This window comes from Bubalus kerabau, chromosome 17, assembly GCF_029407905.1.
Source record: "Bubalus kerabau isolate K-KA32 ecotype Philippines breed swamp buffalo chromosome 17, PCC_UOA_SB_1v2, whole genome shotgun sequence".
NCBI lineage: Eukaryota > Metazoa > Chordata > Mammalia > Artiodactyla > Bovidae > Bubalus > Bubalus kerabau.
The window spans coordinates 30,800,902-30,872,990 of record NC_073640.1 but is presented as its reverse complement, the minus strand read 5'-3'; positions in this window follow the sequence as shown (position 1 = coordinate 30,872,990).

Below are 72,089 nucleotides of genomic sequence, written 5' to 3'. Positions count from 1 at the left end.
CTTCCAGACTCAGGGGTCAAACCTGCATCTCCTGCATTGCCAGGCAGATTCTTCACCAATGAGCCACTGGGGAAGCCGTCAAGCCAGTAGTTGGATATAAAACTGTAAAAATGTCTGAGCTAGACACATACATTTTTGAGTCATCAGCATAGTAATGGTAATTTAACTGAAAGAATGAATGAAATTATCTAGGCGAGGAGTATAGAATTAGAAGAGCTAAAATTGGGCCCTAAGGAACTCATCATTCAAAAGTCAGGCAAAGAGGAGGTTCCGAGAAAGGAGACTGAGGTAAGCTGGCATACTTGCAGATAGATACAACTCTAGAATAGGTTATAGGTGGGAGTGGATAGCAGACGCTGGAGGCAGAGGCAGCAGCAAAAACACAGGGCAAAACTGCAAGCAAGTTAAATTCAGAACATATTGGCAAGTTGGTTAGGTTGGTGGAAGAACAGGATGTATAAATTGATTTAGTGAGAAGGAAGCCTGGATTGTTTGGTTAGGATCAAATCAAGGAAAGCCTTGGCTCAAATAGTTGGCTTTTTACCTAACTGGTATCTTTTTAGGAAAATCACTTTAGAACAGAGTGTGGAACTGCCCTGCAATCAATCCCTGAGTGGGCTAGAGGGAGTGACAAGGCACAGGGAGTTAATGCAGATTTTATTTTCATTACTGTGCTTTATTTCAATAGAAAATGACTTGGTCCTTCTGCAGATACTCTTTTTAGGGATGTATATCCCATACTTTCTTCCTGCATATGTGGATGCTTCCTATTTACTCACAATGAAATGGAGAATATAAGTGAATAGTGTAAATATGGCTTTTTGTGTCCTAATTGAACCAACATTTTCTTGAAAGGTAGTCTTGAATAAAAAACCCAGTTAAAGGATCTTTAAAAAAAAAAAAAAAAACAAGTGCTGCAATCAATTGGTGGTTTAATTTCTAGCAGTAACACACAATTTCCAGTTTCCTAAGGTGTGGTTTTCCTATGTCACTGAGTCAGCCTCACCCACCTTGGAAATCAGTCAGGAGCTGGAATTGACTCAGTACTCAGCACAGTGACCAAAGACATTAGCTACAGTCACAACCTAATTGTAATGTAATTCCAGTAATACACGCAGTTAGCACTGAGCACAATTTAGGGTTCCCTGCCTAGAGTTTCAGGAAAGCCATGCTGTTATTGTAATGAACCCACTGCTTTGCTGCTCCAGTTTTAGTCCTTAGCTTTATTACTCAGGATGAGTTCCTCAATTGTTTCTAAAATTCCTCCTAGAGAAAGACATAATAATGACTCTGTCTGCCACTATCATATGACTTAGGAACTGACTTCATAAATGTTAGCTATTGACAGCCATTTCATAACTCATTACTCTATTTTTTGCACAGATTATATAATCTGCCCAACAACTCTATGAGTAGGTTTATGGTTAACCTTCAAGTTTAAATCATTTGATTAAAGCACACAGGGCTTCCCTGGTGGCTCAGACAGTGAAGAATTCACCTGCCAATGCAGGAGACCCAGGTTTGATCTCTGGGTTGGGAAGATCCCCTGGAGAAGGGAATGGCAACCCACTCCAGTATTCTTTCTTTGAGAATCCCTTGGATAGAGAAGCCTGGTGGGCTATACAGTCCATGGGGTTGCATAGCGTCAGACACAACTAAGTGACTAACACACATACACACACCATTCATACACATTAGCGAGTGTAAGTATCAGGATTTGGAGCTAAATCAACCTGATTCCGGAGCCTACCATTATTATTAATATATTGTATTGTTACATTCACTAGGTTACAAATTAGTTTGCCTTCTCAGAGCAAAAGTTTCTTTAGGAGTTCTATATTTGTCAGGGGCTTTGCAGACTCACCAAATAATCAATGTTTATATAGGGAAGGGCAAAAAAGGAAAAAAGAAAAAAAAAGCATTAAAAAGAGAAAAGAAAAAGCCATTGAAGCAAAAATGGGAATGACTGAGCTTATGGTGAGAAATCTTTATCAAGAGTTTTTTGGGTTTTTTTTTTCAACGTAAAAAATAAATCAAAATAGATTATGAGGTAGGGACATTTTCATTCATTTCACCACGAGTTTGTATGGTTACTAGAAAAATAATTTTAATACTTTAAATTCCTGAGATCTTAAAATACCAATTTAGACTAATCCTGGCATATGCATCTACTGAGAAAGGCTGTGTGGTCTGAAACACTTAGCACAGATTGGAATCTTGGTTCTGGTACTCCTAGCTGTGTGATCCTATAAAAATTACTCAGACTGAGCCCCACATTCAACTTATATAACACAGGTATAATATCATGTACTCTATAAAGTTTTGGTGAGGATTCTACCTTATATCGTGTGTGAGAGAATTCTCAAAGAAGATAGATGACCTGAGATTTCACCCTAAATTAGATCTAAATAACCCCCTGTCCATCTTTGTTCCTGTGGGGCCACATGGAATAGCCTTCCACAGCACAACCAAGACTGGAGATGACCACTTCCTCACCACTGGGCACCTGGAAATCAAGCCCCGTGACAACACAGAGAGGCAGGCATTACGAAACTATTTCATAGATGTAGAAACTAAGACCCAGGTTCCCACTGAAAACTCAGAATATAAAACAAAAATAAGGGTGCATTTTTATCAGGCACTATTTCACAAAGTCTTATTTACATCATCTCATAGAATTTAACTTATAAGGTTACTGTGAAGATTTTATTTTATTTTTTTTCTCAGTTTACAAAAGTGAAGGCTGAGTGTTTGAGAGGTTAATAAACTTACTCAGGGGCAAAGCTAACAAAGCGAAAAAACAGGGATTAAATCCAAGCCTTTTTACTCTGTATTCCCTACTCTTATCCATGACAGAATGTCCTCTCTCAGACCCAAATGTGGCCTGGTGACAAGACACTTGGTGACAGGGACATATTTGAAATTCTATTTCATGTTTTTCCCAAATTTTGTCTACATCTCTGGCCATATTTTTAAGGCTTTAATTAGTAAGTATATTAGTTACCAATGGCTGTATAATAAATTGCCCCAAAACATAGAAGCCAAAACCAAAATAATCATCTATATCTCGTAGTTTCTGGGAGCTGGAATTCGGAAGTGGCGTCTCACGTGAGGCTGCAGCCAGGATGCTGGCTAGAGCTTCTGTGCTCTGACCGGGCTTCCGAGATAGCTCATTTGCATGGATGATAAATCAGTGCTGCTTGTGGGTGGGTGGCCTCAGTTTCTCCCCACATGGGTTGCTCCACAGGTGCTTGAGGATATGGTGACTGTCCTTCCACACAGTGAGTGTCTTTCTTTTCCCCCTCCCCACAAAACACACACAACTCTATGATGACTCGTAGATTAAAAAAAAATAAAAACAAAACAAAACCAACACAAGGTAAAGTAATTGTGTCCACTAATTGGAGAAGGCAATGGCACCCCACTCCAGTACTCTTACCTGGAAAATTCCACGGATACAGGAGCCTGGAAGGCTGCAGTCCATGGGGTCACTGAGGGTCGGACACGACTGAGTGACTTCACTTTGGCTTTTCACTTTCATGCATTGGAGAAGGAAATGGCAACCCACTCCAGTGTTCTTGCCTGGAGAATCCCAGGGATGGCGGAGCCTGGTGGGCTGCCTTCTATGGGGTCGCACAGAGTCGGACACGAGTGATGTGACTTAGCAGCAGCAATACCTATCTCATAGAATGGCTGGTCGATTAAGAAAGATTAAATAAACAGAAGTCCTCCAAAATGGTAACAGTGCCTCAGGATTCTAGACTTAATAACATTTGTTGTTTAGTGTCTCAATTGTATCCAACTCTTTTGCAACCCCATGGACTATCACCTGCCAGACTCCTCTGTCTATGGAATTTCCCAGGCAAGAATACTGGAATGAGTTGCCATTTCCTTCTCCAGGGGATCTTCCCAATCCAGGGATCAAACCCACGTCTCCTGCATTGGCAGGCAGATTCTTTAACCACTGAGCCACCGGGGAAGCCCCTACACTTAACATTACACTTGTATTTATAAGATCTCAGCTGACTTTCCTAAGAGAGGGTTCACAGCTGATTCCTGTGAACAGGCTGTATCTGTATGCTTATCTCAGAGATAAGACTAAGACAGCTGAAAATAAGACAAACAGCTTAGATCTAGCACCAGTTAATGACTGAGCAAATTCTGATGCAAGTTTCAGTCTCCAAGGCCAATGCATCACTTTACAATCTGGTAGAATTTTAGGTCTATTATTTGAAGACATTACTCTCCACATAAAGGCCTATGTGGCAATATAAACCTAAGATTTAAGACTTCTCTGAAGCCCTGCCCCCTCAACTGCTCAGCTCCTTCCCTAGGATGGATCCCAAAGTGAAAGTGCAAGTGAAGTCTCTCAGTCCTGTCTGACTCTTTGCAACCCCATGGACGTAGACTACCAGGCTCCTCTGTCCATGGGATTTTCCAGGCAATAGTACTGGAGTGGATTGCCATTTCCTTCTCCAGGGGATCTTCCCAACCCAGGGATTGAACCCAGGTCTCCCACATTGTAGACAGACGCTTTACTGTCTGAGCCACTAGGGAAGTCCCAAAGGGCTCCATCAAATCCCCAAAGGGGCCTGGGTCCCACTTGAAACCACCTCACTGCATCATACTCAAGAAACTGCTCTGGCAGGAGCCCTGTCATCTTACAGCACAATCCATAGGAACTCAGCAGCTCAGACTGAAAAACACAATCACTTCCATCCATCACGAGTGAAAGGCAGGAGAATGATTGGATGCGTGTCCTGAGCACCTTGGTCTCCACCAGCTTGCTATATTTGATATTATTACTAATGGAAGAAGGGGATGGTGAATGCCCTACTGTGTATAATATCAACGGCCTGAGTCTTGATAGATAAATGTGACTTTTATGAAGTTTATGGACGAGCCATCAGGGAAAGTCTCCATTGCAATTGCAGAAAGATTTTCAATGCCACCCCAGGTAGCTGGACACTGAGATAACTAAAGCAAACACCTGTGCTCAAGGGAAGAGCTGCAGTTGATCTTTAATGTTCTGGTCAGAGGAGACCTTTAGTTCAAAGATGAAGAATGAGGTTCTATAGCATTTATGGTTTCCCTTTGCCAGGTACTTTCTATCTGTTATTGCAGGCGAGGCCTTCATTGATCTTTTCTCCCAGCTGTTATTTATTCTCTCCCTTTTAGCTTCAGTGAAGGAAGAAGATGAAGGGCCCAGGTACTTTGTCATTTTCGAACACATCCGAACAGTGTAGCACTTTCTAAATAAGAAAACCAATAGTTATTTTCTTCAGTGCTCCCACAACACTGTGCTACCCTTGGGAATGGAAGAGCTGCCCCCTGGGTACAGGGATTGAGTGAGCTTGGAACTGGGAATGTGTCTGAGGGTTGCTTTTTCTCCCTTTCATTTCCTCTGGGGTCTGCATTCTTGAGCAACACCAAGCTACTCATAGTTTCTACAAAATAGAGCATGGCCCTTCACTTCCATGATAATTCTTTCACTTTCTGTGTATGTTTCTTTCTCCGATCAATTTTTCCCTTAGTAGGGAGGGGTGTCTTTTTATCAGAACACTTAGAGCAGAAGTGCCTTTGACAATAGAAAGGCCCGTGTTCTGTCCCCAGGTATATCAGTTTTCTGTTGTGTGACCTAGGGACATATTCACAACCTCTTTGTGGCTCAGTATCTCCCCCCTTAAAATAGCAGTAACAGTGTTCACTCCCTAAGATTGCTATGAGAGATAGGAGAATGAAGAGATGAGAGAGTGAGTATGTGTGTGTTAGTCACTCAGTCATGTCTGACTCTCTGTAACCCCATGGACTGTAGCTCATCAGGCTCTTCTGTCCATGGGATATTTCAGGCAAGAATACTGGAGTGGGTAGCCATTCCCTTCTCCAGGGGATCTTCCTCATCCAGGGATCGATCCCAGGTCCCCTCCATTGCAGGCAGATTCTTTACATCTGAGCCACCAGGGAAGCCCAAGTAACCACTCAGTAAGCCAGTCAAATGTAATAATAACCAAATGTTATGTATGTATAATGAATAAGGATAACAATAACAATGTAAAGCTTCCATTATCTTGCCCAGGGTACATTCCCTGACTCCACAGTTACCTTCATCATAGAATACGATGGTAAACTCTCACATCTCTCTTTTCCTTTAGATTTTACATATCTAGAGGCAAGACTTATGCTCAGGTTAAAAATTTTGCATTTCTTAGCACCTAACAAAGTCCCTGCAACAGAGTGAATGAATATTTAACTGACATTGTTTTCCTGCCTTCCGTTCTTTGGTTTCTTCAAATGTATCCATCATTCCAATAAGTATTTAATAAGTCGCCTCTGCTGTAAGCATAGAAATGCTAGATATGCAGGTATGGATTTGGCACGGACTTAAGAATTTATTGTTGTCTGGGTGGATAAACAGGTTTATAAATGGATAGCTTCAGTGCGAGTTAGTGATTCTGTGACAGAGCAATGCCCAGGGGACTTTGGGGATGTAAAGAGAACTCCAGTGAGACTGAGCGTGAGGAGGCAGAAAGCAGCATGAAGGCCACCCAGTGGAGTGGTACCCAAAAGGTTTCTTGGAAGTGGAGCATGTGTTTAGGCAAGAAGAGACTAGGGAGAGGACTGAGTCTTACAGGCAGAGAGAACAGCCTTGTGTAAAGGGAGTAGAAATACAAAGTGACACAGTGCGTTTAGGGCTTATGACACACTTCAATATCCCCCATCATAAATATCAAGGCAGTGGTAGCAGATGAGCCTTAAGAGGTGGGCAGAGGCCATGTCACAGAGGAACTAGAGTGTCATGAAGGTAAACTGCCCAAAGTGTGGGAAGCACAATGAGATACAATTTTAAAACAACTCAGCCCACAGTCTTGACCACCTATTTAATCTAAAAGGATGACCTATATACTAAAATCCTCCCCCTAAGCTGGCATAGACAGTATTCAACCCGGAGAGCAATTGAAGTGTTGGTATTCAAAGTGCAGTTCCCATCACGAGATACCTTACAGGTCAGAGCCACAAAGCAGAGGAAATAACAAAGTGCAAGGATAGCAAATTGCCTCAGTAGGCAGAGAAAATGGAGCATGAAGCTGGAATTGTTGCTAACCTGTCACAAAGTACATGACTAGGAAGGAAATTTACCTATGGTGAGGGTACAGGAGAATTCGGCACACCGTAATGATAATGAATTTAGCATAGTCAAATCCAGCACCCCCATGAACCCATAATTAAGGAAGTGTGAACTCCACAGTCCTCTTTGTTTATATGTGGTGTTCATTTATAATTAGAGACATGCACTGAATTCTTGGAACTAATTATTAGGATGGATATACCTACAATAAGATTTTCTTCCACATGGCACCTTCCTAAAATATCTATGATGAGCCTGTTAATAAGGATTAAATGGACATTTGAAGATTCATTGTTACTTGGCTTGAAACTGCACACTTAGTTTTGAAATTCTGTTCTGTAGCATTAATAAATATTTATTCATTTTCAAGACTTTCTCCAAGTGGTACTCTGATGTCAAAAGATCTTAGGAAGCACACAGGCAAAGTGGCAGTCATACAGTATACCTTATTTGCTAGCTATTTTTCTCAGTTTGAAATTCAACCAACATAGGATAACTGACTATGAGATAGATATTGTGCTATACACATTTTTACTTTATTTCAATTTATTATTACAGTAAAGTTATGACTTAGATCTCTGACATGCAGAGAAGTAACTAATCCATGTCAAAAAGCTATTAATATAGCCTCTTCAATAAATGGTGCTGGGAAAACTGGACAGCTACATGTAAAAGAATGAAATTAGAACACTTCCTAATACCATACACAAAGATAAACTGAAAATGGATTAAAAGCCTAAATGTAAGATCAGAAACTATAAAACTCTTAGAGGAAAACACAGGCAGAACACTCGATGACATAAATCAAAGAAAGATCCTCTATGACCCACCTCCTAGAGTAATGGAAATAAAAACCAAAGTAAACAAGTGGGACCTGATTAAACTTAAAAGCTTTTGCACAGCAAAGGAAACTATAAGCAAGGTGAAAAGACAACCCTCAGAATGGGAGAAAATAATAGCAAATGAAACAACTGACAAAAGATTAATTTCCAAAATATACAAGCAGCTCATGCAACTCAATGCCAGAAAAACAAACAACCCAGTCAAAAAGTGGGAAAGAGACCTAAACAGACATTTCTCCAAAGAAGACATACAGATGGCTAACAAACACGTGAAAAGATGCTCAACATCACTCATTATTAGAGAAATGCAAATCAAAACTACAATGAGATATCACCTCACACAGGTCAGAGTGGCCCTCATCAAAAAGTCTACAAACAATAAATGCTGGAGAGAGTGTGGAGAAAAGGGAACTCTCTTGCACTGTTGGTGAAAATGCAAATTGATACAGCCACTATGGAAGATGATATGGAGATTCCTTAAAAAACTAAGAATAAAGCCACCATAGGACCCAGCAATCCCACTCCTAGACATATACCCTGAAGAAACCAAAGTTGAAAGAGAACATATATCCCATTGTTCACTGCAGCACTATTTACAATAGCTAGAACATGGAAGTAACCTAGATGTCCATTAACAGATGAATGGATAAAGAAGTTGTGGTACATGTACACAATGGAATATTACTCAATGATAAAAAGGAATGCATTTGAGTCAGTCTAATGAGGTGGATGAACCTAGAGCCTATAATAGAGAGTGAAGTAAGTCAGAAAAAGAAAGATAAATATCGTATACTAACACATATATACAGAATCTAGAAAAATGGTACTTAAGAATTTATTTGCAGCACAGCAATGGAGAAGCAGACATAGAGAGTAGACTTATGTTCATGGGGAGAGGGGAGAAGTGGGTGAGAGGTATGTTGAGAGTAACATAGAAACTTCCATTACCATATGTAAAATAGATAGTCAATGGTAATTTGCTCTATGTTTCAGGAAACTCAAACAGGGGCTCTGTGTCAATCTAGAGGGGTGGGATGGGGAGGGAGACGGGAGGGAGTTTCAAAAGGGAGGGGATATAAGTATACCTATGGCTGATTCATGTTGAGGTTTGACAGAAAACAACAAAATTTTGTAAAGCAATTATCCTTCAATTAAAAATAAACATTTTTTAAATAAAAAAGCTATTAATAGTAAGAGTTGGTGATGTCATTGGAATTTAAGTTTGTCTGATTCTAAAAGCTGTACTTTCCAATATATAGCATTTGGTGTTGGTGTTACCATGGCAGATCCAGGAGGCAGAATTGGAACAGGATAAAACTTGGAAGAAGTCTTCATCTGAGATGAGCTATGCCAAGAACACATTTCCCATTAGAGTGACTTTGAGATAGTGTTCAGATACCCTGCAAGTCTTAATAGAAACTAGACTCTACAGTTGAGAATCACAAGTCCACCTAACCCATCATCATCTCTCACCCAAACCATGAAAACTGCATTCTAACAAATTCCCTACATTCATTCTCACTTTCTGCCTCATTTTTCTCCATAGTTAATGAACATGTGCCAAATTGCTTCAGTCATGTCTGACTCTTTGCAACACTACGGAGTGTAGCCTGCCAGGCTCCATTGTCCATGAGATTCTTCAGGCAAGAATACTGGAGTAGGTTGCCATGCCTCACTCCAGGGGATCTTCCCAACCCAGGGATTAAACCTGTATCTCATATGTCTCCTGCATTGGCAGGCAGGTTCTTTATCAATAGGGCCATGAGGGAAGCCCAGAAACAGTAAGTGTCTTAAAATAGAAAACCAATAATGCTAAGCATTCCTTATCATCTTTGTTTCCAAACAAGTCTTTAATTCATAGTTCTCAGTACAAAACCAACGTTCTTGGTTAGCAGGATCATGATGCCCTGCTGTAACCTCGCCAATACCTTCCTGTCCACACTTGTGGGGCAACCCCAGTGGTTTTCTTTCCAATTTTTGGATGTACTTTGTTTCCTCCTGCCAGAAGGACCTTGTACATGCAGTTCCCTCCATCTGGAAGGTGAAGTCCTACTCAATATTCAGATCTAAGTTAACTCATTTCACTCTCCAGGAAACTTCCTCACCGCTTGGTCTAAGTCACTTCTTTTGATATTTACTTTGAGTCTGGTCTCATTTCCTCCCTGCACCAACTTCAGTTTGAACTACAGTTTTAACTGCATATCTGTGATGATATGGCTCTCCACTCCTGCTACAAGTCCATATAGCAATGACCTCTTTATCTTCAGCATGACATTTAACCTTTCTGAAAATGTCAGATAGCTTTGAATGAATGACTGAGTTTCAAAAATCAGAAATCAGTGCCTCAGAAAAGAACTCTAGCAAAATATCAAGCTCTCTGATACCAGATCTTAGTTGAATCATCTTTGGTACCAACTAACTATGTGCACTTGGACATCATTATTTAAATATTTAATTATGCAAATATTATTTAAATTAAAACTTTTCCTAGGTGCTGAGCCAAGCAGTAAAGATATAACAATGAGCAAGAGACATGTAGTCCTTGACTCGTGGTGTTAACCCAGTGAGGGTTTCAAGTTTTTTTCCTTCTTTACTTTGAATTTAAATTTTTATTGAGAACACTGTCGAACAACACACAGTTGTAAAAAATAATACAAAGAATCTGTGTACACAACCCAGTTTCACCTGATAGTAACATTTCAAAAAAATGTACTGTAATATCATGAAAGAGATGGGAATACCAGACCACCTGACCTGCCTCTTGAGAAACTGTATGCAGGTCAGGAAGCAACAGTTAGAACTGGACATGGGACAACAGACTGGTTCCAAATAGGAAAAGGAGTACGTCAAGGCTGTATATTGTCACCCTGCTTATTTAACTTATATGCAGAGTACATCGTGAGAAACGCTGGACTGGAAGAAGCACAAGCTGGAATCAAGATTGCTGGGAGAAATATCAATCACCTCAGATATGCAGATGACACCACCCTTATGGCAGAAAGTGAAGAACTAAAGAGCCTCTTGATGAAAGTGAAAGAGGAGAGTGAAAAAGTTGGCTTAAAGCTCAACATTCAGAAAACTAAGATCATGGCATCTGGTCCCATCACTTCATGGCAAATAGATGGGGAAACAATGGCAGACTTTCTTTTTGGGGGCTCCAAAATCACTCCAGATGGTGATTGCAGCCATGAAATTAAAAGACGCTTATTCCTTGGAAGGAAAGTTATGACCAACCTAGACAGCATATTCAAAAGCAGAGCATTACTTTGCCAACAAAGGTCCATCTAGTCAAGGCTATGGTTTTTCCAGTGGTCATGTATGGATGTGAGAGTTGGACTATAAAGAAAGCTGAGCACCGAAGAATTGATGCTTTTGAACTGTGGCGTTGGAGAAGACTCTTGAGAGTCCCTTGGACTGCAAGGAGATCCAATCAGTCCATCCTAAAGGAGATCAGTCCTGGGTGTTCATTGGTAGGACTGATGTTGAAGCTGAAACTCCAATACTTTGGCCACCTGATGTGAAGAATTGACTCATTTGAAAAGACCCAGATGCTGGGAAAGATTGAGGGCATGAGAAGAAGGGGAGAACAGAGGATGAGATGGTTGGATGGCATCACTGACTCAATGGACATGAGTTTGGGTGGACTCCAGGAGTTGGTGATGGACAGGGAGGCCTGGCGTGCTGCGGTTCACGGGGTCACAAAGAGTTGGACACGGCTGAGCGGCTGAACTGAACTGAATTGAACAGAATATCATATCCAGATGATTGCCTTTGATACCGGGTTGCAGTTTTTAAACTAATAATTCCATGTGCAGAAAGGAAGAGTTTAGAAACTGAAAGAACCCCTAAATTGTGGGAACAGAGAGAATAGTGGAAAAACAAACTAATGAGTCTAGAGAGACACATGCTACTTCATGGAGGGTCTTGTAAACCATATAAAGGGTTTGGGACTATATCTAATATGTGAGGGAGTGTCATTATAGATTTTAAACAAAGAAAATTAAATGCAGAAGAATGAACATGATGGGAGTTTAAGAGCAGCACAGTAGAACTTTCTACTTCTAATGTCATAGAATAAAGATCTCTCCATGTGTAGAGGAAGACCTTCCCACCATAAAATATGAAGCTCTGATCAATAAGTTTCAACCTACTCTTACTCAAGGGCTTACCTGGTGGCTCAACTGGTAAGGAATCTGCCTGCAATGTGGAAGACCTGGGTTTGATCCCTGGTTTGGGAAGATCCCCTGGAGAAGGGAATGGCTACCCATTCCAGTATTCTGGCCTGGAGAATTCCATGACTGTATAGTCCATGCGGTCACAAAGAGTCGGACACAATTGAGTGACTTTCACTTTCTTACTTAAACCCTCAGGATCACATTGAGTACATTTTTAGTCATTTCCTATCATTCACTAGTTTTTTAGCTGAATCCCCTTATCCTTACAAAGGATATTTTGTTGCCTGCCCTAGCACAGAATATAAAATGCCATTTTAGAACATTCTCTTGAAAAAAAAAAAAATGGCAAGGAGTTAGGGTGAAGTGCTTATCCCTATGTTTCCCCCACCTTGGTTTGTGGTAATAAAATTTGAGAAATACTAATCTAGGCTCTGTGGTAAAGAACCTGCCTGCCAATGCAGGAGATATTAGAGGCACGGTTTCAATCCCCGGCTTGGGAAGATTCCCTGGTAAAGGAAATGGCAACCCACTCCAGTATTCTTGCCTGGAGAACCCCCATGGACAGAGGAGCCTGGAGGGCTATAGTCCATAGGCTCACACAGAGTTTCACATGACTGAAGTGACTTAGCACACACAATCTAGAAATTAAGCTCTTTGGAAGAAGGAAATACTGCTTTTTTGTAACTTCAATATTTTACCTGATATTTCCAAGAATACTGGAATGGGTTGCCATTTCCTTCTCCAGGGGATCTTCCCTACCCAGGAATTGAACCTGGGTCTCCTGCGCTGTGGGCAGATTCTTGAGCTATGAGGGAAGCCCCAGTATCTTCACTGGGAATACCAAACAGAAAAAAAAAAAAAAAATGAAGTACTGATACATGCTCCAAGGTGGATGAACATCAAAAATATAATATATGAAAGAAACCAGATACTAAAAAACATATATTATACCTTTCCATTTGTATTAAATGTTCAGGAAAAGCAAATCAACAGAGTTGGAAAGTAAATTAGTAGTTGCTTGGAGACTAGTGATGAGAATGAACTGAGATGAACTGAGACCATAAACTGAGATGATTAAATTCTAAAACTGGATTATGGTGAATGTTGAATAACTCAGTAAAAATATTACTATACATTTATAATTAGTGAATTTTGTTGTAAGTAAAGTATATTTCTATAAATTTATTAAAGTAGACAATTTATCTAAAATAAAAATAAAATAATATAGAATTCAACATCAAGAGGTACCTTAAAGCATCATTTGTTTTGCATTGCTTACATAAGAAAGAGCAAAACTGTTTCTGTTCTCTTTAAGATATATATCCAACTCTATTTTTCCTCCTATGGGAGATGATTTGTTTATTCCCATTATTCTATAGGGCATGGCTACCTTGTTTGAATGGCTTTTCTTGGGCAATTTCTGGAACACAGATTTTCCACTGTTTGTCCATTGACTTTTTGATTCTTAAGTCCTTGACAATGGGGAGTCAATATGTATTAAAGATTTTAAAATACCAGATAAGACAAACAGAAACTCTTTGCTTGCTGAGTTTGAGTGAAATCTGATAGAGGGGGGTGTGTGTGGTTAACATTTGTTACCACTGAATATTTTCCATTGAACTTTCTCTCACAAGTCGTTAAGGTAGATGCTGCATGTCTCTGAGAAATGCTTCCATTTCTCGGTCCCACGTGAGAAAGTGAGCACACAGCGTCATGATACTACTCAGTGTCCCCTAAAGAACATTTCTAGAACTCTGATCTGCAGCCCTTTCCAAACATATTAAGGATTAAAATTAAGAGAACAGCAACTTCCTGTAAAGCAGTGGTTCCCAAAGGAGGTTCTCCCTGCCCCCAGAGAAGTACTAGCAGAGCATGTAGGAACACAATTAAAAATGCAGATACTTTGGCCACACTTGATACCTAAGGAATCAGAAACTCTGGAGATGGGACCCAGAAACATGTGTATTAAAAAGCCTTCTCAATGATTCTGATTCATGGTTAAGTTTGAGAACTACTGCTACAAATATAAGAACGTAAGTGTGGGCATGAGCAGACTTGGATATGACTCATGGTACTGAAGCTATATTTGTATGTAATACAGTTACATTCTCTGATCCTCGGCTTCTTTGTAAACTAAAAGGAGATGATAGAGCCTGTGTTAATCTTCCAGTGTTATCATATTATCACAGATGGAGCAGTTTTAACAACACAGACTTAAAATCTCATGGTACCCTAGGTTGGAAACCCAGGCACAGTGAAGCTGAACTGGTTTCTCCATTTAGAATTTTACAGGGCCAAAATTAAGGTGTCTGCCATCTAGGTGCCTATCTGGAAGTGCTTAGAGAAGAATATATTATCAAGCTCATTCAGGTCATTGATAAAATTCAGTTCCTTGTGATTGCTGGACTGAGGTCCCTGGTCCCTTCTATCTTCAAAATCAGTTTTGAATGTCTCTAGCTTCCCCTTCTGCCTTCCTTTTCTGTAAAAGTTCTCTGCTTTTAAGAGATCATGTGAATTTTATTGGGGTCACACAGGTAATAGAGAATAATCTCCCTATATTTAGATCAACTGATTAGTAATCTTAATTGCATATGCAAAGTATCTTTGCCAGGTAAGATAACCTATTCTGTCTCATCATATTCCTAATGTAGAGTCTTCTTGGGGGTTGTAACTCTGCCTACTACAAAACCTATCATGCAAGTCCCAAAACAACATCATAAAGGTACTTTAGATCCTCTGAAAGGGCTGCAGTATGGAAAGCTGAATAAGCATCAACTTTAGTGATTCCTTGAGAAACACATTGAGATACTGAGAGTTGTCTTTTCCTAAAGTGTTGCAAATAAAGCCTCTTCAGGTCACTACTATGAGTCACCTACCTCCTGGAAATCAGGAACCATTTCTAAGTGTAAGCCAATGAATGGATATGCATGGAACCAAGTTCACATGACAAAATATCTTAGGATAAGGCGGCTATGGGTAAGTCTAAAAAGCCTAGAATAACTCTCTCAGGTTTTAGAGTTAGATTTTCACTGGTCACTAATGAGAAGTCATTTGGGCTTAAGAGCTATGCTTTACACTATTCAATCTCACAAAAAACTAAGTTAAACTAAAAGAACCATTTATTGACAGTGGAAATAACTATTTATTCTGTAGACTTCTTTTAAACATTTTACAAATATGTTTAACCACTGCAATATAGACACATGATTTAAAATACTAAAAGTCAAAGTTAACATAAAGAACATATTATAGCATGTAAAATGTTCTTTTTCCAATCAATCATCTAGATTTATCTATTCCCCAAAGGGAAACAATTTTAAGGTTTTATAAAAATAATTTCTTCTGGTTATTATTTGGAAGTTTCTTTTTAAACCCTCAAGTCATATAGTTTCATCAGGTGAAGGCTAATTTCTTTTCTGGGGATCATAATAGAGCCATGTGCCCCAAGTCCTTTTATATTTCCTGTCAAACTGTCTGCCTTTGGTCTCTGTCATTATCCTCCAGCTACTTATAAGCATATTTATAAAACATGGTACCAATGAATGAAACAGCCCTTTTATTTTTTTCTCCCAAATACAAACCCACAGAATTGTAAATTGCCTCTATGTTCTGTCATAGGATGGATTCTTTTTGAAAGTTGCAGAGATTACAATCTTTTCATAGGTTGTATGTTTTATGAAATGCATGCAAAAATGTACAAATATGTATCCAGAAAAGATGCATTCAAACTTTAAGGAAATATTAAAAAGGAACATATTTGGGCTTTTTTTTTTTATTATTTTCCTAACATTTTGCTTCAATATGTTCTTATTTATGATCTGAGCATTTGCATTCTTCTTTTGACTGACACCATGAAATTGTTACAGTTTTACCAAATATTTATTGAGTACTCCCATATGCCACAGTCTTTTCTAGTCCAAAGCAAAATCCTTTACTTTGTGGGGTTTACCTTTTGTACCTGGAGATGTCACCATAAGGGAGGAAGCAGACGGACAAACTTTTTGGAACATCCCGACTCCTGACATTTTATCCAATTCCAAACTTGCCATCTATCACCAGAATCCCACAGGCAAAGCAATTAATCTCTCTGGCTTTTTAATCCTCTCACTGAAAGGATTTTGGGACTATCATCTTCTTTCAGGTAAACATCCCACAAATAGGAAATAAAATAATATTTAGAGTAGATCTCACTCTAAAACTCCTGTTTTAGAATGAGAAATTTTTTAAAAAAGGAATTCAAGAAAAATAAGAATATGTCAAAAGCTAAAGATATATATATTATATATAATATATACATATGATATAACATATGTGCATATTATATATGTACACATATATTATGTACATATTTTATATATGAATGTATAAATATAATATATATGATATTTATATATTATGTGTACATATAAATATGTACGTATTTTATATATATGGACTGAGGAAGTCTAGAATGATTTTAATACCAATTGGCAACAATTGACCTTAAGGATACTAAAAGTTGCATGGAAGAAAGCCTATAAGGTACAAACTGCTTACAGACCACCTCCCACACGGATATGACATGGTTATGACACGGATATGAAGGGGTGTAACTACAAGTCTAGTTTTGGCACAGATATTGGTGGTACTCAAGGCAGATTGCACTTGGAAAAAAGATTTCTCAACTCTATTCAAAACAAGAACCTTCTGAGGAATTGTCTAGTTTGGAAATGAAAGCCTACATATTTGCCAACTCCTTGCCAAGTGCTGCTGGATCTGTGCCAATTGTTATAGCTAATGAGTCATGCAGTTGCACTCACACTGCTGTGCCTGTTTCAGCTGATGGGTTTCGTGATGTAGAAGAAACTACAGACTAGGAAACCCCTGTTTTCATGGTGCCCTGGATAAGAGCACCTGAGTTCAGAACAGTCCAGACAGTCTATTTCATAGACTGCTTCTTATTGAACAAATGTCTTATTTTATACAAGCCCAGAGAGTGAAAGTGACATTCCCAAGGTCCAGCAGGAAGACTGAAACCTGAGACTTGATGTGAGTCGACTCAGCTTTCTCAGATCTTCTGTAAGACGCCACCAAAAGAAGACCAGAGAAAGATCTATCTGCCAATGATTAACTTCTACTATCGATGAGTCTTATTTCTCATATGCACTCAAGCATTTATAATTGCAGTGTCCACCACTAGTACCTGTTCACTATTTCCACACTGATGTTTTTCACCAAAATACCTAGATGTGCCAAGATAGCAAATTTGGGTTACTGACCCAGTGAAACGAAAAACACGCACTACCAGTTTTTCAGAAATGGTGAAGCATGAATCCTTCATTTACTCTCCATCCTCTTTTCAGCATTTGCTGAATATTAGAGAAGCATCCCATCAGAGCATGAGATCCATATTGATGATTGCATAGCTGCAGTGCCTGCTCTGCTGTTTCTTGATTATAATTGAGTCACTTACACAAATCTGAGTAAAGGCAGGAAATCAACCATTTGTGATGAATAATTCCTGCAAATTGAATGCAAGACTACATTTTATAAATGCAGATTAGGTAATAGTTCAGATTTCCAAGAAGAACTCTACAGGTAGGTGTATTACAGGCTCTCATGCAATAACAAATTTACTACATACAGTTTGGGTGACTACACATCCCAATTTGTCTCAAACAATTTTAGTTCACATCTGTTTGTCCCCCTATTTAGTATTTGTCCTAGACAAAAATATGTCAGTTACAAATTATATGGTCATTTTGTACATTATTGAATGCAATAATATATATTGCATTCAAAAGGCAGTACAGCCTTTTAGAATATGCTCAGGTCTTAGAGTCAGGCAGTCCTGAGTTTAATCTCAGTTCCCACTTACTGGTTATGAAATCTTGATAAAGTTTTAAATTTCTCTGGGGTTCTGCTTCTTCATAAGTAAATGTAAAAAGAGATAGCTCTGACTTCCACATTAAGATTGTTGTGAAGATTAACTAAATCCTGTATGCACAATTCCTGAAATATTATCTGGCATATACAGTTTTAGGTAAAAGGAAGGTGTAAACAGAGCGGTACATAAAGAAACAGGTCAGTCCAATATCCTCTCTTCTGAGATTTGCCCTTGAGAAGAAACTCCACTTACATTTGAAATAAACAGAGCTATAGTCACCACCCACCGACCCCGACCAGCCAAATGAAATTTGCAAAAAAAAAAAAAGAAAGAAAGAAAGAAAGAAAAGAATACATATACAAAATTAAATACTGGGTAATGGTTATAATGGTTAGGATATTTTGGCCAACCAGCACAAAATTCCCTCGAAAACTTTACCTGCTTGCTATTTCTTCATCATCCAAGTGGTGCTATTTGCTTCCTCTCCTTCTCTCTCCCCCTTCTGTGTGCCTTGAAGGAGGCCAAGTATGACTGCTTCTCCACACTCCTGCATCAGCCATATTAGAAATGTTCCCCCACCCTCTGGGACAGCTTGGGTCAACCCCTCAGAGAGCAGGATGTGTTCTCATGGCTTCAGTTTCCCCCATAATGAACAAGACTCAGCCTTGCCGATGGGAAACTTTCAGAGACTTACTGGTTCAGAACCTGAGTCCATCAGCCCTTGCTGCTGCTGCTAAGTTGCTTCAGTTGTGTCCGACTCTGTGTGACCTCAGAGACGGCAGCCCACCAGGCTCCCCTGTCCCTGGGATTCTCCAGGCAAGAACACTGGAGTGGGTTGCCATTTCCTTCTCCAATGCGTGAAAGTGAAAAGTGAAAGTGAAGTTGCTCAGTCATGTCCTACCCTTCAGCAACTTCTTTCTCCTTTTCTCCTAAGAAGTCAATAGCTTTATCACTGTTTTTCAGCTGAGTTCAACCTTTGAATGACTGTCTGCAATACTCATAATTGTATTTAAACTTATTTCCAACCTGAAGATCCCCATATGTCATTAAGTATCCAATACCCATGCTGCTTTTCTTTTACTTTAAAAATAAACTGCCACCTGGGCAATTGAAGATAGTTCAATGTTAGGTATTTTATAATCACTCGCAACTACTTTAGATAAATATATAATCTAGAATGAGCTTAGGATAATGTTTATATGTACATGTCAAAGAGTCTTCTAAACAACTCCAGCCATGACTTATACAAAAAATTGCATTTAAACAATCATATTAGTTACTCTATTTTGAAGGTTAATATATGTGGAATAAAAATATTTAGATAATATTTTATATTCATTTTTAGGTAAAATCAACAATTCTCCTGAAGATATGAAAAACACTTTTGAAAGAAAGACTGAAGTATTAATATAACCATACTTATATATGGATAGATATCTGTATATCTGTGTATATGTACATATATATGTATATAGAGAGAGATAGAGAGAGAAAGAGTCCACAGAATCAATCATTAACCCTTTCCAGACCACAAATTATCTATAACAGCCAAGCCAATTTCCCCCTACTTTCCCAACCTATACAGGAAGATACCTAGACCCACACTATGCAACTCTGAGAAGGAAATTGAGAGAAAGCAGAACAAAGTCTTTTAGCCTGGGAGCAGAAGGTCTAGCTGCATATAAACTTGTAGAGTGGTTAGGGGTTATTGAGGATAACTTTGTCACACAATCATTCAAATAAAACAATTGACACTGTCCTTGACACTGCTATTTATTTTCCCACAACTCCACAACCAAACCGTCATTAAATCTTGTCAGCTCTTCTTATAGAATAGATGCCAAGGCCTTGATCAAACTTACCATCATTCCATGTTTCCTAATTTGATTTCCTGCTTCTGTTGTTAACCGCCTATAGACAACTTTCAACAGGACAGCAGAGTGATTTTTTCAAAACAGGATGCTAAAAATATTTTCATAGCTCCCTCTCTCACTCAGAGCCAAGGTCAAGACTCTTACTGCATGTTAAGCCTCCAAATAAGGTTGTCAGATTTAACAAATAAAAATACAGAATACAGAGTTAAGAATATAGAACGTTGGTACAGAACTTGACTTACCTCATATTGCTCCTTTACACCCATGGCACTCAAAGATTGTGTCCATTGCCTGAGATGGATGAGGCTGTCAGTCAACAGATTGGAGCTGAGTGATGGCATGTTCTGGAGTCTCCTGATCAGAAAGCCTTTCGTGACTGAGACTTATCGTAGCACTTATCACCACCTGACAAACAAACAAACAAAAAATCAGATTTTTCCTTCCATTAAAATGGGTCTCTTCCATAAGTCAAGGAACTTGATTTCTTACTGCCATGCCACTAATACTTAGAATATTGTTGGCCACAAAGGAGGTGCCCAATAATGAATATCAAATGTTTTCAAGAGACTCAAGTATAAACAATCGAAGTATTGACAATTTTAGTGCAATGTCCAGGGCTGTATCAATAGGAAATGACAGAGCTACAATCAGAAGCTGTTAAACTCAGACTTTTTAGCACTAGCTTATTTGCATTGCTATGTTTTTAGTGGGAAATATAGGTTCCTTCCCTCTCATGTCTAAATCTTTGTTCTTTGTCTATTATTCATAAAAAGAAAACTATTTCTCTGAATAAACAACTCACGAACTGAATTTCCTATCTTTACTCTTTGTACACCATGCATTTATTTTGTAGTCCTCAATTTTCTGATAATTCAAATGGATTAGAAAACAAGGAAGTGATGATGATGGATATCATGTTTAGAGTATACTGACAACTCTCTGAAGTCCAATCATAATGATTTTCACTGTCTAATTCAATAACTGTCCTTATACTCCCCCACCACCAGCCTGCCAGAAAGTCATAAGGATGGGAAGAAAAGGAACAAGGAGGAAAGAATTAGTGCAATTCCATAATCACAATTCCAGAAAATATGTTGTTAAACCAATCTCTAAAGTAAATATTATTTCAAAACATTCTAATATGAAAGTAAAGTTAACTTTTTCATTCACCAAATGAGAGATTTAATTCACTTTAATATCTCTGTGCTCTAGCTGTAAAATAGAATGCTTTAATCAGTTAACTAGTCCTCTACACACTCACTTTATAAAGGAGTTCAATTTTAAGAAAGTCTTATCTACCAGAATATCTTATTGGGAAAGACAGCACTGAGTTCCCCTTAAAGACATAGCTGCTGCTGCTAAGTCACTTCAGTTGTGTCCGACTTTGTGCGACCCCATAGACGGCAGCCCACCAGGCTCCCCCGTCCCTGGGATTCTACAGGCAAGAACACTGGAATGGGTTGCCATTTCCTTCTCCAATGCATGAAAGTGAAAAATGAAAGTGAAGTCGCTCAGTCGTGTCCGACTCTTGGCGACCCCATGGACTGCAGCTTACCAGGCTCCTCTGCCCATGGGATTTTCCAGGCAAGAGTACTGGAGTGGGTTCCCATTGCCTTCTCCAAAAGATGTAGCTAACACATATTAATTTCTATCAATCAGTTTTTGAATAATAATGATAAAAGAAAGAGAAAATACTGCATTTTTTTTTTAAATTTTACTGGAAGAATTGTTGAGAACTGGAGGGTCTTCTCAATCATTGAATGACCATATAAGATAAAGATCTTAGTCTTCCTACTCTACATTCATGGCTATATTCCTTGGAGACTATGATTCAAGCAAGGTACTAAACAAGGAATGCTCCGAAAGAACTAAAAACAAATGTATCAAAAATGCAACTTGATTACATTTTGTATAAGAATATTTTTTTGTTTCACTGATGGATTGACAAGTGGCTATGCTGAATGGAATAAACAATGGGAGAAACAAGTGAACGAAGCCAAGTGAGAATGGTCCCTTATAGCTGCTGCTGGTGGCCCTCTAGGATTCCTGTAATGTGTGACTTTCCTCTTGCACAGGATTGTTTTAAAGTAGTAAGAAAAGTAAAGTACACAAAGCTTTTTTCAGAGTGCTTTATGTAAATTTCACACAATAATTAATTCTGTAGGGGGACTTCCTTGGTGGTCCAGTAGCTAAGACTCTGCTCCCAAAGCAGAGGGCTTGGGTTTGATCCCTGTTCAGGGAAATAGATCCCACATGCCATCCCACTAAAACTCCTGCATGCCAGATCCTGCGTGCCGCATGAAGATTTCACAAGTGAAAACTAAAAAGACCCTGCAAGCCACAATTAGAAGACAGAAGATCCTGCATGCTGAAACTTAAGATCTGGTTCAGCCAAATAAATAAATTTAAAAAATAAAATAATAACTAATACTGTAGTTATTTTTATGTCCTACTATAACATGCTGTTTGTTGGTCAGCTGCTCAGTAGTGTCCAACTTCTTTGTGACCCTATGGACTGTAGCCTGCCAGGCTCCTCTGTCCATGGGATTTTCCAGCAAGAATACTAGAGTGGACTGCCATTTCCTTCTCCAGCTATAACATTACGTTTCTGTACTACAGCGTGTTCAGATCCCTGTTTCAACTCTTGTGAGAACTCGGAGTCTGTAACTTCTCCCTGGGATCTCATTCCCACTCATTCTCACCTTCAGGCCTAAACCATTCATGGTTTGTGTAAAAGTCACTTTTTATTATGGGAGGCAATATGCATGGGACCCCAGGGTTTCTTAACAGGGCTTGTATCACCTCTAATATACTAGCACAGATTATGAGAAATGTTTTGTCCTTTCAAAAGCTCTCACCTACTAAATTTGAGAAACTAAGGGATTAGTTTTGAGCTCAAGCAGCAGGAAATGCCACCATATTGCCAGACTTTCACTTTGGCTTTCCTAAAAGTATGTAAGATTTTTAATCTCAAAGTATAGGCCTCAGACAAAGCAGGAAATCCAGGACGTCAGAAATCACATAGTGATGAGGGACTCACTATCGAAAGGGAAGGGGAAAAATTGCTATGATTCTGAAAGTGAAGTTAGACAGAAAAATATCTGTGAGAAATCCCAGCCTGGCCAGCAAGTTCTGACAAAACATTCCTTTTACAACTTTACTTAAAACCAGAGGGTTATGTAAAATGTCTTCAAGATGAACAGGCTGTTGGACACTATTAGAATAGTACTATCTTTGTTCACAATTTCATTAAAAAGTGACTGTAATATAAAAAACTGATTTTGCAGGGACTTCCTTGGTGGTCCAACGGTTAAGACTCTGAGCTTCCAAAGCAGGGGATGCGGGTTTGATCCCTTGTTGGGGAACTAAGACCCTACATGCTGCATGATGCAGCCAAAAAACAAAATGATTTTGCAAAACTTGCATTGGGGTATTTAAGATCAGGGGACCATATCACTCATCTTTATATCTGCAGGGCTTAACCTAGTTGTGTTAGATCTCCTCCAGTTGACACACCAAATCCATTTCCTTCACCCCCTTCAATCTTCTGCCTTGGGTAGTTCATCTTCATAAACCACATTAACAGGTCTTCTGGCTCTCTGTTTCCTATTAAATTTGGCTAATTGAGGACCCCTATCAGGAGTCAAAGACATAGGACACTAAGTCAAATCAATTCTAGTCAACATGTGTATCATATCCAAGAGAAAAGTGAAAAAAAATATGTGGAAGTGTTAGTCACTCAGTCTTGTCCAACTCTTTGTGACTCCATGAATTGTAGACTGCCGGCACCTCTGTCCATGGAATTCTCCAGGCAAGAATACTGGAGTGGGTAGCCATGAACCAGGGACTGAACCCAGGTCTTCTGCATTGCAGGCAGATTCTTTATCATCTGAGCCACCAGGGAAGCTCCATATCAAATAAATCACAAGTTTAATCAACAAGTTGTATGAAAACATCAACCCACTTGGCAGGGGTCCTTTCTCTACCTCTGGGCCCACAACTTGTACGGGGAATTTTTTAAAAGCTTTTATTTATTTGTTTGGTTGCACCAGGTCTTAGTCGAGGCATGCAGGATCTTCCATCTTCACTGTGGCATGTGGGTCTAGTTTCCTGAGCAGGGATTGAACCTGGGCCCCCTGTATTAGAAGTGCAGAGTCTTAGCCACTGGACAAATAAGGAAGTCCACTTATGGGATTTCTATTAATCAATTTTATTAGAACCAAATTTATTTATGGTTCTTATCTCAGGACCATCCTACCTAAAATCATCCAAGCTTTCCTCTTAAATAAGACATCCCGATAGGCTAATAACTACTCAGTCCATGCTCACACATTAACAGTGGTTTCATGCATTTGATTTTTTTTTTTTAAGGGATGCCTGGACTAAGCTATGGCCATCTGAGACCTTAACACAGTCAAATAAGTTATCACTGGACTCTAACTGAATATTATTTACCAATATCATCAACCACAAGGTGTTATTCAGTCAATGGTTACAGGACACAAGGAAATTACACATACACTCATGTACATGCATGTAGACACATGGATGTATATGTAGACACATACTATATACCAGTATCGTCCAAATATTAAGATGCCTAAAAATTACCTTGGGAGTTTATGAAGACATAGTTCTAATTCTTAGGTTTAGGCCTGGACCTAAGAATTTTTCTTTCTACTAAGCTACAAGGTGATGCCAATATTTCAATTGTGTGAGTCATATTTTGACTTGCAAGATATTATATATATTTTCTGATTTTCAAGATATTATCTGATTTTGCCATATCCCTTCTGGCCCAGGGATGGAAGTACCATAGCTGCTATAAATTTAAAGATTTTTCAGTATCCCTTGATGTCTCTTGCAACCATAGTTAGACTTTTAAATATTCTCTTCAGCTATAAGCCTAAGCTTCCTCAATTAGTAAAGATCTAATGCTACACTTGTCCTTTAACACATAGTAGGAACTCAATAAATGTTCATGACATTAATCTTTGAATAATTCTATTAGATTGTAAAGATAGAGATATTTTTCATGTATTTCACTATATAATGTATGTATCAAAAAACCCATAATATGTCATTTGAAGGCATGAAAGGATGACTTGATTTTTAATTAAGAAATTTCTTTAGTTAAAAATCAGTGGAGGCTTCAAAACTAAGTAACATGCCTCATTTTCTAATGATTTCAACATAATGTCACAGAAAATTGATACCAAGGTAAAGGAGGCAGTTACATAATTGAAACTGCATAATTTAGAGAGAATCTGACATTTTCCCTAGGCTTGTGAACCAAAGGGTAGCAAGTCATACTAGTTGGCATCAGGCCAGCAGTTTGGGAAATAATATGACATTCTAGCATGCCATCTTTATAGAGCTATACAATATTCAAAAGTAGCTGAACTGTAACATTTGCTATCTAAGGGAATTTCTTTTCCTTCAGAGTATATTTAATTAAAATTAGCATTTATGAAATTTGGAAATGCTAAACAACTTAACAGGCATACATATTTATTAGTGAATCTTAGGTGTCCAAATTCTGTTCATCTACTAGCAAACATTCACCAGTGACTCATGTAGAGAAAGTCAGAGCAGAGAGTTGGATTTATCCAGCAAGCACAGTGAAATTTTATTACATACTTATTGTCTGCCAGAATCTGAGACAAATTTTGTACCTGAGTTGAATTTCACATGGTTCCTCATGAGGAATGGGTCTATTAACCCAAGTGTGAGTCTCAACTTTATCATTTAAGAACTAAATGACACTGGGAAACCGTAATTAATTTGTTGGTAATACTTTAAAAACTAGTGTATGTGAAAACGCCTTTACCGTGAAGTGTGCTTAGTTTTTATACATATGTAGTACGCATGAGCTGTTTTATAAATATGCCAAGAAGGATTATAATTAATACAGTACTAGGAAGATACTTTTATACAAAGATACAAATCCTAATTGTTATTGACTCCTCCTTCTTACTTTCTTATATAGAAAAGAGACTAGGAAAAATATTTAAGGAGTGTATGGGATTTTAATGCCATTTTTAGAAACTTTCAATTTTTTAAAATAGACTTTATTTTCCAAACTACTTTTAGTTTCACACCAAAATTGAGCTCAAAATATAGAGTTTCTACATATCCCTTCCACACACATATCCAGCCTCCCTGACTATCAGCATCCCATGTCCAAATGGTACATTTGTTACAATTGATGAACCTACACAGATATGTCATTATCACTCAAAGTCTATAGTTTACATTATGGTTCACTCTTAGTGTTGCAGTCTATGGGTTTTGAGAAATGTATAAGAACATGTATTCACATTTACAGCATTATACAGAAGAGTTTCACTGCCCTAAAAACCCACTGTACTGTGCCTATTCATCAGTTCCTCTCCCCTGCTGCTGATGCTGCTTCTAAGTCGCTTCAGTCGTGTCTGACTCTGTGCAACCCCATAGACGGCAGCCCACCAGGCTCCCCCATCCCTGGGATTCTCCAGGCAAGAACACTGGAGTGGGTTGCCATTTCCTTCTCCAATGCATGAAAGTGAAAAGTGAAAGTCAAGTCGCTCAGTCATGTCCGACTCTTAGCGACGCCATGGACTGCAGCCCACCAGGATCCTCTGTCCATGGGATTTTCCAGGCAAGAGTACTGAAGTGGGGTGCCATTTCCTTCTCCATCCTCTCCCCTAACTTCTGATAATCATTCTTTTTATGACTCAATCATTTTGCCTTTTCCAGAGTGTCATATAGTTGGAATAATACACTATAATGCATTTTCAGATTGGCTTCTCTCACGTGGTAACATGCATTTAAGTCTCCATCATGTCTTTTTGTGGCTTGATAGCTTATTTCTTTTTAGCGCTATATAACATTCCTTTGTCTGGAGGTCCTATGGTTTATTTATCCATTCACCTACTGAAAGACATCTTGGTGACATCCATGTTTTGGCAATTATGAATAGAGGGGCTATAAAACTGCTTTCTTCCTTGTGCAGTTTTTGTATACATATAAGTTTTTAAATCCTTTGGATAAATACCAGTTTTCTGCCACTATGACTACTCCACTCATACGTTCATTGCATAGGGAGAGTCTTGCCAGCATTAACTGAGTTATCCTATTCTCTTTACTGTCTTTGTGTGTGTGTGTGTGTGCACGTGTAGCGGTCTTCTCCGGTAGGCACTGATGTGTGACGTAAGCTCTCTGCACTTTGTATTGAGTCCTTTAGGTTGTGCATATGCCTCACCCCATGACCCTCTAATCTCAATCTTCCAAGCTTGCCCCACAGCAGCACTTAATATGTCTGAGACATATGGTGACTGAGTTACTCTAAATGGACAAAGAGACAGATCAGAGAGTAGCTGAACCTTCCACTAGAAACAGGAGCTACAAAAAAGATCGTAAAATCAGCCTGTGAAATTCTGAACACTTGACATTTTTGTTTATTCATGACAAGAATTTATGGAAAGGGATGAATGTGCTGGAGGAACAGCATAGAACCAACACAGTCCTGATTATATTGCAACTGGCATTGAACTGGAAGATAAGAAGGTCTGTTTTGGGGGTAGGGCAATATGGCAGCAAATGGCTCAGATTTGACACAGGTTGGATATCTGTGAAAATGGGAAGATGATGCATTTGAGAGCTATTAAGAAAGCTGAATTGAGAGTTTGGTGATTGACTGGGATATAAAGTTTGATGGAGATTCATTTTTGAGAAGTTCAGAGAGTTTGGGCATTATGGTCTCTCAGGATACTAGTATAATTCTTTATTCAACATGTTAAGAACACCTAACAGAAAAATATAGATTGTTCTCACACCTGGTATTTAAAAGATATCACTTTCTATAATTATTAAACCATACATATGCATGTATGTGTATTTCTTAATATTATTCTTGATAATGGTATAGTATTGTGTTGGTTTTTGAAAGTATTTTTTAGCTTCAAATATACTAAATTACAGCTTCAGCTGCTTTAATTTTTTTCTCCATTTCTGGAAGTTAATAATGCTCCTGCAAAAGCAATTAAACTGAAAAATAAAGCTTCATTTTGAAGAATAAGCAGCTTGCAACCTGGTTTAACGCTGAGATGACACTAATAACACAGCCCTTATGATCTAAGGGAGAAAATGAAAAGTCTTTATTATTTCCCCCAACACTGGAATAGCCAGAGCCTAAAGACACACTATCACCATTGATTGCATTAGATAACGTGCATTTTTGTAAATGAAATGCTTACTTCTGAGCATTATACCCTCCACTTTAGTGATTTGGCTAAATAGTTAATTTGATCTCTAAACATAAAGAGCTCTAATGTCATTTCAAGACTCAGAAGCCAAGTGCAAAGGTGAGAGGGAGAAAGAATTAAGCAGAGCCAATGAAGCAGTGTCAACTTGGAGGTACATGATGGGGAATGAATGCTCATTTGATTTAACCCAGAGAAAATAATCTCTGCATTTCAAGACAGGGCTGTTTTCAGAAAGCCTTCTTATAATCCCAGCTGTGCTTTCCACAAGGCCAAAGATAAAGCAGACAGGCTGGTTCAGGAAAATAAAAGTGAAACTTGACCTTCAACTGAAGAATTTGAATCTTGCTTCTCTATTTGCCTCAAGGTATCAGACCCTGGGACTTCCCTGGTGGTCCAGTGGTTAAGAATTTGCCCTGCAACTCAGGGGACGTGGGTTCAATATCTGGTCAGGGAACTAAGATCTCACATGCTGGGGAGCAACTAAGACTGCGAGCCACATCTAGAGTCTGTGTGTTGCGGCCAAAGATGCCACATGAGGCAACGAGGATCCCACATGCTGCAACTAAGACACAACACAGCCAAAGAAACAAACAAGTAGGTAAATTTAAAAATACAGATACTGCCAAACTCTTAAAAAAAAATCAGATCCACTCTTGTAGCGGGTATACTTTTGATGCTTTTAGCACACAGAAAAGCCTTTCACCCCCCTTATGCCCCCTAATAAGCATAACTTAATTTAATCTGACCCTAAAAACTAGAAACTGTTATCCTATAGAGAAAGTTCCATATTTAAAGTAAAACCCATATTAAACAAAGAATTTATACTTAATAAATTAGGAGGAGAAGGGGACAACAGAGGGTGAGATGGTTGGATAGAATCACTGACTCAATGGACATGAGTTTGATCAAGCTCCAGGAATTGATGGAAAGGGAAGCCTGGCATACTGCAGTCCGTGGAGTTGAAAAGAGTCGGACACAATTAGTGACTGAACTTTATACTTAATAAAATGCTCAGCATAACTCCAAAAGCCTTCATCAACAACACTGATGGAAGCAGAGGCAACTACTTGGCTCAGCTCTTCTGATGGTGGTCAACAGATGCTTGAGATGAGAGCTACACTTCTTGGAAGAAAGCAGCATTCCTTAATTAGCATACAAACCCTTATCCCATGTGGCACTACATTGATTTTGAGAGAAAAGTATATACAGACATATATTTGTAAACCACTTATTCAACAAATCATCACACACTAGTAAAGTAATGTTCAAAATTCTCCAAGCCAGGCTTCAGCAATATGTGAACCATGAACTTCCAGATGTTCAAGCTGGTTTTAGAAAAGGCAGAGGAACCAGAGACCAAATTGACAACATCTGTTGGATCATCAAAAAAGCAAGAGAGTTCCAGAAAAACATCTATTTCTACTTTATTGTCTATGCCAAAGTCTTTGACTGTGTGGATCACAATAAACTGTGGAAAATTCTGAAAGAGATGGGAATACCAAACAACCTGACCTGCCTCTTGAGAAATTTGTATGCAGGTCAGGAAGCAACAGTTAGAACTGGACATGGAACAACAGACTGGTTCCAAATAGGAAAAGGAATACGCCAAGGCTGTATATTGTCACCCTGCTTATTTAACTTCTATGCAGAGTACATCATGAGAAACGCTGGACTGGAAGAAGCACAAGCTGGAATCAAGATTGCCGGAAGAAATATCAATAACCTCAGATATGCAGATGACACCACCCTTATGGCAGAAAGTGAAGAGGAACTAAAAAGCCTCTTGATGAAGGTGAAAGAGGAGAGTGAAAAAGTTGGGTTAAAATTTAACATTCAGAAAACGAAGATCATGGCATCTGGTCCCATGGCATCACTTCATGGGAAATAGATAGGGAAACAGTATCAGACTTTATTTTGGGGGGCTCCAAAATCACTGCAGATGGTGACTGCAGCCATGAAATTAAAAGATGCTTACTCCTTGGAAGAAAAGTTATGACCAACCTAGACAGCATATTGAAAAGCAGAGACATTACTTTGCCAAAAAGGTCCGTCTAGTCAAGGCTATGGTTTTTCCAGTAGTCATGTATGCATGTGAGAGTTGGACTCTGAAGAAAGCTGAGCACTGAAGAATTAATGCTTTTGAACTGTGGTGTTGGAGAAGACTCTTGAGAGTCCCTTGGACTGCAAGGAGATCCAACCAGTCCATTCTAAAGGAGATCAGCCCTGGGTGTTCTTTAGAAGGAATGATGCTAAAGCTGAAACTCCAGTACTTTCGCCACCTCATGCAAGAAGTTGACTCATTGGAAAAGACTCTGATGCTGGGAGGGATTGGGGGCAGGAGGAAAGGGGGACGACAGAGGATGAGATGGCTGGATGGCATCACCGACTCGATGGAGTTGAGTTTGAGTGAACTCCGGGAGTTGGTGATGGACAGGGAGGCCTGGTGTGTTGCGATTCATGGGGTTGCAAAGAGTCGGACACAACTAAGCGACTGAACTGAACTGAACTGAAGTCCAAATTATCATTTTATTCCTTTAATGGATTGTCCTTTTGGTATGAAGTCTAAGAACTCTTGCCAGATCCTATATCCCATTATAATATCATATATGAAACGAATTGTCAGTCCAGGTTTGATGTGTGATACAGGATGCTTGGGGCTGGTGCACTGAGACGACCCAGAGGAATGGTACGGGGAGGGAGGAGGAAGGGGGGTTCAGGATGGGGAACTCGTGTATACCCGTGGAGGATTCATGTTGATGTATGGCAAAACCAATACAATACTGTAAAGTAATTAACCTCCAATTAAAATAAATAAATTTATATAAAAAGAATTTTTCTTAAAGTTTTATAGTTTACATTAAGTTCATAACCATTGGAGTTAATTTTCGTATCATATGTGAGACTTAAGTCAAAGTTCTCATCTCTCCTCCCATGGGTGTCCAATTGTTCCAAATCTATTTAGTGAAAGGCTAGCTTTATTTTATTGAATTGCTCTTGCATCTTTGTAGAATATCAGCTGGGTATATTTATGTGAGTCTATTTCTGATTTCTCTTTCCTGTTCCATTGACCTATGTGTACATCTCAGTGAAAATAACACACATTTTTTTATGGCTCAGATGGCAAAGAATTTGCCTGCAATGTGGGAGACCAGGTTTCGATTCCTGGGTTGGGAAGATTCCCTAGAGGAGGGCATGGAAAACCACTCCAGTGTCTTGCCTGAAGAATCCCCATGGACAGGGGAGCCTGGCGGGCTACAGTCCATGGGTTTGCAAAGAGTTGGATATGACTAAGTGACTAAGCACACACATAATAAGTCTTGAAATCAGGTAGATTGGTTCTTCACACTTTATTTTCCTATTTTAAAATTACTGTCATTCTAGCTCCTTTTTCCCCCATATAAATTTTAGAATAATCATGTTAATATATACCAAAATATTGCTAATATTTTTAAATTAATTACTTTATTTATTTTAATTGGAGGATAATTTATTTACAATATTGTGGTGGTTATTGCCGTACATCAACATGAATCACCCATGGATGCACATGTGTCTCCCCGTCCTGAACACCCTCTCCACTCCCTCCCCACCCCATCCCTCTATTTTGATAGAAATTATGTTAAAAATATACATCCACTTGGAGGAACTTACATTGTTACTGTGTTGTCTTCAAATCTATAAACACAGCCTTTCTCTTCATTTATCTAGATCTTTATTTTGGTGTTGTTTCTTTCCCCCCTCCCCAGCTTGGAAACTCTCTAAGGACGGGAAATTGTGACCAGGGCGGGGCTCCCTTCATCTGCTCCTTGCTCTCAAAGATGAATGTTTTTCTTCCTTGTTTCAGGTGGGACAGTAAATCTGATCCCTGTTATTCCATCTTGGATAGAAGAGGAAGTCTCCAAGCGATTTTAAGTAGCCCATGTATATTTATTTTTAAATTATAAGGAAATGAAAAAAATTAAAAAAAACAAGTAAACATTTTTAAGCAGGTAGGATAAATACTTCACGATGATTGATCCCAGATGGTCATGGTTTCACACATTCTTCATTAGAGTAGATTCCAATTTAGTCACATAAATGTCCTTCGATTTTTACTGTCTTTGTTTACAATGACTCTTACATTTTGGGGGGACAAGTTTTTTTTATTTTTTCTCTCTCTTTTTATCAACCTAGATGCCCCCATGTTGAATCCAGATAACATATATTCTAATTGTTGTGGTCATAGTTATTTATCATTATGATGCAGCATTTACTGGGCACTTTCCTATGTCCTGGAAATATGTTACATAGTAAACTATGTGAGATTACAATGCGAATGTCCATGTTGACCATTTCACATTAGTAAACTATAATGCCCATTACATAAAAGATGAAAGTGAGGACAAATAAGCATCTTATATTGGAATAAAAACCCAGACAGCTTGATTCTGGAGCTCATGCATTCACCACTGAAAAAACTGTCTCAAAGTTTCCTTAAGGATATAGGGGAGATTTTGACTATCCTGTCTGCCTGTCTGGCACTTTGCTCATGCCTACTAGTAAATATCACTGCTTGAGATATTATTCAGACCTTTCACTTTATCGACCACATTACCAGAAAGACATTATCACAGACTTTTTCCTCAGGTGTTTATATTAGGCCATTCATTACCAGTGAAAACCAGTGACTATGGTTTTAAAGCACTGTATTTTACCAGAGCGAGTGAAAGTAGCTCAGTCGTGTCTGACTTTTTGTGACCCCATGGACTATAGCTTGCCAGGCTCCTCTGTCCATGGGATTCTCCAGGCAAGAATACTGGAGTGAGTTGCCATTTCCTTTTCCTAACCCCAAATGCCCTACTTGGACGTTTTTAATTAAATGAACACTATCTTAAACTTTTCAACCAAAGTTGAATCAAATGCTTACGAAGAACTCTACAGGCTGGAGGATTATGTGTGGGTGTCCCCATTTCACACTCTTTGCTTTTCCTACTTGATAAGCCCAGATAACAACAGACCATGACTTAGACTCTTAGTCTTTTCCAAATCAATGATCACACTGAGAAATTCGTTAATGTGGCCAAAGCAAACCAAAAAAGTGCCATGTGTCAAGTTCCATGTATATATGTATTTAGAACTATATGCATAGCAGCAAATAAGACATACAGAATCTAATACAGGTAGATTCTAAACAGTTAACACAAGAATATATAGCGTTTGAAAGAATCCTTTCACCCCCGGTGGTAAATAAACCATATTTACCAAGACAGTTCCCATGATGTGGGAGCCCCTGGTGGACCTTGCTCAAAGTACAGAAGTAGGAGTTGAACAGATTTAGTTCTTAAAGAGGAGTGGGGAGCTAGGGAGGAAATGAAATTTGTGCATTGTTAAAAAGGTTAGTACTTTTTTTTTTTTGCACCTGGGTTTGAACTACTCTTCCCATAGAGCAAAACTCTTATCTGTGTGTGATATGTGAGTGCTTTTTGTTTTTGTTGTTGTTGAGTCATTAAGTCACATCCAACTCTTTTGCAACCCCATGAACTGTAGACCCCATACTGTAGCCCACCAGGCTCCTCTGTCCATAGGATTTCCCAGGTGAGAACACTGGAGTGGGTTGCTATTTCATCTTCCAGGGAATCTTCCCCACCCAGGGATCGAACCTGGGTCTCCTGCACTGCAGGCAGATTCTTAACGTTGAGTCACCAGAGAGGCTCCATATGAGTGCTACCTTTGCTATTTTTTTTCAAGCTGCCTGTGACAGGAATTCCATTTCAAAGTCCAAAGGATCCGATTATTGCAAAAAAAAAAAAAAATTATTCTGCATTCTCCGAGAAATGGATTGACTGAATGAGGACATTTAAAACATAGCAGGTAAGAAAACAATCCACTGGTGGTTTAACCCGAAACCCCAATTATATATAATATGCATTAACAAGGAAAGATGGAATAATTGAAAGGAAACTGTAGCAACATTTCTTTACCGAAATTACTGACCTTTTAAACATACTTGAAGAATGATTATTCGTATTGTTTTAGCAAATCAAGTATAGAACACTCTTTTTAATTGAGGCTTGCGTTTAATCCCATCATTTCAGTGATTATTGCCTATTTAAAATATGTGCATGAGTAGTATCAAATCACCTTATTTTTTCTCATTTCCTTATTTAGCATACAAATATATTTGGCTCAACATCTTTGGAAAATAAATATGTCTACACATGCCTTGTAAAACTTTAAAACTATGGTTTATTAGAATATAGCACTTGTGTAGCATAGGGGGCAAATGATAAATCTTAAGGTTCTTTTTGTTCAACAGTTTTTCTATTGACAGGTCATTGGCATTTCTGATTAAGTATTTCATGGCACTATTTCTATGTATACTTCTACAGTTCCTAGACACAGAAAAGATCCTCTTTTATTTCTTTGGTCTTTGAAGAGGCAATTTTTTTTTTTTCTGAAAAACAAAATCTAATAATTGGACCATCTATATTTAATGCACTACATTTAGTGTTAGGTTGATGTCAAAACTATAAAGACAAAATTTGCATTTTCAGGAAGTTTATTCAAGCAAACATTTTAAAGGCTACACTAGGCATTTTTCTCTCCTATATAGACAGATGATTGAAACATAATTTAGGTTTCTGGGTATATAGTGTTGTGAGGAAATAATAGAAAATACTACACAGTAAAGAGAAGTTAACATGTGACTATGTATAGGCAATTTATAACCAACCAGTAGAGTAGGGGACAAATTGATATTTTTATTTAGAAGATGATATTTCAAATACTCTAGATGGCATATTATTTGTTAAAGAGGAAACAGGAAAAATAGTGTAAATTGACTTATATTACAGATTATGTCTCTCTATATTTGCCATTTATACTGAATAATGTAAATCGACACATGTCTTCTTTCATCTGTGAAAGGACTTATTACCTTGTCCTTTCTAGACTCACTATAAGTTTTATTTATAGATAGTGAGGAAAATTTATAGGCGAGGTTTGCAAGTACAATATACAATTATTTTGAGAGCTATATCTATTACCAAGTTGGTGATGAAGAGGATACTAATAAAGTTCCTGATTCTTTCCAATGACTTTTAAATAAATATTGAGATGTGCCTAATTAATCATGACAATGTTACTTACTTGGGCAGTTAGTTTTCAGGGTACCGGTAGGATGCATATTCTGTGAAGAAAAAATATGCTAATTTCATTTAAAATGAAGAATGTCTGGAATGGAAAATATTGTTCATGATTTCATATGAATCAGCCTAAGTATGACTTTGGAATAATGGCAATTCAGAGGTGAAAAAAATGGTTTCACTAACTCCAAGCTTCTATAAGGGCTCCACAGAATAGAATTTTTTAAAAAAGAAAAATTATATGCAATAGTATACTTTAAAGCTTGCCTTTAGTTTGTTGTTAGATTCATTAGTAAAAATTTCTGGGAATTACCTGTATTTAGCAATTTGACATGGAACTCCAGAAATATGGGATATTTTGCAATGTGTTGGGTCAATGTGAGGTACAGAAGTACAGAAAAGAAAAATAATGTCAGGTCCCTAGAACCCATTTCAATGTTATAAGTCTACCTAGTAGGCCCAATTTGAAACATGGCATTATTTTCTTCTGATCTACTACAATACTCTAAGTACTTACCTAGCACTTACTTATTAGTAATTGAATAGTTTTATTTCCATAATCTGTTTTGTAGGCTAAAAATTCTAACCATCCTTGTTTATTTGAATATTTGCATTTAAAAGAAATGTGAAAAAATTAGACAAGAGCATTTTTGTGTTATGTTGTAGACCAATACAGAAAACATTATTCTTACAGTCCACATAATCTCTTGTTAAGGCTTCAACAATCCATAAGATAATTCCATTCTGATTCATTTCATGGTCATGTGTGCCCTTCTCTCCCCTGTTTCAGTGGTTGATATCTAATATAAATAAGTACTTCCCAGTCTGTAAGCTAAGTTCAGCAAAACAAATTATGTGAAGGAAATTTATTACATATTTACTCTAATTCTATCTGGAATTCTGAAAAACAGTAAGTTGGTTATAAAAAGTAATATATCAGTGTCTTCATGTGTCAATATCAGTCAGTTCAGTTCAGTCGCTCAGTCGTGTCTGACTCCTTGCGACCCCATGAATCGCAGCACGCCAGGCCTCCCTGTCCATCACCAACTCCCGGAGTTCACTCAGACTCACGTCCATCGAGTCAGTGATGCCATCCAGCCATCTCATCCTCTGTCGTCCCCTTCTTCTCTTGCTCCCAATCCCTCCCAGCATCAGAGTCTTTTCCAATGAGTCAACTCTTCGCATGAGGTGGCCAAAGTACTGGAGTTTCAGCTTTAGCATCATTCCTTCCAAAGAAATCCCAGGGCTGATCTCCTTCAGAATGGACTGGTTGGATCAATATAAAAGATGCTGTTGATATATGGCAAAGCCAATACAATATTGTAAAGTTAAAATAAAAGAAAAAAAAGGAAAAAAAAGAAAAAATTATTATAAAAAAAGATGCTAATTGACTTATAATCATCAGCAGAAATTAGAAAAAAATATGCTGCCATGATATAAATGCAAATGTATTATCAATTAGTTCAGATATAGTACTTGACATTTAAATGTAATTTATCCTAATTCAAAAATGTAATGTTCAGTTATCTTTTTTAAGATACTTTTTTAAGATACTGAATGAAGACAGTTTAGAATAAAAAAGGGGGGGGAGGAGGGTTCAGGATGGGGAACACGTGTATACCTGTGGTGGATTCATTTTGATATTTGGCAAAACTAATACAATTATGTAAAGTTTAAAAATAAAATTAAATTAAATTAAAAAAAAAAAGAACTCTAAAGTAAAAACATAGCCAGCCCTCTATATCTATTTGTTCTACATCTGAGGATTCAATCACCACAGGTTACAAATATTTTAAAATACAAAAATAGTTTAAAAAAGCCAAATTTGAATTTGCCAGGCTCAGGCAACTATTTACATTGTATTTAAATGATATACATAGCGTTTCCATTGTATTAGTTATTTAAGTAATCTATAGATGATTTAAAGTACAAGAAATGATTAAAATAGATTATATACAAATATCATGTATATTTTACAAGGGATTTGAACATGGATTTTGGTATTCACAGGTGGTTCTGGAACCAATCCCTCTCAATACCAAGGGATGACTGTGTAAACAGTAATTAACTCCAGAGAGACTCTTTAGTTCTTCCATAAACATGTTTTCATCTGTGAATCTTTATTTTTTGGGGCTCTGAAATCACTGCAGATGGTGACTGCAGCCATAAAATTAAGACACTTGCTCCTTGGAAGAAAAGCTATGACCAACCTAGACAGCATATTAAAAAGCAGAGACATTCCTTTGCCAATAAATGCCCTTCTAGTCAAGGCTATGGTTTTTCCAGTAGTCATGTATGGATGTGAGAGTTGGATTGTCAAGAAAGCTGAGCACAGAAGAATTGATGCTTTTGAACTATGGTGTTGAAGACTCTTCAGAATCCCTTGGACTGCAAGGAGATCCAACCAGTCCTTCCGAAAGGAGATCAGTCCTGAGTGTTCATTGGAAGGACTGATGTTGAAGCTGAAACTCCAATACTTTGGCCACCTGAGGCAAAGAACTGACTCATTGGAAAAGACCCTGATGCTGGGAAAGATTGAAAGGTGGGAGGAGAAGGGGATAACAGAGTTTGAGATGGCTGGATGGCATCACCGACTTGATGGACGTGAGTTTGAGCAAGCTCCGGGGATTGGTGATGGACAAGGAAGCCTGGCATGCTGCAGTCCATGGGGTCACAGAGTTGGACATGACCGAGTGACTGGACTGAACTGAACTGAACTCCAGAGAAGGGTTGAAGAGTCAAAATGATGTGAAGGAAAGAGGTGAGACAGTAAAAACATGAAATTCAAATTTTACAGCCTTTACAATATATTAAATATATGCCTATTTACATGTGTGCTTTTCATATAAAATGTGTTAGAATTATTTTAATATATTTATTTTATAGTAATAGCTAAAATGTTACTAAATGCAAATACATTTTCCCTTCAAGATATCAAAATTGAGGCAATTTTAAATGCATAATTGTACTCCATCTATTTTATGAACAAAAGAACCTGGTGGATTACAGTCCATAGGGTTGTAAACAGTCAGACACAACTTAGTGACTAAACCACCACCCTTCCATCAATCAAATATAAAGATTATTCATATTTGGTGATATACATAGCTGTTTCCAACTAATAGCTCTTTTGGCTTATTCTTCCTGTATTCTACTCAATTTTCAAGTTCCATTTGAATTCTTTCAGAAAAAAAAGGATTCTTATTCTCCATAGTATCTCCCAACTATAACTTGAGGTCTTCAACTACCTGATGACTAGGAATTTTAAGGCAGCAAAAAGATTTCTTATTATCAAACTGATTTGGTGCACATCAGCAAATAGTCTTTCTTTTTTTGTGAGCAAATGTTTTTTCTTCAAAGGTAGGAACAGTGCCCTAACCTCCTTTTCATCTTCCACAAAGCTGGGTATTCTTGGTGCTTGTTGAATAAATACATATTTAATAATTATGGCACTAGAATTTTTTATTCAGTTGTGTCTGTTTTTACTAGAGACTAGCTTATAAAATGAGCTATTTGTTTTAGGATCTTGCAAAATGATCTTATTCTGGCAGCTTTTATAAACTTTTAACAGTCATTATTTCTTTAGATAGAAAGGAGTTAGCTTTCCTCCCTGAAGAGGAAAATTGAAGGAAACCCAGAGAAATCACCTTCTTTGGCTAAAGTTAGCAATAAATGTGCATTATAGTGTGGAGAAAGCAAATGTATTCTGTGACATCTATTAACTTTGTAACAATTTTCTTCATTCTTCTGCAGTTAGTTTTATGTATAAAATAAGAATTTTTGGACATAAATTATTAAAATAAACTTATATTTAGAATAGTTTAAGATTTATAGGAAAGTTGAAAAGATAGATAAAACAAAGCAAAAGTGTTACCAATTGTGAGTATATTTTAAAATGATGAAAGGATCAATCCATTATGAAAATATAAATATAAATGCATATGCATCTAACAACAGAGCTTATAAATAGATTAATAAAAATTCATAAAATTGAAGGAAGAAATATACAATTAAACAGTAATAGAGACTTCAATACCTGTGTGTGGCCTTCCTAAAGAAGCAGTATGGATCTTGACTTATAAATTGGTATGGATGTTAAGACTGATGCTCCCACATATATACCATGAAGGTATACATTGTTACTCACATAATGAGGCTTGCTAAGGAGAGCAAGAAATATTTACCAAGACCAGCCCAAAATGGTTTGAGAGTATAGAGAAAGAAGATTGGCTTGGGTTTTAGGGTGGTTAATGGATAGAGCAGGGGTGGAGGTTCACCTATGAGATGTATACTATTTGTCAATATCAATTGAAGGAGAACTTAAGCTTTCTTCTCAGGTAAGACAAGAAGGAAGATATAGGGATAAGGTTTAAAAACTGTCAGTAGTGGAACATTAAAAAATAGAGTCAGACTCATTACAGCCCCACTTAATAATGGATATACAACTGAGCAGAAGATAAACAAGGAAACAAAAGATCTGAATCAGCTATATGTGAAAGACACATAAAATTCCACAAAAGAAGTGATAATACATTCTTTACAAGTTCACATAAAACATTCTCTAGAAGAGATCACATGCTAGATTGTACAGAATTCAGTAAACTTTAAATGATTTAAATCTAAGTATATAATATGACCAATGGAATGAAATTAGAAATAACAAACAAAAAATGGTAAAACTGTAACAAATATATGGAAATTAAAGGCTACACTCTTAAATAACCATTTGGTCAAAGAAAAAATGACAAGGGAAATTATAAACACAATGATGTGAATAAAAAAATAACATATCAAAATTTACGAGATACAGCTAAAATGGTGCTTGGAGGAAAATGTATATAGCTCCAGATGCATATTTTATAAAAGAAGAAATATATTGAATAAAAAATCAAACATTCCACCTGAAGAGAATAGGAAAAGGAGAGAAAATAAAACAAAGAAATAGAAAAAAGAAAATAACAAAGCCTAGAATGGAAATTAATAGAGAATAGAAAAGCCATAAAGAAAATGAACAAAAAAGATACCTGGTTCTTTGCAAAGACCAGCCAAACTGATAAACCTTTATTTAGACAAACAAAAGAAAAGTGAGGGAAAATTCCAACTACTAAAATAAGAAAGTGGATATCATTTGGTTTTATAAAAATAAAAAGGATTATGAGAGATCACCGCAAACATCTGTGCCAACAAATTTAGGTAACCTCAATGATATGGACAAAATTCTAGAAACTACCAAAATTGGCTTTGGAATAAATGAAACATCTGAATAGGCCTATAACAAGGAAAGATATTCAATTACCAATTTAAAAACTTTCTCAAAAGAAAAGCCCAAACCTAGATGTCAGTTACCATGGTGAGTTCAGCCAAACATTCAAGAATAAATTATTACAATTTTTCACAATTTAAAAACAAATAAAAATAAAAAGGAAGATTATTTTGGCAATGCAATCAATGAGGCCAGTAGCACTCTGATATTAAAACCTGACAAAAATATCACAATAAAATAGAACTCCACTCCAAAATCTCTTACAAATATAGATGTGAAATTCCATAAAATTTAGTCATTCAAATTCACCAATATTCAAAAAGAATATATGATATATATATGATCACCAAGTGGTATTTCTCTTAGGAATGGAAGGTTCGTTTAACTCAAGAAGTATGTCTTATCAATAGAATAAAGAACATTTTACGGTATCCAAAACATTTTCAAGATAAAACATTCAACACTCAATAAACTAGGAATAGAATGGAACCTGAAAAATGATAAAATAGCACTGAGGAAAAAAGCCACAGTTTAGCTAATACTAATTGTGAAAGACTGAATGTGTCCCATTTAGATTAAGATTAACTAATATAGATAATAAGATATTACCTATATTTCTTGCTTGTTAGAGGTTCCAAGAAGAGCAATTAGACAAGAATAAATACAGCCAGGCAGGAAAAAAGAAAGTAAGACTATCTCTTCTTGTGGATAGCTTGATCTTGTACACAGACAATTCTAAGGAATATGCACACATACAAATCTATGAAATAAACATGTTTAACAAAGTTATAGGATAAAATATCAATATATAAAAATCTATTATATTTCTATACAGTACAATGAAAATTTCAAAAATTAGGAATACAATTCCATTTACAGTGGCATTAAAAAAAATAAAATATTTAGGAATAAATTTAACCAAAAAAGTATAAACTTGTGCTCCAAAAACTACAATACACTGTTTAAAAAATTAAAGGAGATCTAAACAAATGAAAAGATGCCCCATGATCACTGATGTGAAGATTGAATATTGCTAAGAATTGCAATGTGCGTGCGTGTGCTTAGTCACTCAGTCACTCCTCATATTAATTTACAGTTCATACTAATCCATATCTAAAGTGCAGCTGCATTAAAAAAAAAATGAAAATCTGATTCTCAAATTCATGTGGAAATACAAGGGACCCAGAATAGTCAAAATAATCTTAGGGAAGAAAAACAAAATTGAATTGCACACATTTCTGTATTTCAAAACTTACTACAAAGCTAATATAACTTATTATAGTACTTATAGTGTGTACTGGCATGAGAAGAGACATACAGGTATACACAATATAATTCAGTTCAGTCACTCAGTCGTGTCTGACTCTTAGTGACCCCATTGACTGCAGCATGCCAGGGTTCCGTGTCCATCACCAATTCCCAGAGCTTCAGAATATAATTGAGAGCCCCTAAATTGTCTCATATTTAGGGTCAGCTGATTTTTGACAAGGATGCCAAGACAATTCAAAGGGAGTAGCTTCTCTTTTCAACACACGGTGCTGGGATAACTTGACATCTACATGTAAAAGAGTGAAATTGGACCCTTTCTCACACCAGACACAAAGAATAACTTAAAATGAATCAGAGACTTAAATGTAACAGTGAAAATTATGAAATTTTAGAAGAAAATATAAACATAATTTTTCATATCCTTGGAATTAGTAAATAATTTCTTAGATAAAGAAAGCCCAAGTAACAAAAGGAAAAATAGATAAACTGGTTTCATCAAAATTTTAAATTGTGAAGCAAAGGACACAGTGAAGAGAGCAGACAAGACGCAGAGTAGAAGAAATTATCTGAAAATCATAACTGATGAGGGAATGATATGAAGATTATATATTTTTTAAAAACCTGGTACAAATGTAAAATAAAAAGAGGCAGAACTCAAATAAAAATGGGCAGAGAATCTGAATAGACATTCCTCCAAGGAAAAAAGTGTACATAGGACAATTGAATAGTTCTTCAGGAAATTAAAATCAACATCACAATGAAATCCATCCATGGGAAGACCCTCGTGGGCTACAGTCCATGGGGTCGCAAAGAAGTGAAGTAACTCAGTCGTGTCAGACTCTTTCACAATGAAATAGCACTTCCTATTTACTAGGATGACTATAATCCCCAAAACGACGTGTTGATGAGGATGTGGAGAGACTGAAACACTGAAACATTTTTGTTGAGATTCTAAAATAGTTCAGTTATTTGGAAAACAATCAATCAGTTTCTCAAAATGTTAAACATAGAGTTCCTACATGACCCAGCAACTCGACTTCTAAGTATGCGTGTGTGCTAAGTCACTTCAGCCATGTCCAACTCTTTGTGACCCTGTACTGTACCCCACCAGGCTTCTCTGTCTGTGAGATTCTTCAAGCAAGAATATTGAAGCGGGTTGCCATTTCCTTCTCCAGGGTATCTTCCTGACCCAGAGTTAGAAGCTGTGTCTCTTGCATCTCCTGCATTGGCAGGCATGTTCTTTATCAGTAGTGCCACCTGGGAATCCTGTAATGTACCCTGCAAAATAACGACAGACATCCAACAAAAACTTGTGTATAAATATTCTGAGCAGCATTATTCCTAACAGTCAAAAAGTGGAAAAACGTAAAATTCCATCAATCAGTTCAGTTCAGTCGCTCAATTGTGTCAGACTCTTGCGACCCCATGGACTGCAGCATGCCAGGCCTCCCTGTCCATCGCCAACTCCCAGAGTTTACTCAAACTCTTCTCATTGAGTCGGTGATGCTATTCAAACATCTCATCCTCTGTCATTCCCTTCTCCTTCTGCCTTCAATCTTTCCCAGTATCAGGGTCTTTTCCAATGAGTCAGTTCTTCACATCACGTGGCCAAAGCATTGGAGTATCAGCTTCAGCATCAGTCCTTCCAATGAATATTCAGGACTGATTTCCTTTGGGATGAACTAGTGGGATCTCCTTGCAGGCCAAGGGACTCTCAAGAGTCCTCTCCAACGTCAAGTTCAAAAGCATCAATTCTTTAGGGCTCAGCTTTCTTTATAGTTCAACTCTCACATCCATACGTGACTACTGGAAAAACCATAGCCTTGACTAGACAGACCTTTGTTGGCAAAGCAATGTCTCCACTTTTTAATATGCTGTCTAGGTTGGTCATAGCTTTTCTTCGAAGGAGCAAGCGTCTTAATTTCATGGCCACAGTCACCATCTGCAGTGATTTTGGAGCCCCCCAAAATAAAGTCCATCACTGTTTCCACAGCTTCCCCATATATTTGCCATGAAGTGATGGGACCAGATGCCATGATCTTAGTTTTCTTTTTTTTTTAATTTTATTATTTATTATTATTTTTTTTTTCCTGAATGTTGAGCTTTAAGCCAACTTTTTCACTCTCCTCTTTCACTTTCATCAAGAGGCTTTTTAGTTTTTCTTCACTTTCTGCCATAAAGGTGGTGTCATCTGCATATCTGAGGTTATTGATATTTCTCCCAGGAATCTTGATTCCACCTTGTGCTTTATCCAGCCCAGCGTTTCTCATGATGTACTCTGCATATAAGTTAAATAAGCAGGGAGAAAATGAGCAGCCTTGATGTACTCCTTTCCCTATTTGGAACCAGTCTGTTCCATGTCCAGTTCTGTTTCTTCCTGACCTGCATACAGGTTTGTCAAGAGGCAGGTCAGGTGGTCTAGTATTCCCATCTCTTTCAGAATTTCCCAGAGTTTGCTGTTGCCCACACAGTCAAAGGCTTTGGCATAGTCAATAAAGCAGAAGTAGATGTTTTTCTGGAACTTTCTTGATTTTTTGATGATCCAACGGATGTTGGCAATTTGATCTCTGGTTCCTCTGCCTCTTTAAAATCCAGCTTGAACATCTGAAAGTTCATGGTTCATATACTGTTGAAGCCTGGCTTGGAGAATTTTGAGCATTACTTTATTATCATGTGAGATGAGTACAATTGTGCAGTAGTTTGAGCATTCTTTGGAATTGCCTTTCTTTGGGATTGGAATGAAAACTGACCTTTTCCAGTCGTGTGGCCACTACTGAGTTTTCCAAATTTGCTGGCATACTGAGTGCAGCACTTTCACAGCATCATCTTTTAGGATTTGAAATAGCTTAACTGGAATTCCATCATCTCCACTAGCTTTGTTCACAGTGATGCTTCATAAGGCCCACTTGAATTTGCATTTCAGGATGTCTGGCTCTAGGTGAGTGATAACACCATCGTGATTATCTGGGTCGTGACAATCTTTTTTATACAGTTCTTCTGTGTATTCTTGCCACCTCTTCTTAATATCTTCTGCTTCTGTTAGGTCCATACCATTTCTGTCCTTTATCAAGACCATCTTTGCATGAACTGTTCCCTTGGCATCTCTAATTTTCTTAAAGAGATCTCTAGACTTTCCCATTCTATTGTTTTCCTCTATTTCTTTGCATGGATCACTGAGGAAGGCTTTCTTATCTCTCCTTGCTATTCTTCGGAACTCTGCATTCAAATGGGTATATCTTTCCTTTGCTACTTTGCTTCTCTTCTATTCATAGCTATTTGTAAAACCTCCTCCAACATCATTTTGTCTTTTTGCATTTCTTTTCCTTTGGGATGGTCTTGATCCCTGCCTCCTGTACAATGTCACAAACCTCCGTCCATAGTTCTTTAGGCACTCTATCAGTGTCTATTTCTATTTCTCACTTTCACTGTATAATCGTAAGGGATTTGATTTAGGTCATACCTGAATGGCCTAGTGGTTTTCCCTACTTTCTTCAATATAAGTCTGAATTTGACAATAAAGAGCTCGTGGTCTGTGCCACAGTCAGCTCCAGTCTTGTTTTTGCTGACTGTATAGAACGTCTCCATCTTTGGCTGCAAAGAATACAATTAATCTGATTTCAGTATTGACCTCTGGTGATGTCCACGTGTAGAATCTTTTCTTGTGTTGTTGGAAGAGGGTGTTTGCTATGACCAGTGTGTTCTCTTGGCAAAATTATATTAGTCTTTTCCCTGTTTCATTCTGCACTCCAAGGCCAAATTTGCCTGTTACCCCAGGTGTTTCTTGACTTCCTTCTTTTGCATTCCAGTCCCCTATAATGAAAAGGACATCTTTTTTGGGTGTTAGTTTTAGAAGGTCTTGTAGGTCTTCATAGAATCATTCAATTTCAGCTTCTTCAGCATTACTTGTTGGGGCGTAGACTTGGATTACTGTGATACTGAATGGTTTGCCTTGAAAATAGAGATCAGTCTGTCGTTTTTGAGATTGCATCCAAGTACTGCATTTCAGACTCTTTTGTTGACTATGATGGCTACTCTATTTCTTCTAAGGGATTTTGCCCACAGTAGTAGATACAATGGTCATCTGAGTTAAATTCATCCATTCCTGTCCATTTTAGTTCACTGATTCCTAAAATTTCCATGTTCACTCTTGCTATCTCATGCTTAACCACTTCCAATTTGCCTTGATTCATGGACCTAACATTCCAGGTTCCTATGCAATATTGCTCTTTATAGCATCAGACTTTACTTCCATCACCAGTCACATCCACAGCTGGGTGTTGTTTTTGCTTTGGCTCTGTCTCTTCATTCTTTCTGGAGTTATTTCTTACTGATCTCCAGTAGCATATTGGGCACCTACTGACCTGGGGAGTTCATCTTTCAGTATCCTATCATTTTGCCTTTTCATACAGTTCATGGGGTTCTCAAGGCAGGAATACTGACGTGGTTTGCCATTCCCTTCTCCGGTAGACCATGTTTTGTCAGAACTCTCCACCATGATCCATTTATCTTGGGTTTTCCATCAATGGTGAATGGATAAACAAAATATACTTTAATCTTTCTATTATCTATTCAACAGAATATTAGTCTGCTTATAAAAACAAATGAAATGTTGATACATTACACAACATGGATGGACTTTGAAAACATTAGGCCTCATGAAAAGAATCCTGTCATAAGAGAATTGGAAGTATATGATTCCACTTACATGAACTGTGCCAAATAGGCAATTCTATAGAGATAGATAGTAGTTAGTATTTGCCTAGGGCTGGGTGGGTTAGAGAAAAACAGGAAGTGAACTGCTAAAGGGTACACAGAAATAAGAGGAAAATTATTAAACTTAAAAAAAGATAGGAGCAAATCTGTATGACTTTATGTTAGGTAATTACTGCTTAGATATGATACTATCTTAGATATGATACCCTAGAAATGACAGAGTTTCTTTTTGGTGTATTGAAATGTTCTAAAATTGATTCTGATGGTTGTAACCCAATTATGAATATACTATAGAGCATCAACTTGTACAATATAATTTAGCAAATTGTATGGCATGCAAAATATATCTCAAGAAGGGCATTAAAATTAACACTTTAAAAGATGACTTTATAGCATAAGCTATCAGATACATAAAATTGTACCTAGCAAATATTGGGACATGGGGACAAATGAGTCAAATGGGTAAAATATTCTGCCTATATAAGAAATAATGCCTGAGTATATTTAGACAACAATGGATTTTAAGTAAAAAATGCCAAATAAATCAGCCACATATTTCAGTGTTATCTTTTTTAAAAACAAAAAAATTCTACTTCTATGACTTGGTAAGATTTATACAATTCATTCCCTCTAAGTTTTGTCATTCTCTCATTGTATACTAAGCTGACCTTTACTTATTTAGTGATGATATAAACACAGAGCTTCAGAAACTTCGCTTAAGCTAGTAAATCTGATTTCATTTTTCTAGTGGTAACAATGCCCTTTTATTTACAAGTTAATCTGAACTGCTCCTATAAGAGTAACCTCTTGTGATTACGTGTGTCCACTGGGCTAGTTTTGTTAGCATACCACATCTACCCACAGAAAATGAAGAAGAATGAATAAAAGGGGACAGAAGATTTCAATTTATCACCCATGCCGCATTGCATGCCTTCACATCTCTTTTAAAGTTAAGTACTGTATTTTTTTCCCTTTGGTTTAAGGACTCAAAGCAATTTCAAAGAGTATATTGCCATAATTTAGCAGCAGAAATGCCTTCTACCTTTGCAAATTAAACCCTTTTGGAATATATTCTTTGTTTTGGTTATGAATCTACTCATATTATTAAAGGTATGATGCTAATCTCACAATTTTTTTATTATTTGATTCAGCTATTTTCCACATTTCTCATTTTATACAGAACGTAGTTTTCTTAAAGTTTACATAATTTGTCAATAACTGTTGAAATTCTAAATTCATACTCTGAGAGTTTCCAAATTTATTAATCAGTTCAGTTCAGTTCAGTCAGTCATGTCCGACTCTTTGCAACCCCATGGACTGCAGCACGCCAGGCCTCCCTGTCCATCACCAACTCCTGGAGCTTATTCAAACTCAAGTCCTTTGAGTCAGTGATACCATCCAACCATCTCAACCTCTGTCATCCCCTTCTCCTCCCACCTTCAACCTTTCCTAGCATCAAGGTCTTTACTAATGAGTCAGTTCTTCACACAAGGTGGCCAGAGTATTGGAGTTTCAGCTTCAGCATCAGTCTTTCCAATGAACACCTAAGACTGATCTCCTTTCGGAAGGACTGGTTGGATCTCCTTGCAGTCCAAGGGACTCTCAAGAGTCTTCTCCAACACTACAGTTCAAAAGCATCTATTCTTCGGCACTCAGCTTTCTTCACAGTCCAACTCTCACATCCATACATGGCTACTGGAAAGACTATAGCCTTGACTAGATGGACCTTTGTTGTCAGGAATACACATATCTGATATACTATCTCAAAACATTTGGACCTGTAACCTCCCTCTACCATTATGAACCTGAATTAATACAAAAGTTAAATTACCAAAAATCTACAAGAAGCTCTTTGTTTCAGTATATAGAATGGAGATATTGTAACGCAAGGAGGTAGCTTTTTGTGAAAATCGGAATTGAGTCAGAATCTGCCTGCAATGCAGGAGGACCTAGGTTTGATCCCTGGGTCAGGAAGATCCCCTGGAGAAGGGAATGGCAACCCACTCCAGTATTCTTGCCTGCAGTATTTCCATAAACAGAGGAGCCTGGTGGGCTACAGTCCATGAGCCCACAAAGAGGCAGACACGACTGAGCAACTAACACACACTCACAATTTATTGGGCTTCCCTGGTGGCTCAGATGGTAAAGAATCTGCCTGCAATGCAGGAGACTCAAATTTGATTCCTGGATTGGGGTTAATTTGGGGTCCATGTTTGGTATCTCTTAAGAGCAGAAATATTCTGAGCCTTTCAAGAATACACAACATTCTTTTTCTCTTCTGGATAAGTCTCTACAGTATTTGCAACTGCTAATAAGCTTTCACTATGTCAAATAAGTTACCAGTATTTAAATGTCTATTTTCAGTGGAGTAATTTTCAGCTAAACTGTGTGGAAAACTCTATCATCATTACATGCAAGGGGGGTTAAACATCCCCCTAGTAGGCTATAGGGTTCTTTTCAACCCTTGAAAGTGTTATGTCTGGTTTTAGGCACCCAGAGCATTCCAAAAATGGTTTCTGCCAACCAAATGACCATGTCCTCCAGCATCCCTTCTAGTTTGGCATTTTCTCATTAGGAAAAAAAAAAGTTCCTCAAATTGTTAAACAAGATAATTAGAACTAGCTAGAACTGGGCTGCTAATAGGCATGGGAATTTTTCAAGGGTATCCATGTCAAAAACTTTTTTTTAATAACAGGTCCAGCGTTTGTGAAAACTTGTACAAAGGGAAATGTTGCCACTTTGGATCCCTGAGGAGTTCAGTCCTTCGCCAACATGAATGAACTGCATTGTGCACAAGCCATCGCTCCATTTCTAAGCAAAACATTGAAGTGGTTCGTGTCAGTCTGTTTCTTCTATCTTCACAGTTAGCAACTTAAAAAAGAGTAAGAAATGAATTGCAAGCCTTTTAATGTTACACATTCAGGACTCCAGCATGGGAATTTTCTATCTAAAAGAAAAAAAAAAAAAAGTATGATAGTTGAAACATTATGTAAATCAGAACTTCTCAAGGGGAAAAAGAAAACATTCTACAATCATAGTAGGTCATATCAGATAATTTTTTGTTGTTAGAAGAAATACTCTGATTTTAATTGATAATTAACTCATTACTATTATTTTTTTAAACTATTAAATAGATGAATCAAAAGGGAATGAAAAACCTTTAAGAAACTTGTTGCTTTTACCACTGTACTCACTGATAATAAAAGAATGATTCTGCATTTGCCAATATATTGGTCAACCTGTATGCTGATGGGTACATTTAATAGCAAAATCAATAACAAAACAAGTGTCCTATAGAAACAGATTGTTGGGCAACAAAAACTCTAGGAAAACTTAAGTAGTTTTTCTTCATCAGTGATTAGAGAGTTGAAGTGTAACTAATTCTTTTAACCATCTCAGAGAGAAGGAAAAAATGTGTGAAATGAAATATATTCAAATTAAATCCTCAACACTGGCATTCTTTAATGACTTCACCTTATGCTATTTCCCATTATTCCTCAGCTTTAAATCCAGCCCAGAAGATTAAGACTCAGAGAGTGAGCTGTAAAAGTCCAACATTTAATCTCAGATCTGTTTCTCACCTACTCAACATGTCCTGCGAACCTTGACAAATCGTTTAGCAATACAGGAAGTCTCATCTTGCCAAGTCTAATGACCCTTTGCATTTTCTTGTCATGCAAATATTCAAAACCTGCTGTCACTGAAGCTTATGAGAAAATTTATCCAGGTTGGCCAAAAAATCCAGTTCTTTTATAGACAAAGAGAGATTCCCTAAATGAAAACTACTACTTTAGGGGTGCTGAACAAAATTTAATGGGAAATAAATAAAATTAAAATGGATTTACAATTCTGATGAACAGAGGAGTTATGGGTAGCCTACACATGCTGCAACCACAAAAAAACTGTACCAATGGATAAAATTAATAAAGTATAAATTATGCTATTTGTAGGCCTCATACAACATAAAGAATGGAAATACTTGATTTTAGATTCACTTCTACCTGTTTCTATCAGTATGGAGGCATTTTCCAAATTTTATTACATGAGAGTAGTGACCAAAAAGAGAACAATAGTTTTCATTTTTCAGAAGTAACAGAGATCAGAGTTTGCATTTGCTAAAAAATGTGGGGTAGGAGAAAAAAGAGCCATAGATATGTACAGAGTGCTTTCCTTGAGTCTTTGACTGAATATTAACTTTATATTTGCAAGTTGAGACTCTGTGCAGGCTGGCAGGGAAAAGCATAATTTATGGAAGTCAAACAGTACTGGGAATGCTTAGAGTTGTCATCAATCATATAAAGAGAGATCATTGAAAACCCAGTGAAAATATTAGTCATTCAGTTTTGTCCAACCCTTTGTGACCCAACAGACTGTAGCCCACCAGGCTCCGCTGTCCATGGGATTCTACAGGAAAGAATACTGGAGTGGGTAGACATTCCCTTCTCCAGGAGATCTTCCTGACCCAAGGATTGAACCTGGATCTAATGCACTGTTCAATTAAAATCCAAGAAAAGCTTTCCTTTATCAATAGAGCAGATGTAATCTTACATTAAGAGTTACTCCAGGACATTCCTAACAAAACCTAAAACTAGCTTCAGTGAAATAAAGCTACTGCTACTGCTAAGTCACTTCAGTCATGTCCGACTCTGTGTGACCCCATAGATGGCAGCCAACCAGGCTCCCCCGTCCCTGGGATTCTCCAGGCAAGGACACTGGAGTGGGTTGCCGTCTCCTTCTCCAATGCATCAAAGTGAAATCTAACAGCAAATTAAGTGATTGACAGAACAGATCTGAAAGCTCTTAAAAATGAAATCCAGATTCTCATACACATGGTTGAATTAAAACATTTGTAACACACACCCAGAGAAAACAGTCAGTAGAAACAGAGATGATATCTGGCAGAAATGAGCAGAGTAGTGATTTAGAGCAGCCATGTAAATATGTTTAATGAGTGAGAAAAAAATGAATATAACCTGAAAAGATATACATAATCAAAATCCAAAGTGAAAGTGAAGAAAGATCTGCAAAGGAAAATCTTTAAATTTGGCAAATAACTTGAAATTTTAGGAAGCAAATCAAATTCTGAACCATCTTAAAAAAAAAAAAAAGGACAAATCTAAACACATTAGAGCTTAAATTGCTGAAAATCAAAGAAAAAGAAAATCTTATAAGCCCCAGTTGGAGAAAGATAAAAACATACGCAGGATCACTGATAAGAATGGGTGTTGAGTTTCATCAGAACAATGCAGTAAAGAAGCCAAGATAACTTTAAATTACTAAAAATAAAAAGTCACTTTTGAATTCTATGTCCAGAGAAAAATATCATTTAAAATATAGGCAAAATAAAGATATTTTCAGTATAGGAGCTGAATTTGACACCAGCAAACTAGAAATAAAAGAAATATTAAAGTAAGTTGAGCTAAGAGAATATGGTGTCTGATACTACCTTGAGTTCACAAAAATTAATAAAGAGAAAGAAACTGGTAAATAGTTTTGTAAGTACAAAAGACTTTTCTTTTTCTATAAAATTTTCTTTAAAGGATAACTGTTCAAAGCAAAATAATAGCTATGTATTGAGAATGACAAAAAGTGAAGGAGAATAAAAACAATTGAAACAAAGATAAAGATGGTAAGAAATTAAAGAATTTATTTATTATTGGAAAGGTCTCACAATTACATGTGAAGTGGTAAGTTCACATCAAGATACACTTTAAACACTGATGTTGAATATTAAAATCCTTAGCATGAGAGCTGAAGGTAAAACAGATAAAACTTTAGAAGAGAATGAAAGATTAGTACAAATAAATGGTTAATTCAAAAAAAGTCAGAAAAAGGATGAAATTAGGAAAAAGGGCAGAAATAATTTAAAACTTGTATAATGATAGACATAAACCAAAGCATATCAATAACTATATTACATAAAAAAACTCAAAGTTCAACAAGAAGACAGATTCTCAGATGAAAAAACAATGAAAGACTCAACTACATGCTGTTTTAATGAGCTTGTTTATTTATAAAGACACAGAGTTTAAAGAAATCAATGGAAATAGTAAGCAAGAGAAAGCACGGACAACTATGTTAATATAAAATGAAGTAGCCCTCAAGAGGAAAGTCGTATTAGCAAAGACAAAAAGAATATTTTATAATGATAAAGAGCAGTTTATCAAGAAGACATCCATTGCATGCTTACTGAATGATAGGAAAAGTAGATAGAAATTCAGTAAGGTTACGGAAGATGTGAATATAACTAAAGAATCTAGTTGATATTTATAGACCACTATGCACAAAAATGATGACTGTAGCCATGAAATTAAAAGACGCTTACTCCTTGGAAGGAAAGTTATGACCAACCTAGATAACATATTGAAAAGCAGAGACATTACTTTGCCAACAAAGGTCCGTCTAGTCAAGGCTATGATTTTTCCAGTGGTCGTGTATGGATGTGAGAGTTGGGCTGTAAAGAAAGCTGAGCACCAAAGAATTGATGCTTTTGAACTGTGGTGTTGGAGAAGACTCTTGAGAGTCCCTTGGACTGCAAGGAGATCCAACTAGTCCATTCTAAAGGAGATCAGCCCTGGGTGTTCTTTGGAAGGAATGATGTTAAAGCTGAAACTCCAGTACTTTGGCCACCTCATGTGAAGAGTTGACTCATTGGAAAAGACCCTGATGCTGGGAGGGATTGGGGGCAGGAGGAGAAGGGGACAACAGAGGATGAGATGGCTGGATGGCATCACCAACTTGACGGACGTGAGTTTGAGTGAACCCTGGGAGTTGGTGATGGACAGGGAGGCCTGGTGTGCTGCAATTCATGGGGTCACAAAGAGTTGCACATGATTGAGCGACTGAACTGAACTGAACTGATGCACAAAAATCTGGTCCCATCACTTCATGGCAAATAGATGGGGAAACAGTAGAAACAGTGACAGACTTTATTTTTTGGCACTCCAAAATCACTGCAGATGGTGACTGCAGCCATGAAATTAAAAGACACTTGCTCCTTGGAATAAACGTTATGACCAACCTAGACAGCATATTAAAAAGCAGAGACATTACTTTGCCAACAAAGGTCCATTTAGTCAAAATTATCGTTTTTCCATTAGTCATGTATGGATGTGAGAGTTGAACTCTAAAGAAAGCTGAGTGCTGAAGAATTGATGCTTTTGAACTGTGGTGTTGGAGAAGACTCTTGAGAGCCCCTCAGACAGCTAGGAGATCCAACCAGTCCATCCTAAAGGAAATCAGTGCTGAATATTCATTGGAAGGACTGATGCTGAAGCTGAAACTCCAATACTTTGGCCAAATCATGCGAAGAGTTGACTCATTGGAAAAGACCCTGATGCTGGGAAAGATTGAAGGTGGGAGGAGAAGGAGATAACAGAGGATGAGATGGTTGGATGGCATCACTAACTCAAAGGACATGAGTTTGAGTAAATTCTGGGAGTTGGTGATGGACAGGAAGGCGTGGCGTGCTGCAGTCCATGGGGTCACAAAGAGTCAGACATGACTGAGTGACTGAACTGAGTGAAACCGAACGTGTGCAAACATACACACACACACACACACACACACACACAGTGTCTAAAAGGTATTCTGCAAAGGCACATAGAGCATCCAAAACAATAGACTGTATTTTGAACCACAGAACTAGTCTTAATACATATCAAACATTGAAATCATAGTATATACTCGGTCAGAATTAAATTAGGCAACGAAACAGAGATATGGAAAATCTCAAAACATTGGGAAATTCAATCACTAAGTCGTGTCTGACTCTTGCGATTCCATGGACAGAAGAGCCTGGCAGTCTACAGTCCATGGGATTCTCCAGGCAAGAACACTGGAGTGGATTGCCCTTTCCTTCTCCAGGGGATCTTCCCAACCCAGGGATCGAACCCGGGCCTCCTGCATTGTGGGCGGATTCTTTACCAACTGAGCTACAGGGGAAGAGCTAATAAAACAAGAAAATATTTAGAACTGAATGAAGAGGATATATGGGATACTACTATAGCAGTGCTTAGAGGGTAAACTATAGCTTCAGTTGTGTATATTAGAGAAGGAAGACAGAAGAGAGTTATTCAAATGTTAACTATTTAAAAAGCTGGTAAAAATGAATTAACTATTAAAGTTTAACTCAGAACAAAAGCAAATCATAAAGGTTAAAAGAAACAAGAAAGAAAATAAAAACAGACAAATAGAGAAAAATCATTACTGGTATGGAAATATTATCCCCCAAATAAAAAGTAAATAAACAACCTTAATAAGCACATAACTAGACAAAGGGAAAAAAAGAGAAAAACACAGCATCAGAAAAGGAGGAGGTGGCAGAAACAGAAACTGTAAATGTGAACAACCCAATCCCTAAAAATTTGACAACTCATATAAGGATGCATTCATTGAAAATGCAAATTAACAGATGCAAAAAAATAGATAAATAATTCTGCATTTGTTAAGACATTGAACTTTTAGTTAATTTTTAAATTAATAGTCTTCCCATGAAGAAATCTTCATGTGCAGATGGCTTCCCTGTTGAATTCTAGATAACAGTGTTAGAAGAAATATTATCAGTCTTAAACAAACAGAAAACAGTGGAGAAGGGAACTCATTCTAACTGATTTTATGAGGTCACCATAACCTTGATAGGAAAACCAGACAAGGACATAACAAATAAACAAAACTCCAAAGTAATAATGGTAGACACAACTAACAAAATATTAGCAAATTCAATCCAACAATATACAAAAAGAAACATATGATATTATAAGATCAAGTTGGGTTTATCCCTGAATAGTTTATCCTTTCCTTTAACATTTGAACATCAATTTAATTCACCACATTAACAGGATAAAGGAAAAAAATAGGATTAAATCAATAAATGCAGAAAAAGCTTGGCAAAATTTAATGCACATTTGTGAGAAAAAAAAATCTTATAGCAAAGTAGCAACAACAATGTCCGGTGAGAGAGGAGAGAGAACTTTTTCAGCCAGATAAGGACACCTATGAAAATTCTACTGGGAACAGCATACATAATATTAAAAGAGTAATGATTTCCTTCTAATATGTCAGGAGTAAGATAAGATTGGCTACCCCAAACCTGCAATTCAATATTATCCTAGAAGTCCTACCCAGGGCAATAATACAAGGAAAATAGAGAAATGGTATAAAGATGGACAAGAAGATGTAAAATGTTCTTTATAATGTTCTTAGAATGCAGAAATTTCAAGTATCTATTAGAACTAATAAATAAATTAATGACTACTACAGAATACAATGGAAACAATAAAATATCAGTTCCTTTTATATAAACTGAAGATAAACAATGGGCAAATTAAATTTAAAATGCTGTTTACAATAGCATCTGAAATCATAAACAGTGTAGGGTTAGGTTTTATGTAAGACTACTATACAAAAAACTACAAAAGACTGGAGACTTTTTTGAAGACTTAAAACATTGATGAGATATACAATGTTAATAGACTGAAGACACACACAGTGTTATTAATATGTCAGTGCAGTTGACATAAATTTCTGAAGTCAGAAATTCCATGAAGAATTTCTGAAAATTAAAACCTGATTCTAAAATTCATAAAAAATGCAATGAAATTATAATAGCCAAAACAATCTTGAAAAAGAAGAAATGTAGACTACTTACACTACCTTCTATTCAAGATTAGTCATAAACTTACAGTAAGCAAAATAATTGGTATTAGCCCAAGAACAGACAAATAGACCAATGGAACCAAGTAGTAAATCCAAAAATAGACACATATTTCTCTGATCTAAAGTATTAAAAATTGAGACACAACTGGAATATAACATTGTGTAAGTTTAAGGTATAAACTTGTTGATTTCATAAGCTTTTTTTTTTTTTTTTTCTTCTGTTAGGGTGTCAATATATGTTTTCTTTTTTTTTTAATTTTATTTTATTTTTAAACTTTACATAATTGTATTAGTTTTGCCAAATATCAAAATGAATCCGCCACAGGTATACATGTGTTCCCCATCCTGAACCCTCCTCCCTCCTCCCTCCCCATACCCTCCCTCTGGGTCGTCCCAGTGCACCAGCCCCAAGCATCCAGTATCGTGCATCGAACCTGGACTGGCAACTCATTTCATACATGATATTTTACATGTTTCAATGCCATTCTCCCAAATCTTCCCACCCTCTCCCTCTCCCACAGAGTCCATAAGACTGTTCTATACATCAGTGTCTCTTTTGCTGTCTCATACACAGGGTTATTGTTACCATCTTTCTAAATTCCATATATATGCGTTAGTATACTGTATTGGTGTTTTTCTTTCTGGCTTACTTCACTCTGTATAATAGGCTCCAGTTTATATATTGCAAAATGATTACCACTGAAATGTTAGCTTACATTTCCATCCAGTCATATAATTGATCTTTGTGTGAGGATGGAACCTAGGATCTCCTACAATGCTGTTTTGGTGATGTCACCTCTATGGCCAATTGACTTTTGAAAAAGGTGACAAAGTAACTCAATGGTGAAAGAGTCTTCTTCAAAAAGTAGTGCTGGAAAACTTGACATTTGTATGAAAAAATTTTACTTCAATCTACCATCACAATATATATAAAAAATAACTCAAAAATTACTATAGATCTATATGTAACTGCTAAAAGTATTAAACTTCTAGAAGAAAACAAACGAGAGAATCTTTATTAACATTGATTCAGGCAAAGATTTTTATTATATAGCAAAAACTATAAAAGAAAATAGTGATTGAGTACATTTCTACCAAGATGTAAATGATTTGCTATTTAGAAGAATATAATTAAAAAAACAAAAGGCAAAACAATCTGGATAAGTTTTTTGATAATCACATATCTAACAAAGGGCTTGTATCCAGAATATAAGGAACACTTATAACTCAATAACAAAAAGATTTAAAAGGTGATCATTAAATTGGTAAGAGATTTGAAGGCTTCTCCATTTAAACAGCCAATAGCCATTGTTTATGAACAATGGCAGCATCATTAGCCATCATAGAAATGCAAGTTAAAACTACAATGTGTCTTCATTATCCACACTTGTCCACTATAATCCTAAAATTAGGAAGACTGACAATCTGATGTGTTGGTCAGGATGTGAGGACCTAGAAAGTTTAGACATAGCTGGCAGAAATGCAAAATTGTACAGTCTATTGGGAAATCAGTATGATAGTATCTTATAAAGTTAATATATCTGACTTTGCTTTGCATAGTATGTACTACTATAAACATGACCATGAAATTGGAATGGTGCAAAAAATCTTACTAATCAAAGATAGATCATAGTTGTGACTTTTTAAGATTCTGTGAACTATCACAAACTCACTTTCAGTTATATATGTTTAAAGAGATTAAAAAATCTTATAAGGCTAATATTTTGTAGACTAAAATACTGAAAACAGGATTAAAAAATTATTTCTTTGTAAAAAAAAAATTCAAGGATAATTTGAACAGTGCTTGCTTCTTATTTTACAACTCACACTGTGGAATAAACTTTTTTTTTTCCCTCCCTATGCCTTGGCAAGCTGTCATACTTCTTTTTTAGTTAGGATCGACTTCCAACATTTCATCCTTTGCAATTTCAGTGTCATATGAAGGCTTTTGCATCAGTCACTTCCTCTGGGACACTCTCACCCATTTCATCGCAGCACTGTCTCATTTATGTCGGTAAGTTTGCTCTCACTAAGTTCCTGTGACTACAGATCTCAAATCTCTTGAATGGCAGCAACAATGCAATGTATCCAAAGCAGCTGCTTCTTCTATCATGTCACTTATATTTCATTTGAATTTCACTTTCAGCTTTACGACTCTTTATTTCTTGGCTGCCCTTTCATCTTCACTGGTCATTTCTCTCTTTCAATTATCCGTTTCTGTAAAATACATCATGACTATCACGAAGAGACAAGAGACAACACAATGGCAAACTTGCTCTCTGGGTGTGTACAGATGCACTGATTTTAAAAGAAATGGTGCAACTGATTACTAATAAGGCTCATCTGATGTTTATGTGATGATTAGTACATTCAAGAGGTACCAGTGAAGTTTGTGTTTCATGCAGTTATCAGAATTAATATAAAATTGCAACTGAAATTAGAACTATGTTGTTGGGGGAATGGTATGAATTAACTAAAGCATGATGTCTTTGTTAATTCAGTTGGCTATAACAAAAATACCATAGAGTGGGAGGATTAAAAAACAAATATTTGTTTCTAACAGATCTGAGGGCTAGGAAGTTCACAGTGAAGGAACGGGTAGATTCGGTGCCTGGTGTGGACCCACTTCCTGGTTCATAAACAGCCCTCTATCTCACTGTGTCCTAACATGATGGAAAGAAGGCTGGCTAACTCTCTGGTCTCCTCTTATAAGAGTATAAATGCCATTCACGAGGGCTCTAGCTCCATGACTTAATTACCTCCTAAAGGCTCTGATCCAAATAGCATCATACTGGGGCTAGGTTTCAACATATCAATTCAGGGGAAGTGTGCAGGCACAAACTTTCAGTACACCACACACGGTAAAAAAATGTGTGCCTATCAGAATCCTACAGAGAGATGACTACCTGCTTGTACTTATCAACTGACTGAGATTTTCTACTTCGATGTGTTTTCCCAAGAGAAATGAAAATGCAAATCCACTTAGATTTGTGTACACATGTCATCACAGCAGCACTTTATTCATAATAGATAAAAAGTGCCAGTAACCCAAATGTTCATCAGCTCCTGCATAAACATGCAAATCGTTGTATATCCATACTATGCAACACTACTCAGCAATAAAATGTAACAAAATATTACTATATGCAACAATATAAGTGGATTTTAAAATATTAAAATGTATCAAAAAAGTACAACACAGACACTATATATTATATGGTCCCACTGATAAGAAGTTATAAGAACAAATATAGTAACAAAAAACTTATCAATAGTTCCTTGGGATGAGGGGAAGTTATCAAATGCAAAAAAAGCACAAAGAAGATTTAAGATGAAGGAATTGTCTTACACCTTGAATGTGAATGTGTTTACATATAATTACTCAAATTCAAATTGTATACTTTGAATATAGTGAATTTTACTGCATATAAGTTATACTTCAATTAAAACTCCTTTAAAAAATAAAAAAACTAAAGTGATTTTTGTCTGAAACTCAAAAGGTAAAGGATTTCTCACTAGGAGAACTGCACTAAAACAAATGTTAAAGTCTTTCAGTATGAGGGACTAAAATCACAGGTGGAAATTTGAACTTATACAAAGAAATGAAAGGCTAAGGAAATGGTAAATATAAGTAGCTTTCTCAAATCAGTTTTATTTTTTCAGAGATAATTGACTATTTACAAAACCAGTTTATTTTCAAGTTATATACACACACACATACACACACACTAGTGAAATATGTTACAACAACATAAAAGACAAGGAGAAATGGAAGTATACAGCTGTTGAGTTTTTGTCATATGAAATGGCATACTATCACTTTGGTGTAGACTACAGTAAGTCAAAGATACATAGTTTGACATATTTTATCTTAATTTTATTTTCAGAAAATTTAGATTTAAGAGTTGTAAAAATAATAACCAGCCAACTTTCATCTGGATTACTAAAAGAGCATTTATATTACCTTTGTTTTCTTCCTTTTCTCTCTCCTCCCTTCCCCCTCTATTTATCTACACAATAACTCTGCATATACAACACAGAGATGTGATACCCCTGCATATATAAACATTTTATTCCCATGTGTACTTCTCAAAATTAAGGACTTTTCTTACATAATAGAACAAGAATGTTAGAAAGTGAATATTTTAATAATATCTAATCCACAAACTTGAGATCTTATCAGTTATTCCAGTAATTTTTATAGCAAAAGGAAATTCAAGCAATGTTTGCATCCAGTTGTCATTTCTCTTTAGTAAGATATATATATAAACCTAGCACAGTCTCTGCAATATGGAAAAACACCAGATGCAAAGTAAATAAGAGTGGAGATAAAATGAAAAACTAAAATTACCTGAAAAATCCAAAAGGAGACTGAGGAAAAAGGGGTGAGGGAAGGAAGGGAGAACAAATAGAACAAACAGAAAATAATTAGGTAGATAGTGGATTTAAATCTTGTCATATTGATAATTATATTAAATATAAATGGTCTAAACATGGAAATTAAAAAGCAGAAATTCTCAGAATGGGTAAAAAAGAAAAAGACCCAACAATATACTTAAAAGAAATCTTCACACATATATAGGGACAAAATAAAAGGAATAGGATGCCAAAAAATTCATTATGCAAGCACAAAGTACTAAACACTGAAGTGTCCACTTTAATATCAGACAATATAGACTTCAGGACATAAATAAGTGATGAAGGATATTTCATAATGTTAAAGGATCGATTCATCATCAAGGTATAACCATTCTAAATGTATATGGACCTTATAACAGAGCTTTAAAATACATGAAGAAATAACTGTCAGAACTTAAAGAAGGAATCCACAATTACAGTTAAAGTGTTAGTCGCTCAGTCTGACTCTTTGTGACCCCAGAGACTCTAGTCCACCAGACCCCTCTGTCCATGGGATTTCCCAGGCAAGAATACTGGAGTGGGTTGCTTTTCCCTTCTCCAGGGGATCTTCCCAACCCAGGAATTGAACCCAGTTCTCCTGCATTGCAGGGAGAAGAAGTCCTGACATTCTCATTAATAGAAGACCAAAAATAAAAAATGAAATAGAAGAATTGCACAACACCATTAACCAACTTTGACACTTATTGAACATTTGACCAAATATCTGTAAAAGATACATGTACAGCAATCAATCACCAAGGTAGACCAGATGGGTCCTAAAACCAGGTCACCATAAATATAAAACGACAGGAGTTAGAGAATACTCTCTAACATTATCAGTGCTAGATAAAAACCAGTTCACCATAAATATAAAAAGACAGGAGTTAGAGAATACTCTCTAACATTATCAGAGGTCAATAAAAAAGTTATCTGGAAAATCCCCAAGTATGTATATAATGTTAAATGACTTTCAACAGTGGGTCCAAAATAATTCAACTGAGAAATGAAATTCTTTTCAATAAATAATGCTGTAGTAACCATATTGCCACATGTAAAAGAAATGAACCTCAATCCTTACTTCACAAGATACACAGAAGTTATTATAAATGGATCACAGACTTAAACATAAAATTTAAAGAGCTAAATTTGTAGAGCTTTTAGAAGGAGACACAGGAGATTATCTTTGTGATCATGAATTAGGCAACAATTTAGTAGACAAAGGGGGGAAAAACCCAATCATTTACAATGTTTTTCAACTGTACTGTATAGAAATTATAAACTTCCTCTTCAAAAAAAATGAGATTAAATAAAATATATATTTACATGGTTAAAATATATTACTACACTACCTCAAGCTGGCTTCCCTGGTGGCTAATACTGTAAAGAATCTGCCTGACAATGCAGGAGACCCAAGTTTGACCCTCGTGTCAGAAAGAACCCCTGGAGAAAGGAATGGCAACCCAATCATGTTCTTGTCTGCAGAATTCCATGGATAGAGGAGCCTTGCAGGCTACCATCTATGGGGTCACAAGGAGTTGGACACTACTGAGTGACTTTCACTTTCACTTCATGAAGATCAGTTAAGAAAGCCACAGAATGAAAGAACAAAATTCCAAAATGTATTTCTAACCAAAGACTTATAACCAGATGATACAAATTCAAAGACGATAATTCTTAACAATGAAAAGACAAACAAGCCAATTTTAAAGAGAGACGTCAAAAGACTAGAAAAGAAAATTCCACAAGAGAAAATGTGAGAAAGGCAAATGAGCACATGGAACAATTCTTGACATCATGAGTCTTCATGGAACTGTAAGTTCATACCACAATGACACACCACTGTATCTTTAGTATAATAATATACTGAAGAAACTGATGACATCAAAGCTTGGCAAGGAGCTGAAGTAACTGAGACTCTTAAAACATGTCTGTAAGCATGTAAAATAATAAAGCCAAACTGGAAAACATTTTGCACGTTTTAAGTCAAACACACCCCAAAAAAGATGTCCATTTCATTATAGGGGACTGGACTGCAAAAGTAAGAAGTCAAGAAACACCTGGAGTAACAGGCAAATTTGGCCTTCAAGTACAGAATGAAGCAGGGCAAAAGCTAATAGAGTTCTGCCAAGAGAACACACTGGTCATAGCAAACACCCTCTTCCAGCAACACAAGAGAAGACTCTACACATGGATATCACCAGATGGTCAACACTGAAGTCTGATTGATTATATTCTTTGCAGCCAAAGATGGAGAAACTCTATACAGTCAGAAAAAACAATACCGGGTCAGAAAAAACAATACCGGGAGCTGACTAAGGGACTAGACCTGATAGACAGAGTGTTTGATGAACTATGGATGGAGGTTCATGACATGGTACAGGAGACAGGAATCAAGACCATCCCCAAGAAAAGAAATGCAATAAAACAAAATGGCTGTCTGAGGAGGCCTTACAAATAGCTGTGAAAAGAACAGAAGTGAAAAGCAAAGGAGAAAAGGAAAGATATACCCATTTGAATGCAGAGTTCCAAAGGATAGCAAGGAGAGATAAGAAAGCCTTCCTCAGCAATCAATGCAAAGAAATAGAGGAAAACAATAGAATGGAAAAGAGTAGAAATCGCTTCAAGAAAATTAGAGATACCAAGGGAACATTTCATGCAAAGATGGGCACAATAAAGGACAGAAATGGTAGGGATCTAACAGAAGCAGAAGATACTAAGAAGAGGTGGCAAGAATACACAGAAGAACTGTACAAAAAAGATCTTCACGACCCAGATAATCACAATGGTGTGATCACTCACCTAGAGCCAGACATCCTGGAATGTGAAGTCCAAGTGGGCCTTAGGAACATCACTATGAACAAAGCTAGTGGAGGTGATGGAATTTCAGTTGAGCTATTTCAAATCCTGAAAGACGATACTGTGAAACTGCTGCACTCAATATGCCAGCAAATTTGGAAAACTCAGCAGTGGCCACAGGACTGGAAAGGTCAGTTTTCATTCCAATCCCAAAGAAAGGCAATGCCAAAGAATGCTCAAACTACCACACAATTGCACTCATCTCACATGCTAGTAAAGTAATGCTCAAAATTCTCCAAGCCAGGCTTCAGCAATACGTGAACCATGAACTTCCAGATGTTCAAGCTGGTTTTAGAAAAGGCAGAGGAACCAGAGATCAAATTGCCAACATCTGCTGGATCATCAAAGAAGCAAGAGAGCTCCAGAAAAACATCTATTTCTGCTTTATTGACTATGCCAAAGTCTTTGACTGGTGTGGATCACAATAAAATGTGGGAAATTCTGAAAGAGATGGGAATATCCGACCACCTGACCTGCTTATTGAGAATCCTGTATACAGGTCAAGAAGCAACAGTTAGAACTGGACATGGAACAACAGACTGGTTCCAAATAGGAAAAGGAGTAAGTCAAGGCTGTATATTGTCACCTTGCTTATTTAACTTGTATGCAGAGTACATCATGAGAAATGCTGGGCTGGATAAACCACAAGGTGGAATCAAGATTGCTGGGAGAAATAAAATAACCTCAGATATGCAGATGACAGCACCCTTATGGCAGAAAGTGAAGAAGAACTAAAGGGCCTCTTGATGAAAGTGAAATGGAGAGTGAAAAAGTTGGCTTAAAGCTCAACATTCAGAAAATTAAGATCATGGCATCCGGTCCCACATCTTCATGGCAAATAGATGGGGAAACAGTGGAAACAGTGGCTGACTTTATTTTTCTGGGCTCCCAAATCACTGCAGATGGTGACTGCAGCCATGAAATTAAAAGACTTACTCTTTGGAAGGAAAGTTATGACCAACCTAGACAGCATATTAAAAAGCAGAGACATCACTTTGTCAACAATGGTCTGTCTAGTGAAGGCTATGGTTTTTCCAGTGGTCATGTATTGATATGAGAGTTGGACTATAAGGAAAGCTGAGTTCTGAAGAATTGATGCTTTTGAACTGTGGTGTTGGAGAAGACTCCTGAGAATCCCTTGGACTGCAAGGAGATCCAAACAGTCCATCCTAAAGGAGATCAGTCCTGGGTGTTCATTGGAAGGACTGATGTTGAAGCTGCATCTCCAATACTTTGGCCACCTGATGCGAAGAGCTGACTCATTTGGAAAGACCCTGATGCTGGGAAAGATTGGGGACAACAGAGGATGAGAGGATTGGATGGCATCACAGACTCAATGGACATGGGTTTGTGTGGACCCTGGGAGTTGGTGATGAACAGGGAGGCCTGGCATGCTGTGGTTCATGGGGTTGCAAAGAGTCGGACATGACTGAGTGACTGTTTGAATATACTATATGATTCAAAATGTAATCTAAGAGAAATAGATATGTCTATCAAAATATTTATATATGAATGTTCACATAAGTTTATTCAACATAGACAGAAAAGTGAAACAAATCCAAGTGCCTCTCCCCCCAAAAATTGGAAAATGGATTTTAAAATAATGGTATATTCATATTAAGTAGTAGTGGTTGTCAATAAAAAGGAACATACTACAGATAAGCACAACACATGGATAAGTCTAAGAATCACTATAGTGCGTGAAAGAAGCCCAGCACAAAATAATATATTCTGTATGATTCAATTTATATGAAATTCTAGATGAGGCAAAGCGAATCAAAAGTTGACAGCCTCCAGGTGGAAGAACTAAATAGGAGAAGGGAACTTTGGGAAATAATATAAATGTCTTATGTCTTTTGGGGCTTCTCTGGTGGCTCAGACAATAAAGAATTTGCCTGCAATGCAGGAGACCTGGGTTCTATCACTGGGTTGGAGAAGATCCCCTGGAGAAGGTAATGTCAACCCACTCCAGTATTCTTGCCTGGAGAGTTCTTGACTGGAGAATGTCTTTTAAGGTGTTCAGTTACAAGGGTATATGTATTTGTCAAAAACCATCAGACTGACTATTTTATGTAAATTATGCATTATTTAGGCAAATCACTTTTGTAAATTATACCCTCTATCAAACATTAAATCAATATCCTGGAAGTGAGTGTTAGAATTTTTCTTTCCTATAATACAGTGGAATCAGAGACACCCTAGGTTCAGGTCCCACTTCTGACTCTGACTGTGTGCAAGCTCAATTCTCAATACCTCATTTCTTCATCAGCTTCTTTATCAGTCAGGGCAGCGGGAATTTAAAAAAAAAAGAGAGGGAACTGACTTATTCAATTTGTGTAACACTGGGATATTTTTATAAAGGGTTGATTTACAAAGGTATAGGCAGTGTACTAGGAAAACCACAGGCAATCCACTGCCTCAAAGCAAGAAATAGTGGGCCTCCTTATATTCATTTAACTGAAAGAGTAAGAGAAGTGACACCAAAACCTTGAGGAAGAATAATCCTTTAAAAGCCATCTGATAGGAGCCATCACCCTCTGTGGAGGTATGCAGCCAGCCAGATATGGCAATACATGGAGGAAGCCTGGAGGTTCAACAACCCAACTTCACTCCCTTTCTTGCCTCTAATCAGCAGCAGGCTCTTCTCATTGGCTGAAGTCAGCCAGAAACCAAGTGGCTTTGATGATGTAATACACTATTACTAATCATCATCATGCATTACTTGGAGAGCTTTGATACTGTGATTTATAATAAGAAATAAATTTTTGCTCTCCTCTAGGAGCTTTCAAAAAACCCCTAAAACTCTTGGAAATTCTTAAGTGCTGAGAGATGTAAAGGAATCTTTTGTTATATTACTGAGGTGACTTTAGGAAAACCCCTATGGACGGGGGCAAGCTACCCAGAGAACCAACCAGGTAATTAGAGGGTAAATAATTTTAGTTCCATCCCTCTGGGCTCTGGGGAAGAAAAAGGATCTGGCAATTGAATGAACTGTCAATGGCCAGGGAGTTAATGAACTGTACCTGTGTAATGAAGCCTTCATAAAAACCCAAAAGGTCAGGGTTCTGAGGGCTTCCAGGTTGGTGAACACATGGAGATTGGGGAAGAGTGATGCCCTCAGAAGGTGCATGGTAGCTCCAAACATTTTTCCCATAACTTGCCCTATGAATCTCTTACACCTGGCTGTTTCTGAGTTACTTCCTTAGTTTAGTAAACTGGTTATCTAGCAAGTAAAATGTTTGAGTTCTGTCAGTTACTGAAGCAAATCAATCAAACCCAAGGAGGGGCTTGTCAGATTCCCTGATTTATAGCCTGTAGGTCAGAAGTATGAGTAACCACTCAGACATAAGACTGGCATCTGAAACCTCAAGTGGCTCCAGTATACATGAGGTTGGTCAGAAGCACAGATCTGACCAGGAACCTTGGCTTGCGACTGGTGTCTGAAGTCAGGAGTTGGGGGTAGACTCGTAGAACTGACATCTGTGGGACCTAATGCCATCTCTAGCAAACAGTCAGAATTGAGTTAAATTGTAGAACACCCAGCTGGAGACCCAGCATTGCTTGGTAATTGGGGTGAGGGTGGGTGGGCAGGTGGGGTGGATCCTACCCTCTAGTAGAATTGGGTCCAGGAACTCAAAATAGCCTTAAACCACTTATTGCTGTTCCTCAGTTCAGATTTTCTGTTTCAGCAGATATGAGTGAAGCCCAGTAATTTACATTTCTATGGAGATCCCGGTGACACTGATGATGCTCATCTGAGGAACACAATTTGAGAATGAATGATGTAGTTATATGGGTCAGGCTTCCAGTGCAGACAATATGGTGGAAAACTGGCTAGTGGCCCTGGAGTTGGGACAAATAGATAACCAGCAAAGAGGATGAACCCTCCTACACTGTTGATGGGAATGTAAATTGGTACACTCACTACAGATAACAGTATGGAGGTTCCTTAAAAAAACTAGGGTTACCATACAATCCAGCAATCCCACTCCTGGGAATATATCCAGACATAACTATAATTTAAACAGATGCATGCATCCCTATGTTCACACCATCACTATTCACAGTAGTCAAGACATGGAAACAACCTAAGTGTCCATTGACCAGATGAGTGGATAAAGAAGATGTGGTGTATGTGAGTATATACACACACGTACACAATAGAATGCAATTCATCCATAAAGAAGAATGAAATAATGCCATTTGCAGCAATACGGATAGACCTAGGGCTTCCCCAGTGGCTCAGATGGTAAAGAATCTGCCTGCAATGTGGGAGACCTGGGTTTGATCCCTGAGTTGGAAAGATCCCCTGGAGGAGGGCTTGGCAACCCACTCCAGTATTCTTGCCTGGAGAATCACAATGGACAAAGGAGCCTGGCAGCCTATAGTCCATAGGGTCACCAAGAGTCTGACATAACTGAGCAACTAGGCACAGGGCACAGAGATTATCATACTAAGTGAAGTAAGTCAGAAAGGGAAAGACAAATCCTCATATGGTATCACATATGTGTAAAACCTAAAATATGACACAAATGAACTCATCTAGGAAACAGAAATAAATTCACAGACATAGAGAAGAGACTTGTGGTTGCCAAGGTGGATGGGTGTAGGGTAGGGATGGATTGGAAATTTGGGATTAGCAGATGCAAACTATTATTATAATTTATAAATAGTAATGCTCTACTGTATGGCACAGAGAACTATATTCAATATCCTGTGATAAGCCATAATGGAAAAGAATATGAAAAAATATGTATAACTGAATTATACTGTACAGTAGAAATTAACACATCATAAATCAACTATACTTCAATAAGATAAATTGAATAAAAGAAGATATCCAGCAAAAAGGTGACATACACTTGACCCTTGAACAAGAAGTGTTACAACTGTGTGGATCCACTTATACAAGGACTTTTTTTTTTTTTTTCCAGTAATTATGTACATGACCCTGGGTTGGCTAAATACATGGATACAGAACTACAAATTTGAAGGGAAAGTGAAAGTTGCCAACTCTTTGTGACCCCATGGACTATATAGTCATGGAATTCTCCAGGCCAGAATACTGGAGTGGGTACCTTATCCCTTCTCCGGTGGATCTTCCCAACTCAGGAATCGAACAAGTGTCTCCCGCATTGCAGGTGGATTCTTTACCAACTGAGCTATCAGGAAAGCCCATGAATTTTAAGGGCCTACTCTAAAGTTACACTCTGATTTCTGACTCCTCAATGGTCAGTGGCCCTAACACCCTGGTTGCTCAAGGTCAACTGTGTATGAACACAAGCAGACACATGTGAACATTACAATGTCTATTGATCAATTAACAACTGCTTTTGCCCCGTCAATAAATCTGTTAACAAATTTATCTGTTCTAGAGTATCTGCTCTACTTCTATAGAAATAAACTCTTTTACCCATGAATAAGTGGAATCTACATATATGTTATTGCCTAGAAGGATGGCCTCTTAATATCTCAGAATTGTTTAAGGTAAGTTAAAGTGAAAGTGAAGTCACTCAGTCGTGTCCGACTCTTTGCGACCCCATGGACTATAGCCTACCAGGCTCCTCTGTCCATGGGATTTTCCAGGCAAGAGTGCTGGAGTGGGTTGCCATTTCCTTCTCCAGGGGATCTTCCCGACCCCGGGATCGAACCCAGGTCTCCCACATTGTAGGCAGATGCTTTACCATCTGAGCCACCAGGGAAGACTAAGGTAAGTTATGCTATGCTATGCTAAGTCACTTCAGTGGTGTCCGACTCTGTGCCACCCCATAGACGGCAGCCCACCAGGCTCCCCCGTCCCTGGGATTCTCCAGGCAAGAACACTGGAGTGGGCTGCCATTTCCTTCTCCAATGCAGTAAAGTGAAAAGTGAAAGTCAAGTCGCTCAGTCGTGTCCGACTCTTATCGACCCCATGGATTGCAGCCTAATAGGCTCCTCCGTCCATGGGATTTTTCCAAGCAAGAGTACTGGAGTGGGGTGCCATTGCCTTCTCCGAAGGTAAGTTAAGACTATCCTGCTACTGCTGCTAAGTCATTTCAGTCGTGTCCGACTCTGTGCGACCCCATAGACGGCAGCCCACCAGGCTCCCCCATCCCTAAAGTTCTCCAGGCAAGAACACTGGAGTGGGTTGCCATTTCCTTCTCCAATGTATGAAAGCGAAAAGTGAAAGTGAAGTCGCTCAGTCGTGTCTGACTCTTAGCGACCCCATGGACTGCAGCCTACCAGTCTCCTCCACCCATGGGATTTTCCAGGCAGGAGCACTGGAGTGGGTCGCAAAGAGATAACTATTGTACCAAAAAAACTTGATGACTCAAGATAAGGAAGAAAATCACATAAAAACACTGCATAATGCACACTTGTAGTTTTTGAATATCTGTTATGTTTTAAGAAATTTACATATATGAATTCATTTAATCTTTCTAACAGTCTCAGAGTAGATATACTGGAATTATTAATTTTTTTTTCATTTTACAGTTTGCTAAATGTACGAAAGGGAAAAAAGTTCTCTATAGAAGAGAATAGAGTATTGCATTGGTATAATTTATCTTATTCAATGTATCCTGTGAAATTAGTTTACAAAATGTATTTTTAATTTGTCACTGAAAGCTAAACTGAATTACTTCCACCTTTTCTTTAATGGTGGAGTATCTACATTTAAAATGTTTTGAAGTTGTTTTACCATAAGCGGCTCTGCCAATAATTTGCTCATTTGTATTATGAACTTTTTAATCCTTCTTTTTTCCTATTTTGAGGGAGAACATTTAATAATGAAATATACTTGACGCTTATTCCTTAATTAATAGGTTCCAAGCACCATGTAAAATAGTCTCCCAGTTATTCCTTCTAAAATTACCTTTTTTCTTTCCTTCCTTCTGTATTTATCATTTTTATCATTTTTATGCTTCCTTCCAATGTAAGCATCTCATAGTAACAGAATTGAATGGAGATAAATATTTTAATGCATTAATTGTCAGGTACTTTTCAAATCACTGATGATACATCCATAAAAAGAGAAACAAACTAAAATTGCACATTTAGTGAGGATAACTTCTCACTTCATCCTATCAACAGTTCTATGAGATAGGTATTATAATTTCTCCCATGTTACAGGTAAGAAAATTAAGACTTGAACAAGACATGTTACCTACCCAAAGTCACAAAGTATAAAAATAAAGTGGGGATTCAAATACAGTTCTAATATTTCCCTAACACTGCTAGTAGGGAAAAATGATTCATAGGCTTGTCACAAAATCATCCATGGAACTGTTAGTATTAAGTCAACATTTCTTTTCCATCAAGTTAAAAGAAATTCAGTTATAAGAGAGACATTTACTATAGTTACATTTTCATCATACCCAACACAAGTTAATATTCTGAATAAAATTACTACCATGAATTAACTTTATGTCTGCAGAAAATGGGATTGTGTGTAATTACTGATTTCAATTCACAATAAAATAAGCAAATTATCTTCACCAACATAAATGTACCATAAATTGTTTTGAGGCATAATGAAGAAATGAATTTCTAAAAGAAATACGGACCAAATCTGCCAAATCATTGTAAATGATAGCCCCTTTAAAATTAGGATATCTAATTGCAATTGGAAAATGTTACCCTCTTAATGGCTACATTATTATTTGGGTAGACCAATAATCCTCTTTGCTGATGTTCCATTTCTGGAGTACTGACAAATTTTACACATTTTAATATCAAAGCATCATCAAATTTATATATAGAATGATTTACTGTTTTCAAGATCAGATTTGTCATAATGAATTGCCTTCCATGAGTGTGTAACATAATGACATTTTAATTGAGAGAAGGTGCTTTGGCAAATAAAAAGGAAAGCTATTTTTCTTTCTGTATTTCTAAGTTTGTTCATTTTCAGCTGAGGGTACTTTCAATTCAAAAGATTGTTCTAACATATGGCTACTTGCATTTATTTTAATGAGTGAAAATAACCTTTACTATGTGACATTTTAAATCAAATAGAATAATCAGCCTAATTTCAGCATAGTATTTTATAACAATTATCTATTACATTTTGCATAAGAATGCAACATCTGCATCACAAAATGTCACAGATAATAAAGGTGGCGATCATTTTATTGTAAAATTCTTATGTTATCTAAAAGAATCATTTATGTTATAGAGCCAATTCTAGTTCACTAGTAGCACTGAATTAAAATGTTTTCAAATCAAACTTTCACTGAACCTAGACTAGCTATCAATGATTTGAGAGATTATCAATTCAATGAATTAACCAATAAGTGACCTGTTTCCCACATGTGGGCTCCTTAACTGAGATATGCATGCTAAACTTGTCACTTTGCTAGTAATTTTCTAGCATTCATTGTTCTGACTGTGTGACTTCCCTAGCTGAGGGAAAATAAATATATATCTCTATCTCTATCTACTTAGTAAGCATTGTATTAAAAACCCGTTTAATTCTTTGAGGGCCAGTATTTTTTTTCAGTTCAGTTCAGTCGCTCAGTTGTGTCCAACTCTTTGCGATCCCATGAATTGCAGCATGCCAGGCCTCCCTGTCCATCACCAACTCCCGGAGTTCACTCAAACTCACATCCATCGAGTCAGTGATACCATCCAGTCATCTCATCCTCTGTCGTTCCCTTCTACTCCTGCCCCCAATTCCTTCCAGTATCAGGATCTTTTCCAA